Genomic DNA, 60,948 nt, shown 5'->3' with positions numbered 1-60,948 from the left:
TCCCAACTGCCCCACTAGCTGAAAGGCCTCTTCTTTCACAAATATTGTGTGTTTTCTCTCTGCCCTTGGAGCACAGGGCAGCTGGTGCCCCTCACCTGCCTGGTCCTGCCCTGCAGCTGATGGCTTTCTGGGCTCCTACCAGATGCTCAGGTGCCCGCCCTTAGTGGGGACAGGGGTGGCTCTCCGGGCCATGCATGCCAAGGACCTGGAGGCCTGGATCAGGGCAGGGCCTGGTAAGGCTTGACATTGCTCAGAGCGCCAGACACCTGACGTCCCTATCTGTCAATAGCTTTCTTAGGGCCCCATCCCCTGGGTGGGAAGGCCCTGGCTGGAAGCCCCACGTGTTGTCACAGCTGGGGCTCAGTGTCATGGCGTCATGGCAGACTGCTGCATTCCGCAAGCAGCCCATTTGTTCTGTGGCACAGGAGCCTGCTCAAGGAGTCACAACACAGATAAGGCTACCCTTATGCCATGATAAAAGGGAACAAAACACAGACCCTTTGTAGTTTTGCCTAAATACAAACTGTGCCCACTAAATGGATGCGCCTGCTTTGGGGCAGAGTCCTGCAGCCTTAGAGGACTCCCAAACCTTCGCACAAAGCCTAAGTCCTCCGCACAAAGCCTAAGTCCTCCCACAGGGTCTCCAGCACCCGCAGGGCTGCACCTGTGTTCCCGGGGCTCGGGCGGAAAGGCTGAAGGTCACAGACCACTCTGCATCCCTTAATAGCCACAGGCATCCTGGGCACATCAGTGTTCCCAGTTTACACCTGGGGACGCCGAGGCCGAGGTGGTGCTGGCTGTCCAGCCGCCTGGGGCCTTCTCCACCGCCAGGATGGATAGGCACCGGCCGTAAGCACGAGAAGTTCTCTGCAAAATATAAGGGACGCCAAAAATCTCACCAATCAACCTAATATTTCAGGCACTATTTTAAAATATCCAATGCGCAAACTGCAGCCCGAGGGCCGGCCCCTGTCTTGTGAGCAGGGTTTCACTGGACTTTCCCCCCTGCATCTGGCTACGGGGCAACCCACGCAGCGGGCGACACCCGGGGCCTCACGCGCGCCCCCGGCGGACGCCACCTCCGCCACCCTCCGCAAAATAAAATGAAGTATGGAGGCCGCCGCGGCGGGCGCGAAGGACCGCGCGGGGTCACCGCCGTGTCACCGCCGCGCCACCACCGCGCTGCGGTCCTGCCACTTCCAGCCCCGGGCTCGCGGACAGCGCGGCCGTTGCCCGGGCGACGCGCACAGCAACGCCACCCGCCCGAGGCGGCCACCGCGGTCCTGTCCCCAACGCGACATGGCCGACTTGCGCTCGCGTCGCGGACAGCGAAAGACGAAGGAGGATCCGGGGTCCAAGAGGGCCTCGGCGGAGGAGAAGCAGCCGGAGGAGGAGGAGCAGGGGGAGGAGGAATGGGAGGAGGAGGAGGAGGAGGTGGAGGAGGAGGTGGAGGAGGAGCGGGAGGAGGGGGAAGAGGAGCAGCGGGGCGACGAGGGCAAGTCCTCCGAGTTCTGCGACGAGGACCTCTGGAAGGTCGTGGACCTCCTTGACAGCAATGACGGCTTCCTGGCCTCGCGCCCCCGTCTGGCCAGCGTGGTCAGCCCCAGCCTGGACTCCACGTCCACTCTCACCCAGCAGTCGAGCACCTCTGAGAGCCCGCGGTCCCCCCACACCCTGACGCCGCCCAGCGAGGTCCGGACGCAGAGCCAGATCACGCTCTCCAGTGCCTCCTCCAGGAAAAGTAACGCCCGGGCCGCCCTGCCCTGCCCCTGTCCAGTCCTGCCCCGACCCTGCCCCAAACCCCTGGCCCTAGCACTGCCCTGGTCCTGCCCGGACCCTTGGCCCTAACCCTGTCCCAACCCCGGCCCTACCCTGGCCCTGTCCTGGCCCTGCCCAGGCCCTGGACCGCCCCTGCCTCTGTTCCTGGGCGGCCCCTGGCCCTGGCCCTGGCCCTGGCCCTGACCCAGCCCTAGCCCCCTCATTGGCCTGGCCCTGCCCCAGCCTCTGTCCCTAAGCCACCCCTGGCCTTGCCCTGCCCCTGCCTCTGCCCCTAGCCCTGGGCCACTCCTGCACCTGGCCCTAGTCCTGCCCCTGGGTGGTTCCTGTCCTTGGCCCTGGCCCTGTTCCAGCCCCTGCCTCTGTCCCTAGCCTCCCCCTGGTCGGGCCCTTGTCCCTAGCCCTGGGCCTCCCCTGCCCTTGTCCCTGGCTGTGCCACTGCCCCTGGCTCACGGGGGCCTCAGCCTCCTCCCCAACCACTCTGCTTTCAAGTCCAAGCAGAGGTCCACACAGCCAGCCGGCTCACCCTGGGCCACAGACGCAGTGGTGGGGACTGTAGCTCAGGATGAATAGCCCTGGGGCCTCTCTTCCTGAACCCGAGCTCCTCCAGGCATTGCCTTTGACAGAAGCAGAGCAGTTAGAGCAGGGTTTGCAAACCCCAAACTTGGCCTTTGGCCTGGGGTGCTTTGCTGGACCAGTCCAGAGTTCCCGGATGTTCCTGGTCCACCCCTGCCCTTGCTTGGAAGGGCCCAGATACTGCCACCTCCCCACCTCCGAGGGGGAGAGTAAAATTGCCCTTTCAAGAACCACTGATTTAGAGAATGGCTAAATTTTAAGTGTTTCGTTCAACAGGTTTTCCTAAAATATTTGAAACATTTAAGAAAGAGACGAGTGAAAGAAATATAGATAGGTAAGAAAATGTTTTCAATTTTCATATTTTTTAAGTCAATAATGTTTACCTTTTGGATAAACAGGTTAAGTAGAATAAAATAATCCAAGACACTTACAACTTATTTATTCAAAACTTCTTTCTTTTAATCTGTAATATTAGACACTTTTAAAGAGAGAGAGACAGTCCCCGCCTATCTGCAGCCTATTACCCATCCCTAGAGATGCCATGTTCATTTGCCATTGTCAACAAAGTAAATATGTCATATGTTCAAGAGTAAGTACTTTGAAACTTAGAACATCCATAGATCGATCCTCCCCCCCCCCTCTCTCTCTTAGAGGCAAGAGTGACCAGGGACATCTTTGGTGGAAGAAAGTGGAGTTTATGGCCTCGCTTGTTCTCTTTCTCTCTTAGACTCACAGTGATTTAACTATAATAGGAACACAGGGAAACATCTTTGGGACATCTAAATCCTAAATCCATAAAATGCGGCACTGAGGCCAAAGTCTTCAACTACTGCTCACCTGAGCTTCACTTTCATTAAGCAGCCTTGAAATTCTTAAGTGTAAGGAGAATTGTTCTGTCCCACTATGTGTTTTTACTTATCCTTTTAGTTCAGTTTTTAAATGAAAGATAATATGTGCCTGGTTAAGAAATTAAAGCATAAACTGGGTCCCATGGTGTACTTCTGTAATCCCACTGACTCAGAAGGCTGAGGCAGGAGGATCACAAGTTTGAGGCCAGTCTCAGCAACTCTGGAAGGTGCTAAGCAACTTACTGAGATCCTGTCTCAAAATAAAACATTAAAAGGGCTGGGATATGGCTCAGTTGTTAAGCACCTGTGGGTTCAATCCCTAGTACCATACCAAAAAAAAAAGTACACAAAGAAACAAAATTGAGCCTCTCGACACCCTTTCCACCCCAGTTCCACTCCTCAGAGTTAACATACTATTAACAGTTGCAGTTTTGTTTCAGTTACAATTTTGAATAACATTTTTATTCCTTAATTTATCAATTTCTTTTTTTGGTGGTGGTGGTGGGGATAACCAGGGATTAAACTCAGGAGCACTTGACCACTGAACGACAGACATCTCCAGCCCTGTTTTGTATTTTATTTAGAGATAGGGTCTTACTGAGTTGCTTAGCACCTCATTTTTACTGAGGCTGGCTTTGAACTTGCAATCCTCATGCCTCAGCCTCCCAAGATGCTGGGATTATAGGTGTGCACCAATGTGCCCAGCTGATTTATCAATTTCTGATATAACTATTGGCTTCCTCCCTCTCCATGTTCAGCACTTATATTATTTTTAGTTTTTTAGCACTTAGGACTTTTAAGTATTTAAATTTCTATTATTTAATCAGTTTCATATCTATTGACTATTATAAAAATTAGATCATTAATGAACTTCTGTTTCCCTCCCATCTCTCACTTCTTTTCTTCTAATTAACAAGTTAAATATTATATAACAGATTATATTAAATTACAAATTTATATAAAATCATATTACTTTGAAATTGTATTACTTTATTATGTTTTGTTAATTACAATTAACCCTTAGAGTTTTGGGGAACACCTTTATTCAAAAATTGAAAACCAATGAATAACTAGGCTTGGTGGCACACACCTGTAATCCCAGTGACCAGTGATCCCAGGATCACAAGTGTGGGGCTCACCTCAGCAATTTCATGAGATCCTGTCTCAAAAAAAATAAATAAATAAATAAATAAAGGGCTTGGGATGGAGCTCAACAGTAGAGTACCTCTGGGTTCAATCCCCAGTACCAATAAATAAATAATAAGTGAAAAGAAAAAAAGAAATGAACAATATTCAATTTCATATTTAGAAAGCAAAGTGATTATAACTGTGCACAAGGAAATGTGATCCTATGTCTATGCAACTTGTCTCCTAAAAAGGGAAGATTTCTTTCTCTTTTCTTTGTTAGTACATTGCAGTAGTACATAATGGTGGAATCTGCTGTGACGTGTTCATGCATGCACACAACATAACAAGATAATCTGGCCAATATCACTCCTTGCACTTGCCCCTCCCTCCTCTCCTCTTACCCCAAAGCGGGGATAGGGGTGTCCTTTCCTCCATTCTACTGATTTCCCTTTATAATAATAAATATTTCATGAAACTCTCCCCATGACCATTTTTCTTTTCCTTTTTCTTCTCTAGCTTCCACATATGAGAGAAAATACACAACCTTGACCCTTTGAGTTTGGCTTTTTCAACATAATGTCTCAAGTTCCATCCATTTTCCTGCAAATGACATAGTTTCATTTTTCTTTATGGCTGAGTAAAACTCCATTGCGTATATACATATTTTCTTCATCCATTCATCCACTGATGGATACCTGGGCTGGTTTCATGTTTTGGCTGCTGTGCATGTGGGTGTGCGTGGGTGTGCGTGTGTCACTGTAGCACGATGACATTAATCTTTTAGGATAAACTCCAAGGGATGCTATAGCTGAGTCATATGGGGGTTCCATGCTTAGTCTTTGGAGGAACCTCCATGTTGATTTCCACAGTGGTTGTACTAATTTATAATCCCACCAACCAGTGTAAAGTTCTTCCTTTTTCTCCGCATCTTCTGCAGCATTTATTATTATTTATTTTTTAAGTATTATATGATTTTTTATACTTTTATTTTATTTTTATGTGGTGCTGAGGATCGAACCCAGTGCTTCATGCATGCCAGGCAAGCGCTGTACCATTGAGCCCCAGCCCAGCCCTGTTATTTGTATTCTTGATGACTGCCATTCTGACTGTGGTGAGATGAGCTCTCAGTGTAGTGTTGATCTGTATTTCCCTAATTGTTAACTGATGTTGAACACCTTTTCATATATTTTTTGGCCATCTGTATTTTTTTCTTTTGAGAAGTGTCTGTTTAATTCCTATGTCCATGTGTTAAGTTGGGTTTTTTTAATTCCTTATATATTTCAGATAATAGCCCTCTGTCAGCAGAGTCCCTAGCAAGGCATTCTGCTATTTTGTAAGGCTCTCTCTTCACATCTTTGTTTTCTTTGCTGTGTACCAACTTGAAAAGTGAAATTCTCAACTCAGTTGTTTCCAGTTTATCTTTGTTTTGCTGTTTTCTTTTGGATGCTGTTGATTGAGCCTGAGGGCACTTAACCACTGAGCCATATTCCCAGCCCTTTTTAATTTTTTTATTTAAGATAGGGTCTTGCTAAGTTGCTGAGGCTGGCCTTGAACTTGGGATCCTCCTGCTTCAGCCTCCTAAGGCATGCTCCTGCATGTAATGAAGTTATTTACCTTCAGTTTTTCTGTGTTGGGCTCAACTGCCACCTTTTCTTGATTCCCATCTTACTTTCTTTCTTTTACTCCATTTCATTTGCTGGAGAGATTTCTCAGGTGACTTTTTTGTGTAGGTCTCCTGGGTAGTTGAATTTCTGAGTTCCTGCCTGCCTGGAAGTGTCTTCATTTTGCCCTTTTACTTTATTTACTAATGATACATCTTAGCAGAAAAGAATCGCTTTAAACTGCTCTCCCTCAGCGCTGAGGATACTGCCTCCTTCCCTCTTGGTACAGAGTTGCTGATTCTCAAACCCTGCTGACCGTCCGTGATCCGCTCCCCGTCTGTCTTCTTCCCCTCAGAGCTCCTGCGGGATGTCGACCATAGCTCCTCCATCTTCCCTGCCTTTCCTTCACATTTTCAAGATTTTTGATGTTTACATGCTACTATATAGCCCTTGTGCAGAATTTTTTAATTTTGTGATTCATATTTTTCATTTCTGAGAACCAGTTGTTCTCTGATTGTTGGCATTCACGATAGTTTTTTTGATCTCTCAAAGGGCGCTATTGCAGTGTAGTAAAGTGCTCCTTTATTCTGTGCATTTCCCCTGTCTTCTCAGGGTCAGTTGTCCTTCACCTCATGGCTAGTCCTTGAATCACTGGCAATCCTGATTATCTGTGTACTGGAATGACTGGGAGGTGGCTGAAAGGACTCCTCCTGCAGCTGGGCGGTTCTGTCCCCTCACAGGAGCCCCTGGGCAGCTGGGTGGAGCACGTCAGAGCCCCATTCAGGGTGGGGTGTCTGGGCAGAAAGCAGTCAGGCTGAGGAGCCCCACCATTGCTAGAGTTAGGACAAGAACGCTCACTTTCTGGTTGAAGTCCTTCTTTCCCTGAGCCTGTGGGGCACGTCCTGCATGACCTTCTCCTCCAGGGCTAACACCTCCCCAGGAGACTGCTCAGTATTTCAGAAAGCTGCTCTTGGGTTCCTCTGAAAATAAGGGCTGCCAGCTGCCCTGCTGCAGAGGGAGGAAGGGCCTGCCTGGACAGGGGCTCCAGGGTCACTCCTTAGACTGCTCTGATGGCTGCCAGACCCCTCTGCTCTGGTTTGGTCGAGTTGAGCTGGAGGCTTCCTATTCCCTCTGGAAAGACCCTTCATCACTAGTCTTGAGCTGCAGGATTCTCTGTTGTGGTTTCCGTCACTCTGTAGCCACTTATTGCCTTTCTCTTAAGTACTTCTTCCATATTAGTTATCTACCAAAAATACCTTGTTTTTCCAAGGAGGGGGGTTGTTTGAAGTATCTGTTATTTTGGTAAAATCTTGGGAGGGAACAAGAAGTGTGTCCTCAGCTGTCATCTTGACTTGGGAGTCCTGTGACATCATTTCAAGTCCATGAGCATCTCTCTTTCCTAGGTCAGAATTTCAATTTCTCCTCATAAATTGCATGACCTTCTCTTCCAGATGCTTTAAAATATTTTTTTTCCAGAAGAAATCAAACTATCTCTGTTTGCTGATGACATGATTCTATATCTAGAAGACCCAAAAAAAAAAAAAAAAAAAAACCTTCACCAGAAGATGCCTAGAGCTTATAAATGAATTCAGCAAAATAGCAGAATATAAGATCAATACCTATAAATCAATAGCTTTCTTATACTCTAACAGTGATTCAGCTGAGGAAGAAATCAGAAAAGTCATCCCATTCACAATAACCTAAACAAAACAATTTAATCTAACCAAGGAGGAAAAGTGCTTTACAATGAAGACCTTAGAAGACAAAAAGTCACTCCATGTTCTTGGATAGGCAGAATCAAATATTGTCAAAATGGCCATGCTACCAAAAGCAATATACAGATTCAAAGCAATCACCATCAAAATACCAATGACATACTTAAAAGAACTGGAATAAAAGCAATTCTTAAATTCATATGGAAAAATAAGAAACCCAGAATAGACAAAGCAATGTTAAGCAAGAAAAGTAAAGCCAGAGGCATCGCAATACCTGATCTGAAATGATACTGCAGACCTGTAGCAACTGAACAGAAGGGTGTTGTTACCAAAACAGACAAGAAGACAAATGGAATGGGATAAAAGACACAGAGACAAACCCACAAACCTGACATTTGACAAAGGTGCCAAAAATATATCTTGGAGAAAAGATGGCCTTTTAACAAATGGTTCTGGGAAAACTAGATAGCTATAGGTAGAAAAATAAAACTAGACTCCTATCTCTCACCCTTCATAAAACTCAAATTAAAATAGATCAAAGACAGGAATTAGACCAGAAATTTTGCAACTGCCAGAAGAAAACGTAGGGTCAACACTCCATCACATAGGTGCAGGCACAGACTTCCTTAACAAGACACCCAAAGTGCAAGAAATAAAACCAAGAATCAAGATATGGGATGCCATCAAACTAAAAACTCCTGCACAGCAAAGGAAATAATTAAGAGCATGAAGAGAGAGCCTACAGAATGGGAGACAATCTTAGCCAGTTATTACTCAGGGGATTGATATCCAGAATATGTAAAGAACTCAAAACACTGAACACCCAAAAGAAATAACCCAATCAAGAAATGGGCTAAAGAACTAAATAGAAACTTCGGAAAAGAAGAAACAGGAATGGCCAAACAAATATATGAAAAAAATGTCCCACATCCCTAGCAATCATGGAAATGCAGGTGGACACTACACTGAGATGTCATCTCACTCCAGTCAGAAGGACAGCCTTCAAGAACACAGATAACAGTAAATGCTGGTGAGGTTGGGGGTGGGATAGCTGCACTTGTACCTGGTTGGTGGGACTGCAGACTAGTGCAACCCGCCTGGGGAAAAACCTGGGGATGGAACCACCATATGACCCAGTTGTCCCTTCCCAAAAGACCTAAAATCAGCATACTACAACAGCCCAGCCACCTCGATGCTTATAGCAGCTCAGCTTACAATAGCTAAATCATGGAATCAACCCAGACGCCTGTCAGCAGAGGGATGGATTAAGAAATTGTGATTATATATATCTTCTACTCAGCCATTAAAAAATAAAAAAATTGCTGGTAAAGGATGAAAGCAGAGAGTATCATGCTACATGAAATAAGCCAAACTCAGAAATTCGAAGGTCGAATGTTTCGTCTCATGTGGAAGGCAGCTAGAGTAAAATAAAGGAGAGGAGGAGGAAGGAGGCGGCATCATAAAGGGAAGGTCCCTGACGGGCCAAGAGAGAGGCTGAGGGTGGATTGGGGAGGCACCAGGAGGCACCAGGAGTCTTAAAAATCATGTCATGTGCATCTATAAATACACCACAGGGAAACTCACCCTGTGTACAAGTGAAAAGAACCACTCGGATATAAATAAACAGATGAGAAAGGGAGTGTAGCAGGAGGGAACAGGCATCTCGTGAATGATGTCACGCGCGGGCTTGTCGGGAGGAACCTGCTACTAAGTGGCACCATCAAGCTCTGATTTTAAAATCACATGTTTCCAAAGTATTCTCTGGCGAATTTGATGAGATTATGAGTGTTTTGTTGTTTTTTCTTTTGTTTTTTTTAAAGAAACGTGTCTTAAAAGAGCAACCTCTGAGGCTCAACCCCTATTTCAGCAGCCCTCTCTCTATTGGGGTTGGAGATGGGGCCACACTCAGGAGGCAGATGCCTGTGGAGAAACAGGTTCTGGGTGAGGGAAGTTCTCTCGCTGCCACGAGCCTCAATGTCCGTGTCTCACAAAGCAAGGACAAGCAGCTGCTTGGGTTCTGTGATCGTGAGAATCCTGAGTGGTGCCACCATCGTCCTCTGTCCCCCATCTTCAGCAGAGCTCCAGGGACAATCTGGGGAGCTGGCTTACTGAAGGGGAGGAGCTCTGGGTGGATGATTGTTGCTGTTGCTGACTGTTGGGCTGGAAGGTGACTGAGACTCCACGCTCACTGCCGTCTGGGGACTCTGTCCACTGCGGCTGTCACGTCCCCGGAGCCTGTTGCTCAGGGAGGCTAGGTAAACAGGATGCCCCCAGAGACTGCGCAGGTGGCCTCCACAGAGGAGGGCTTTGCCTGGCTTTGCACAGTCAGCTCAGAAGTGAACAACAGAGCTCCTCCGGATGCCCGTGCCCTGGAGCAAGCCACCAAAAGGAAGCCAGAAACAGACACTCGGCTTGGAAAGGTACACAGGCCACACACCGAACCTGACTGAGTTATCTGGGAAAATGTTGTCTGAGTACTTACAAAGACCCAGCAAGTTATCTTGTAAAACTGAAAGTCAGAGACCAAGGAACCCAAACGGAGTATTGACAGTAGTCCCCAGTAAGAGTCACTGTAGGGAGCGCAAGGCACACACACCAGCCTCCCTGCCTCCCTCCCATGGGGCTCAACCGCAGACCCCACTACACGCACACCTTTCCCCCCACCTTCCCTCCCGCAGGCTCAACCTCGGACCCCACTACACGCACACCTGCCTCCCTGCCTCCATCCTGCGGGGCTCAACCTTGGACCCCACTACATGGAAGCAGAGCCTGCTCCTTACAGCTCATGGGTCAACATCAGCCCTGCAAGAGGAGCCTGGGCAGTTTTGAAGCTACTGAAAATGAACACTCTGTGCTCACTTAAATCTGAGTGAGTGTTCCATGCCCACAGCGGCCGCACAGTGACACAGTGCCATGCTCCTGCAGCGCAGTGCTGGTGTCCCCAGGGACGAGGCAGCTCTTGAAGCTTGCAGGGTTAGGAAGGAAGACGCTCCAGAGAGTGGGCCCAATGACTCTGCGCCTGGCTCTGTGGAAGAGACTGGGAATGGAGGGAAGTATTTCAAATAAAATGAGAGTCAGGCTCCAGGGATGCGAGGAGAGCCACAGTGGACAGCGTCTCCCAGCGGCTTCCAAGTGACCAGGTAGGTCTGCTTATACCTGACGTCTTATCTGATTTCAGAAGTATCTATAAAGGGTTGTACCCGGGAGTTCCAACGTCGGTACAAACAGAAGAGAGCTGGCTTCAGGACATGTTTGGTGACAAGGACGCAGGTGAGCAGCTGGGTCTCTTTGCGACTGCTGGGAGGTGGGACTCAGTGGGAGAAGCTGCAGGTGAGGATGGCCCACAGCTGGCCTTGAATCCCCTCTGCAGCAAGGACTCACACTGCAACATTGGCAAGTGACTCCACCTCAGAGTCTGTTCTTCATCTCTTAGTGACCATAACACCGTCACCCGATTGTTTCCTTGACCAAAGTGAGGTTAGGTATTCAGACACCTTGGCACTTACATTCAGTAAATGGTTGCATCTGTTCACCAAGAGACAGTCTGTCGCCATGGTTTGGATGCATGCCTTCATCTTATCATAGAAATGACACACCTATGGGGAAATAGACCATGTAAACCCTGAAGTCCTGACTCGCCTCGGGAGGACCCTGGGGCTCTCCCTTCACCTTCATGTCCAAATCTCTTGTTGGGTCACTTACTCATCCAAGGCCCCTGAGCAGCTGCCTATGGCTGAGCCCCCACCACAGGGAAATGGCTACGAGCAGGATGACCCAATCCCCGATCCCCAGCTCCTGCCAAAGTGCTGGAGGCGGAGGTGATGCTGAGGTAAAGAATTCACAAACACGAAAGGACACAGCCCACTAGGAAGACCAGGTGGAGAGGGACGGGAGAGGCAGGTGGGAGCCCATGTGCAGGGCACTCAGGGAGCCTCCTGTGGAAATAGGGGCTGAGACATCTGCACAAAAACCTGAAGGAGGTGAAAAGGCCCCGTGTCCCTCTCTGAGGGAAGATGTTCCAGGTGGAAGGAACAACAGGCGCCTCCTTTTGGGAGAGGGAGGCTGCATAGAGAGAGCCAGGAGGACCCCAGGGCGGGAGGCAGGGAGAGTGAGCACACTGTCCCCTTGTCTTACACAGTTAATTCTGATAGGCTTTGAAAGTGAGCTCGTAGGGAAAGCCTCGTTCTTCTAAGTGGTCACAATAGGTGTCATTGGACAATGAAGGAAAAGCCACCCTTGTTAAAAAGTGGAAAGAACTTGCCTGAGCTGGGCTTGTGTCCAAGTGTTCTGTGAAGGTCGAACTCGAGCTCAAGAAATCTCCAAGCCTGGTGCTAAAAGAGCCGCTGGCCTCTTGGGGGGCTTCCATTAAAGGGTGAGAAGGGTGGACGAACGTGGGCAGAATTGTTAACGGGGAAACAGAATGTAAAATTCAGGAAAATCTCAGCTTATCCATGTTGAGAAAAAAAAAAATGAGAAACCTTGTTCAAGAGAGAACGAGGGTGGCCAAATTTGACAGGGGACAGCTTGGCTGGGGCCTCCCACCCAAGCGTGGAGCTTCTCAACAGCAGAGCCCAGACCTGTCCTGAGGCCTTCTGGAGACAGCCCAGAGTGAGTGGGTGCTTGGCCCAGGCTTGCCCTCCACACCCTGCTGCCTGCCCTTCAGCCACCCTGGAGTGTCTTTGGTGGCAGGGGTGGTGCAGGTCCCAGTGGCTGACCTCTGGAGGCATAGGTAGAACCTTCAGTGCTGTCCTCATGAACACCAGCTTGCAGGGCGCAGAGGCAGTGGGGGTGGCTACTCCACCTGGGCCTCAGAGGCCGCAGCTATGGGAACCTCAGCTTCCTGACCCTAGCCAAGAACTGCGGGAGGCAAGGCACTCCCACAGAGAGTCTGGAAGGTGGAAGCTCCGTCTCAGTGGGCCTAGGAGGCACCTGCCCCCCGCAGGGTGGTTTCTTGTGTACTCCATCCAAGGGGACAAGACTCCTGAGACTACGAGCTGAGGCAGAAGGGAGACAACTGGCCCTGGACGGGAAGAGAGCTCTGTTGGGAAGGGGCTGCCTGCAGGGACGGGCTGGATTCTAGGGCTTTCAGTTGGCTCCTGGTCCTCTCTAAAGCGTTCTCTTTGGGTCCAGTGTGGGTGCCTCAACCTCGAGGGAGGGGCCTGGGTCTGGGACCACCTGCCCAGTTCTGCCTGCTGAGAAGGTGAGCAGCTGCCTGTTGCGAGCCCACAGGTGGGCATACACCCTGCAATGGCAGGTCGAGGCCAGACCTGCTGTTTCCCTAACTGTCGTTTGTCGTGAAGAGTCCTGGTGGGGTGTCCCAGCTTTAATAGCTCCCTAGTTTCTGAGGCTGAGAGAGTGAGTGGGTGAGGGGTAGGAAGGCCCCTGTGCTCTCAGTAGCTGACCAGCTTGCATCAAGGCCCCTGGAGTACATGAGGTGGAGAGGGGCTGCCTGTCTCACGTCCAGCCAGAGATGATTGCTCCTAAGCCTGACCCTAGTGTTGGCCCTGGTGGGCATCCATCTTACAGGGGACCTGTCACTCTTTATTCCTTCCCAATTCTCCCTTTTGGACTGGGGACATCCTTCCAATGCCAGCCCACTGTCATGTTTGGAAACATGCATATCCGACTTCCCAGGTGCCCAGCTGGCGAGCAGGCGGCCACTGCAGGGGTTGTATTCAGGTAGCACTCAGGTGAGACTCTGCGCCTAGACTGTGACATCCATGCAGCGGAGTCAAGGCCGGCCAGGCTGTGGGCTGGATTGTCTTTATTCTGCATGTGAGGGCACGAGCATTAGGGTCAGGGGAAGAGGCTTGTTATTATGTCCTCCCCAAATCCATATGTGCAAGCCAGTGTGGTGGTGTTTGGAGATCAGGCCTTTGGGAAGCCACTTAGTTCTCCTGAATGGGATTAGTGCTCTTATAGAAGAGGCCCCGAGGGTCGGGGTGTGACTCAGTGAAGCACTTGCTTAACACACGTGGGACCCTGGATTTGATCCCCAGCATGGTTGGGAGGGAAGCCAAAGAACTTCCTTCCCTCCTGTACCATGTGAGCAGGCAGCTGGGGGGCACCAACCAGCAACCAAGAAACAGGCCCGCAGCAAGCACTGACTCTGCTGGCCCTTGACCTTGGACTTCCCGACCTCCAAAACCAACAGTGACACATTTCTGTGTCATGTGCTTTGCTATGGCAGCCCAGATGGCCTAAGATGGGAGTGCAGCCGGAACACCTCTCCACATCAGGGCACAGCATTCCTCGAATACTGCTGTTTGTTACTTAGGCGATAAACCTTATTGCTAGACTTTTCTTTCCTTCCAGTACTGAGGATGGAACCCAGAGGCACTCTACAACTGAGCTGCATCCCCAGTCCTTTTATTTTATTTTGAGACAAACTCTTGCTAAATTGCCTCAAATTCATGATCCCCCTGCCTCAGCCTCCAGAGTCACTGGGATTTCAGGCATGTACCACCACACCCAGCAGGTTGCTGGACATTTTAAGGCTGGGTTTTGTTGTTTTATTGTGTATGTGTGCTTGTTGTTTAGTTCTTCCCTGTGGCAAGCTATGCTCTAGTGGGAATCTCTGTGCATGAATATCTTACACTGTGTGGCGTTTCTGTGGGACAAAGTGCCTCAGAACATAGGTAACCTTGGTTCAGATACTCCCCCTCGCCCCAACCCAGATAGATCAACGCTGAGCCCTCTCCCTGTGTCAGCATCCCTCTGTGTGGACTGCTGGGACAGGGGTCTTCATGCCCCATGCCCCCCCCCATGCCTCTGCACCCCGTCCTGGCTGCACTCCATCCTGGCCACACCCCCATGCCTCTGCACACCCATCCTGGCTGCACCTCTGTGCCTCTCTACCCCCATCCTGGCTGCATCCTGTGCCTCTGCACCCCGTCCTGGCTGCACCCCTGTGCCTCTGCACCCCTGTCCTGGCTGTACCCTGTCCTGGCCACACCCCTGTCCTAGCTGCACCCCATGCCTCTGCACCCCTGTCCTGGCTGCACCCTGTCCTGGCCACACCCCCATCCTGGCTGCTCCCCCGTGCCTCTGCACCCCGTCCTGGCTGCACCCCCTTGCCGCTGCACCCCCTTGCCTCTGCACCCCTGTCCTGGCTGCAACCTGTCCTGGATGCACCCCATCTTGGCCACACCCCTCTCCTGGCTGCACTCCCGTGCCTCTGCACCCTGTCCTGGCTGCACCCCGTCCTGGCTGCACCCCTGTGCCTCTGCACCCCATTCTGGCTGCACCCCTGTGTCTCTGCACCCCATCCTGGCTGCACCCCCATTCTGGCTGCACCCCCGTCCTGGCTGCGCCCCCGTCCTGGCTGCGCCCCTAACCCTCTGCACCCCCGTCCTGGCTGCACCCCCGTGCTGGCCACCCTAGACCTTCCAGACACTTGCTCACATTGCAGGCAGGTTGGCACCTTCCCTCCCTCCCTGGGTGCTGCTCTTGGGTCCGCAGAGGGCCCTGGTGGTTGAGCTCACTGTATGGACTGCACGTCCCCCAGCTCCCTCCTACCTGGAAAGGCCTCATAGGGACAGGCTAATGAGACTGGTAGCATTCCGGGAAGCAAGAAGCAGAAGGACGTGCCACACCTGCTAAAAAATAGGAACACATTACTCCTGCAGTGTCCCAGGACTAGAGAGCAGGGAGTGTCCTAGTGTGCCACACAGGGGTGAGCCCTCTCTGTCGTCCCTACTAGACACGGGTTACCTGGGAAGACCAGAGAAAGGACAAAACAGAAGCAGCGCAGGTCACTGGCTTGTGGTCCCCCAAGGAGCCTGTTCTCTGTTACGTTCCGCTGTTCCTACCTTGGGGGGCTGATGGTAACCGTGCTCTCTTTTGAAGGGACAATGACAGGCCTTACAGCACAGGAAGTGGCCTTTGGGCTTCTGGCTTCCAGGATTAGAGGTAATGGACATTTAGGTTACCCCTGCTGACAAGGGTAGGTCACCAGGAGGGTTGGCCTTACCTGCATAGTGCCTGCCCCTTAGAAAGCACTCCCGGAGAGATGCAGGAAGGCAGGAGAAGGAAGGGTGTGTGAGAGTGTGTGTGTGTGACTATGGGTGTGTGTGTGTGACTGTGTGAGGGTATATGGGTGTGAGGGTGTGTGTGACTATGGGTGTGTATGTGACTGTGTGTGAGGGTGTGTGACTGTGGGGGGGGTATATGACTATGGGTGTGAGGGTGTGTGTGACTATGGGTGTGTGTGTGACTGTGAAGGTCTATGGGTGTGAGGGTGTGTGTGTGAGGTTGTGTGTGTGACTGTGTGACTATGGGTTTGAGGGTGTGTGACTGGGTTTGTGTGTGACTGTGTATGAGGGTATGTGACTATGGGTGTGAGGTGTGGGTGAGGGTGTGTGTGACTATAGGTGTGAAGGGTGTGTGACTATGGGTGTGAGGGTGTGTGTGACTATGGGTGTGAGGGATGTGTGACTGGGTGTGAGGGTGTGTGCCAGTGTGAGGGGTGTGTGACTATGGGTGTGAGGGATGTGTGTGACTGGGTGTGAGGGATGTGTGACTATGGGTGTGAGGGTGTGTGACTATGGGTGTGAGGGTGTGTGTGTGACTGAGTGTGACAGTGTGACTATGGATGTGAAGGTGTTTGTATGACTATGGGTGTGAGGGGATGTGTGACTATGAGTGTGAGGGTGTGTGTATGTGACTATAGGTGTGAGGGTGTGGGTATGACTAAGGGTGTGAAGGTGTGTGTGTGAGGGTGTATGTGTGAGGGCGTGTGTGCAAACGTGGAAGCAGTGGCCTGGGAGGATGGGTGCGGGGTCCCCTGGAGTCCCCTGCGCAGGCCCGGCCCTCCCTCCTGACTCTCCGCTCCTGCAGACAGATGGGTGATCAATCCCGAGGAGCCCAAACTCAGCGTGCTGTGTGAGCTGGAGGTAAGAAGTGGCCTCACACCAACCAGCGCACTGTTCTCCCCGGAAAAACAGCTTACTGAGTCTCCCTTTGTTCTCTCTTAAAATTCAGTTTAAAGAAGACTTCATACAGCTCTTTGAGCCTTCCCTGACAACACTGCCCAGCGTCGGGCCGCCGTCCATTCTGGCATACAAAAAAGATCATTCCGACTTAGACATTTACTTCAAGGTAATTCCAACTTGTATTTTAAGACTATTACTGTTAAAAGTGACGTAAACAGCCACACTATTATCTGCACAATTGGCAGTGAGCACACTAAAAATGAAGAAAGGCAGGAGCTCGTCCCTGGAACGGTGCCCAGGGAGGCTCCTTCACCCCCAGGGCTGCTGCCACAGCGCACCAGGAACTGAGCAGCTGGACTTTGTTTTTTTGGTGCCAGGGGTTGAACCCACTTAACCCCTGAACCACATCCCCAGTCTTTTTATTTTTTGAGACAGGGTCTCACAGAGTTGCTTAAGGCCTCACTAAGTTGCTGAGGCTGGCTTTGAACCCAAGATTCTCGTGTCTCAGCCTCCTGAGCTGCTGGGATTACAGGTGTGTGCCACCCCACCTGGCAAAAGGGAGTGACTTCCAACGAAAGAAGCACGGCCTCACAGTTCTGGAGGCCAGGGTCTAAGACCGGGGTCTGGCCGGGGTCAGCACTTCAGGAAGATCCTTCCTCGATCCTCCTGCTTGGGACGGTGGCGTTGGAGGAGCAGCACCCTGCCGCTCCCTGCCTCCTCGCTGGGTTCTCTGTGGGCCTGCACCCTACTGCAGCAACCCCACCTTCACCTCCGGGAAGACAGATGAGCCCTGTGCACAGGCACCAGGTGTGGGGACTTCAACACACTTTTGGGAGGACACGATCTCACCCACAGCAGTGGCCTCAGAGCCTGGAAATAGAAGTGAACGCCGCCGTGTTTTGTCTGTGAAGTGCCTGATTGTAGGGCAGACAGAGGCCACCCCAGCGATCCACCAGGCCAGCGCACCACCCTCCACCTAAGCAGTGAAGGAAGGGCCGGGAGGCAGGACTCTTCTGGAGCCACAGAGCTGCAGACTGTCTCACTGACGAAAAGAGAGACCACTCCTGCACAGTGACCCACAGAGGGATGGATGGACAGACCCTCTGTGGGCACCTAGGGGGTTCTCACAGCCATCTGGACAACACACTGAATTTCACACCAACAAGGGGATGCCACACTGTCACCCAGCAGTGACATCCGTGAGCACTGGCTGCGTGATCTACCCAGGCTCCTAAACCCCTGTCACCCCACACTGTCTGGGGTTGAGATTCTCCACCTAACAGAGCACCTTTTTATTTGGAACCAGTCTTGTACCCAGAGTCACTTGAGCTGAGGTCACCCTGACATCCCTGAATGTGAGGACAGCTGTGGCCTCTCCTCCAGGGGCACCTGGACAGGGCCGCCTCCTGGGCTCCTCCTCCACTCCTCAGGCAGCCCTGCAAGGTCTGGCCTCGACCCTGGGAAGTTCAGGGGCCTGGTCCCCTGCCACAGCCGCCTTGGGTGAGATTCTGTCCCACTCCTGGTCTTTGTAAGCACCGCACCCTGCTTCACACACAGGCGAAGGGGTGAGGGGTGGTGGACTGAGGAGGTCCCCAGCCAGCCCCTGCTGTGGAACAGGTCATCACGGGGCCGCCCGCATGGCTGTCCTGCTCCTGGCTGGCAGTGCCACCGTCCCTGTTGCAAGCCCTGGCTCTGAGAGCTGCCTGCAGCAGCCGTGGTGCTCACTGTGGGCAGTGCTGTGGCCGGGGGTATGGACGTTTCTCTGGGCAGTGGAGAGTCCCCTGTGGCCCTGGTGACCTCCCTCACCGCCCGGCCTGCCTGGGCATTCTTGCCAGTCTCAGAGGATGGCCCCCATGGCCCACGAGACAACTGCCCCGGAGCCTCTGGGAGCCGACTGGCCACAGTGCACACACCCCTCGCAGAGCCGCCCGAGCCCCTAATCCATCTCTCAAGTGCGTCCTCATCTCCCTAACCCCTCATGGCTGGGCAGTGGCAGACCATCCCAGGCTCCTTGGAGAGAGCGTGACCAGGCGTGCATGGCGAGCTTTTCTTACCCAGCACTGGGTGGAAAAGTTCATGTTGTTCAAGTGCCTGAAACCATCGCCCGGCATGGTGTTTGTACTCAGGTCATACTCTGTGAATCCCCTGCCTGCAAGGGACTCAACGCCCAAGGCACCGCGCACGCGGCCCAAGTCCTCATCAGCCCTTCTGTAGATGTCACTCTTTTAGAACACACAGACCTCGCTGGCCCCGTCCCACTGGTGTGGGATCTCAGCCCCTGGGAAGTCCCCCACCAAGTCTTCCTGGGAGCCCCAGGTGTCTGGCTGGAGTTCCCAGGTAAGTGTGCACACCCGTGTTCTCTGCTGGCCCCTGGACACCCGCTGGGCTGCGCAGGGCTCCGCTGCCGCTGCTCTGAGCCCCAGGTTTCCTGCACACACTTCCTCTTCTCCCTCTCTCTGCAGGAGGAAGAGGAAGATCTTGCCCCCAAGTGTGAATACTGTGACAGTGACCTCCACTCATTCCTCTCCAACGTGGACATTTCCTCTAACATGGAAGGATCTGTAAGTCCTGAGGCAGGCATGCTGAGGAAGTGGTGTCAGCTTAAGCCTGTTTTTAGAATATGTGGTCCTTTCTTCTGCCTCTTTCCTCCGCGTTGTCCCCCGTGCAGGAATGTTAGCTGCTGGGGAAGTGCAGGTCTCAGCACCATGGCCCACCCCGTCCCCTTCACAGGACAGCTGAGTAGGAAGACCCAGGGTAGCAAGCGTTGGCCAAGACACAGAGAAACCAGAACCCACATACGCTGCTGGGGGGCCAGGCGGCAGGAAACAGTGCAGCCCCTTCAGAACGAGGTCTGGCCAGTCCTCGAGAGGTTGAACCCACAGTCACCACAGGACAGTGATTCTGTTCCTGGTTATACCTAAGAAAATGGGCAACTAGGTTCACACTAAAACATGTACATAGACATTCACAGCAATCCCTTGTGTGTGTGTGTGTGTGTGTGGTGCTGGAGAGTGAACCCAGGGTTTCACACATGCTAGACACATGCTCTACCACTAAGCCACATCCAAGCCCTTCTCATTTTTTATTTTGAGACAAGGCCTGCTAAGTTGTGGAGGCTGGCCTCAAACTTGAGATTCTCCTGACTCAGCCTCCTAAGTAGCTGGGGTCACACTGCACCTAGTTGGCATGCTTCTTAATAGTCAAAAAGTAGAAACAACCCAACTGTCCATCAACTGGTGAATGAATACATGACATATGGTATATCCATCCAATGAAATGTTATTTAGCCAGAAATAGAAATAGGAAATCCTGAAACATGCTTCAACACAGACAGGCCCTGACAACATGGTGGCAAGTGGAAGAAGTACCAGTAAGGCCTCACGGGCCAGATGGTTCCTCATACCAACAGTGAAAAACAGGGGAGTAGAGATAGCAAGAAGAGTGGCTGCTGGCTTTGGGAGGAAGGGATGACTGTGGTGACGGGTGCTCCACTCTGAGGACATTGAAAGCCAGCTGGGCTGTGCCTTTTGGGGGACGGGGGTGGGATGTGCATTATATCCTGAGAAGTTGTTAACAGGAAGGAAAACCTGCGAGGCTGCCATGTCCGCCCGGTGGCTCTGCTTTCCTCCTCCCTGATCACCGTCATCGAGGGCTCAGGAGAAGAGAATGACCTCTTTGCTTTCCAGGCCCCCTGTTGCCGTCATTTCCAAAACCTCATCGACTTCATCTATGAGGAAAACCAGAAATCCCAATGTGCTGCGACGGAGCTGATCAGGATTGCCCCTCATGCCGCCCACGGCAGCGAGGCGGAGCGGCTCAAGGCCAAGGAGAGGGCCCAGAGGAGGTAACGGGAGCCCAGGGGCCAGAGCTCGGGCGGAACAGCTGCTTTGATTTTTAAAATGTGTAAGTTTGAAGATGTGCTTCTTGAGAAGAACTAAAAATTGGCCAAAGAAAACCTATTATAATTATTCCTGATGGACACCAGGGGTTCAGAAGCTCCCAGAGGCGCAGTGAGCTCTAGTGATGAAGTTGGGCTTACCAGCCCTACATGACTGGGTGACTCAGAGCTGCTCTGCGGGAGGAATCTGCCCGGGGACAGGGCGGAGGCCAGGTCAGCGTGAGGAGGGACCTGGGCAGCTGACAGTTCCAGTGCGCGGCAGGAGCCCCAGCCCCCCCTCCTATTCACACAGCACGGTTTTGATTTTGTAGGAAACAGGAGCGGCTGGCCGCCAGGCATCTTGCAATACTGGCCAACACCGAGCAAACTAGTTCCATACCAGAAGGTGAGTTGAGACCTCCAAGTTTTAAACCTGCTCACAACATCAGAAAGCTCTGAGGCTGGGCCGAGTCCTAAAACTGGTGTATTTAAAGGTAATATAGAGATTTTTTTCATTTTTGAGAATTGTAAAGCCTTCACCCATCAAAATCACTCAGGAAATCTGAGGTTTGGGCCATCTGGCTTTTGGAGTTCTTGGTCTCCATCTCATTGTTGTTATTGATTAAAATAAATTAGCGACATCTGCGGAGCCTTTGTACAGGCTGCAGAGAGATCCTGGACCTCCTGGTGTCTTAGGCAGCACACAGTCCCATCTTGTTTTCAAGCTCAGGCAGGAACAGACTGTCACCTACCTGAGCTCTGTCTGAGACTGATGGATGGCGGAGGGCACTGATGGCAGAACCGGGTATACACCCTGCCTTCTCCCTACAAGCCATCTGGTTTGGGGTGCATTTCTTTCTTTTGAAAGTTTTTGTTTTATGTATTTGCATGTGGTGCTGAGAATGGAACCCAGTGCCTCCCACATGCTAGGCAAGCCGCTACCGCTGAGCCACAGTCCAGCAGCATCAAGCAACTTCTCTATCACTCAGAGCTATTCAAAAGGCACCCTGAGAAGACATATCTTATTTATGTTTTTGTAATTAAATTCTTAATACTGTATAAAGTTTCTTGATGTTCAACTGTTTCTTACTAAAATAAGGACCAGAAAATTCCACTTCATGTTTTTCTTTTTTTAACACAGAAATATTCTTTTTTTTTTAAACAAAAGTGCCCCCTCACTGAGCCTCATTTTTCTTCTTGAAAAAAAATGTTCAATAAATCAGTGCATCTGTAATGGGACTGGGAACTTTATTTTAGAAGAATGGTCTTAGAAAATTTAAAATATATAATTACTCTCATGTGATTCTTTTTCCATTAGATCCAAGGCGCTTAAAAACAATTACATATCAACTTTCGGTGGATATTCCAAAACCAAAGCCAATTGTAGAAAGGCTATCTGACTTTTATCTGAAGTACACTAATATATCCATCCTTTGTTGTGATTCCAGGAGAGCATGTGGAAAGGTAATCGTCTTGTTTTTTTCCTATTTAAATATATTACTATAATTTTAGTTTTACCTAAAATTATAAAAGCTCTCCTAAAGCTTGGCCACATTGTCACATTTAACTGTTTGTCAAGAAGAATTGGTTCAAATTTGGCATTTCAGCTTCTACTAGACTTTAAGATTTTTTTTTTTAAGAGAGACTGAAAGAGAGAGGGAGAGAGAGAAAATTTTAATATTTATTTTTTAGTTCTCGGCGGACACAACATCTCTGTTGGTATGTGGTGCTGAGGATCGAATCTGGGCTGCACGCATGCCAGGCGAGCGCGCTACCGCTTGAGCCACATCCCCAGCCCTTCTACTAGACTTTAAAAAACACTGTCTTCAAATGTTTTAGACAAAGCCTTTTATCTTAAATCATGATGGTTCCACATTAATAAAATTGGAGCCCTTAGAAAATTAAAAAGAGGGGAAGAAAACCCCCAAATCTCCAGACCACGTCTCCAAAACAATCTCAATGTTTTCTAGACTTGTGCTTCACAGAGTGAACCAACTAGATAAAATCAGGCCCAATTAAAATAAAATTCGCAGTCACTGGAGCCAGATCTCCTGTCCCAGGCACCTGGAGACAGCGCTGCCTCTCTGCAGGACAGACGCAGAATGTCCTCGCTCTGCTGAAAAGTTCTCTTGGCAACGTTCCAGACTTTTCTTTCCTTGCATAGGTTTTTGTTAATGTGATTGTAATTGTATCATACATTCAATTTTTATCTCGTTAAACTTAATTAAGAACATTTTTCCATTATATAGAGAAAACGAACATGATTTGAAAAGCTAATGATTTTTCTTTTCTTTTTTTTCCCTTTGGTACCAGGGTTGAACTCAGTGGGTATTAACCACTGAGCCACATCCCCAGTCTTTTTTTATGTTTCATTTTTTATATTTTATTGTTATGTTTCATTTATTTTGGCTAAATTGCCTAGGACCAAGCTGAGTTGCTGAGGCTGTCTTTGAACTTGCAATCCTCCTGCCTCAGCCTCCTGAGCCACTGGCACTAGTGATTTTTCACACAACAATTTAACCATCCCCTGTTATTAGACATAGATGTTATTAATATTTTTTTGCTATTATAAATAGCATTTTTTGAATAGTTTTGTATGTATTTGTATATCAGTATAGTTCCTCAGAATAAATTCTCAGAGATTAAATTACTGAGAGCAAGTTTGTTTCTCTTGAATGATATGGAATTTAAGAGGTGCCAGTGAGCTGACAAAAAGCACATCCAAATCCTGTCTGGAGGAAGGTCACTCCTTCAACCCTCAGATAGTTTTCAAGTTCAGTTACTAGAAGACAGTGAAAAATAACAAAGAACAAAAGAAACCTGATACCACAGCCCAAAATGCAGAGGAACAGCCTTCAATAATAGAACTGCAAAGATCTCCAAAACGGAAGTAACTTCATATGTTTATGACAATGAAAGGTCAGGTCAAAGACCTGGAGGGAATAGAGAACTACACGGCAGGTTTGAAATACAAAAAAAAAAAAAAAAAAAAATAGAAAATATGACTGAAATAGAGCATTAAGAGATAAGAGTTAAATAAAAAACAGGTTATACACAGCTGAAGAAAGAATTATTAAAAGAAAAGTAAAAAAGAAAAAAATCAAAATTCACCATGAAAAAAAAAGGTAAGAGATACAAAAGAGAGTATAGGATGCAATATCTAAAATGGAAGGCCCAAATTATGCTTATCAAAATGCCTTAGGGTGTAGGAAAAATATAATTATGCAGAGGTAATAGTTAAAGAAATGATGAATGATAATTTTTCAGAACTGATTAAAAAAAAGAGACCAATCCATAGATTAAGAAGCTCAGTGAATCCCAAGCAGTGTGTATGTGTGTGTGTGTGTATATGTATGTGTATATATATATCCCAGACACATTATAGTAAAACTGCACAAAACCAAAGACAAAAAGGAAATCTTAAAATCAGCAGAAGAAAAAATAAGTTCAGTTTACAGTAGTTAAGGAAGAACAGACTAGCAGATGACCTCCCAGAAGCAATCATGGAAGTTAGAAGATGGTGGAATGGTTTCATTATGTGAAAGAAAACAACAGCCAATCTAGAATTTTATATCCAGCTAAAATATTTCTCAATACAGCGTACCAGAAGCACATTTTCTGGCAAAACCAGAATTGAGTAGCTCCTCATTAAAGGAATTCTAAAGAATGTTCTGTGGTAGTTAGACAGCCTGAGATTCAATGAAGAGCAAAGAAAGTGGGACATGGTATGTATGGATAAATGTAAAAGTTGGCTGATAACAGCAATAATGAAGGCAGTGCAGAATTAACACACAAGACAATAGAATGTGAACTGGGAGGAAGGTCAAATGCAGTTATAGATGTTTCTCGATGTCTAGGGGAAGACATTCCAGGATTCTCTGCAGATGGCAAAATCTGGAGATACTGGAGTCCCCTACCACACAGTTCAGGTTAAATGTCCCTTATCTGAAATGTTTGAGGCTAGAAGTGTTTCATATTTGGGATTTTTAAAAAGGTTTTGGAATATTTTCATATATACAATGAGATATCTTGAGGACTGGACCACATAGAAACATGAAATTCTTTTGTTTTTATATATACTTTACCACAATAGCCTAAAGGTGATTTTCTATCATATTTCTAGTGAACCTGCATTTTGACATAACCCACCACCTGAGGTCACTGTGGAAGTTTCCTCTTGTGGCATAATATTGGTGATCAAAAAGCTTCAAACTGTGGAGCGTTTCAGATTTCAAATCAGAGGTGCTTAGCTGGGTCTGCCTAGAACCCACACCCCCTCCTTGAACCTTACATACAGCTGGGTTGCTTGTCATACCTAACGCAATGTAAAGCTGTTTCCATGGTTTCATGCTACATTGGTCAGCAAATCATGACAAGGAAAAAAGTCTACATGTGTTAAGTATGGTCACAATTTCCCCCCAAATAATTTGATTCTGTACTTGGGTGACTGCAGGGATGTGGGAGCCACAGAGGCAAAGGGCCAACTGTGCAGTGTCCTGAAGCCTTGTTCAGAAGTCAAGCTACAGAATACTTGACCGGTACATCTAACAGGTCAGACCTCACGTTCATGGGTTGGAACAGGAAATAGTTTAAAGATGGCAGTCTTCCCTCAGTGATGCAATGCAACTCCATCAAATTCTAATGGGATTGCATATTTGTGGATGGGGGAAAGGGCAGTCTTGGTAACTTGACGGTAAAATTTGTGTGGAAATATGGAAAGGCTAGAGTTGCCAGGACACTCTTCAGGAAGATGGAGGGGAGGAGAACACTCTCTACCTGATATTAAGATCCATTACAAAATGGCAGTTAGCACAGTGTGGTGTTGGGGCAGAAGGTAGGGTCTAAAACCAGACTCACATATGCACAGACACCTGACTTAGGAGAGCCATGGCACTGCCCAACGATGGGGAAAGGGTCATCTTTCATTCTATGGTTCTGGAACAATTTAGTATCCATGTGTTTTACTAAGGAAATTAGAACCACTTATCTCACCCCACATGTAAAAACCAGTTTCAGGAGGATTCAAGACCTATATTGAAGTGCAAAGCTACAAGGAATTTTTTAAATATTGAAGAACAGCCCTCTGACCTAAAAGCAGGATATAAAAGGATTCAACACATTAAAACTGAAAGACAAACCCAGTACGGAGAAATATTTGAAGTACATATGACAAGCAAAAGGTCTTCTATCCTAAATGTATAAACAATTTTTGTAAATCAACATGAAAAAGGTCAATCTTAACAGAAAAATGGGCTAAAAAAACCCAACCTTGAACACTTTTTAGAGGAGAAAATCCAACCAATTAGCATATAAAAAGGTGCTCAACCTCATTTGTGACCGGAGAAATGGAAACTGAAACCACAATGAGAGATCAGCACATGCAAATCATATTAGCAAAAATGTAAAATCTTTTTTTTGGAAAAGATACAGAACAACGGTGGCTGTTATTTGCCTCTAATGGAATCGGGAAATCATTTTGACGTTATCTAGTGAAGTAGAAGATTGGTATACCTTGGGATCCGTCAGTTTTACCTCTGGGTATCAAAATACATGCATAATAAAGCTGGGCACAGTGACACATGCCTGTAAGCCCATCTGACTTGGGAGGCTGAGGCACAAGGATTGAGAGTTCAAAGCCAACCCCAGCAACTTAGTGAGGTCCTAAGTATCAGTGAGACCCTGTCTCAAAATAATACTAATAATAACAACAATAATAATAATGAGTGGGGAATGTAGCTTGGTGGAAAGCGCCCCTGGGTTCAATCCCTGATACAAAAAACAACAACAACAACAACAACAAACAAACAAACAAAATGTGTAAGAATATCCCTAGGACCCTTGTTTGTAATAACCAATAACTGAGAATAACCTATATTTCTTTTAACAACAGAACAAATGAACAGTGATAAATTCATACAGTGGAATACTATACCTAGATTATAGTCATTGCACTACACCTGAACACTGGGATGAGTATGAATCTTAGAAACAATTTTGACAGAAGCAAGACAATACAAATAAAAAATATATGATCCCATTTATGTAAAATTCAAAAATGGGGAAAAATAAACTTCTGTATAGATAAAATGATAACAATCACATCCTGGAAAAAAGTGTTGCTCTGGAGGACACTGAGGTGGGCTGTCTGGGGCAGCAGATCTGTGCTCTCTGTCCCCTGACCTGGGTGGCCACTGGGGGTGATTGCTTTGTAATGACTCGTTAATGCACGGCTTGCCTGGGTGCATTCCATGTCTCATTATGTTAAAAAGTGAAAACATGGACTTTATTTCCAGATGGGATAACTCTTTCTTAAAATAAATGGCAACGTTGATGCAAAAACAGGTTGTTTCGTGGCTTAGCTCTAGGAATTCCTCCATCCATTTTGGTAAGATTCAAGGTTAGGAATAGATGGAGTTAAACCAAACCTTCGCTGTATGGTGAAATGTGGGTTCGACCACTGCACGTGGAGTGTGACCTACAATAGCGGATGGAGCTTGGGACTGTTGCTGGGCTCCGTCAGAAGGCCACTCTCCACCAGTGGTGCCTGCAGCTTGGGACACCTGGCTGCAGTCGCTTTCTCAGAACTGCTCTCCCCTGATGAAGTCAAATGTCATAGTGACACTCACCCTTTTTAAGTGTGCAGCCAACACACGATCAGGGTGTGGAAGGATGTCGTGGGGGACTGGTTTTGCCTTCTTTGGTTTTGTGTAGGACGTAACAAGAAAGAACCTCATATAGACACGTGACGTCAGAGTCCCCCAGAGAGCTCTCCTCAAGTTGCACTGTGGGGTTAGGGACATACTCTGAATGGCCATTGGGGTGGCCCCTGTGGGTAGAGCAGGCCAACATGGCCGTGAGGAAGTGGCCTGTCACCAGGGCTGCGCTGCCTGGCACCCTCTCTCCCAGTGCAGGTGGTGACCAGCGAGCTCCTAGAGAGGCACTACAAGAACGGCCGCAAGTTCCTGACCTCGTTCCCAGACGGGACCACACAGATCTTGTATCCTTTCCATCAACAAAAGATTGCCAATTCATTCTCAAAGAAAGAAAGATGAAGAAAATACTGGGAAGTATGAAGAAAAAAATATCACCCCCCAAATTTCACTTCCCAGAGAAAAACTGGTGACATAAAATACACCTTCTTATACTTTTTTCTATCTATAAGCACCTATACAGTTCTTTAAAATAAGTTCCTCAACTGCTTATTGTAGTTTGTAACTGGGATGAGTATGAATCTGCTGAAACTGTAGATCAATAACGTCCTGAATAGTGACATGCGAGGACGTGGAGAGGCGAGGCCATTGCTGTTACCATGCAACCTCATGGCATGGACCTACTGTGCTTCCTCTAGCCTACTTCCTGCTCCCCGGGGGAGGTGGGTGCCACTTTGTAGTGCTCCACAGCTGCGGGGACAACTCTGGTGCACACCTGCCACTTACTTCCTTGAATTTAGTTCCTAGGAAATGAAATGCCTCACCACATCTCTTGCCCTCTTACTTTATAGCGTTGATGGGTCTTGCTCCCCAGAACATGTGTGCTGCTTACACACCCATGAGCAGCAGGTTACTTTTTAATGCCCAAATCCTCTATCCGTTCCCTGGAACACTAAAGTCACCGACCACTTAGGCTGGTGCCTGACTGCCAGGCCACTGGATATTCTGACATAAAAGCCTCTTAATACCTCTTGCTATCTCTAGGAAGGTTTTCTTTTGTGTGTGTGTGTGTGGGGGGGGCACCAGGGATTGAACTCAGGGCCACTCCACCACTGAGCCACATCCCTGCCCTATTTTGTAGTTTATTTAGAGACAGGGTCTCACTGAGTTGCTTAATACCTCACCATTGCTGAGGCTGGCTTTGAACTCGCGATCCTCTTGTCTCAGCCTCCTGAGCTGCTGAGAGAAAGTTTTCTTTTTCATGAGGACTTTTCATGAACTAAGGAGTCTCCCTTTATAAAAGATAATCATTTTTAGTCATAATTTCCCAAATGTTTAGCCAAACCCCAATGACAAACCAGAACTTTCAAGACTTTCACAGCAGAGGAGTCCTAATGCAGTCTTAGTTCCCTAGGTTCTATGAGAAAAAGAGCAGGTTTCATTTCAATTACATCAGTACATATAACCTATCCAACTTTTATTATTGTCATTTAATGTCCTGATTTTAATTCTTCTTAGCCCTCTTGAAGGCTGTGTCTGATTTTCAAAACGATTCAGCCTCCATCCAGTGTCTTCTTGGTCTTATGACTGGCCTTCATGTGGACCCAGCATTGACATTAAGTGAATTTTCCTCAGCATACCTTATCCTTTTTGATGCTATCTAAATGGAATGGTTTTCTTTATTTCACTTTCAGAATGTTCACTGCTAACATACAGAAGTGCAGTTATTTTTGTGTATTGAGCTGGCAGCCTGCGACCCGGCTGACCTTGTTCATCAGTGCTGACCCTTCCACTGTGTGGATTCCTTGGGTTCTCTGTACACAACATCATGTCATCTGCAAACACAGCTTTACTTCCCTTTCTAATCTAGGGGCCTTCATTTCTTTTCCTTTCCAAACTCTCCGTGGCCAGACCCTCTGGTACCACCAAGTGGAGCAGAGCAACAGGGTCCGTGTTAGTTCTGACCGTAGGGAAAGCAAGCAGCATCTCGTGGTGAAGCACGACTTCAGCTGCAGTGTTTCTATAGGTGCCTTTATCAGGTGGAAGGTGTTCCCTTCTATTTGAAGACTGTTGAGTCTTGCTATCATGAAAAGGTGTTGAAGTTCATTGAAGGTATTTTCCTGTCCTCTGTGAGATGCTCATGTGTTTCTTGCATTTTTCTGTTAATGCAGTGTATATTACATTGATTGATTTTTTTCGGATGTTAAACCAACCTTGCCTTCCTGGGATAAGCTCCATTTTATCATGGTGCATAAATTTTACATATATAAATTCTGTTTGCTATGGTTTTTGTTGAGGAATTTTACATCTCATAAATATATTTTGATCCACATAAAAGACATAAAATCATTTGGTATTAACAGCAACTCCCATGCCAGAATGCTTTATAATTTTAAACAGCTGTCTCATAAATTGAACTTATTCCCAGTATAGTCACAGACCATTAGAACAACTCAGACCTTATCTGATCTCAGCTATCCATCTGGAAACCTAGCCATCATCCAAGTGCCCAACAAGATAAATGGCTTCACGTGTATAGTCCAAGAAGACGTGCCCACGAACCCTGCCATCCTGGCGCTGCTGGACTCCTCGGGCAGAAGCTCCTGCTACCACCCCAATGGAAATGTCTGGTAGGCCTCTGTGTTCCTTTTGCTGTAGTTTGGCTGTTTGATTTTGTGACTTTTTTAAAAGGACAGGAATGGCTTTAGGATGATCTCAGTTAGTGGTCTTTAGGTGACGATGCCCAGCACAGAGCTGTTTTTGGTGTATATTATTCCGTAAGCTTTTTAGCAGGAAAATTCCACCAACTATATAAAACCAAGCTTGTCACATTCTTTCTACCCGCAGTAAGAACATGTGAACCACACAGTGTGGTCCCTCTAGGGACTGGGGACCGGAGCCCGGGCAGTCTCAGGAGCCTGTGCTTCATGGTGGGGTGATGCCCATCTGTGGAAGCAGCTGTTCAGGGACAGTCACTGCGGGCACTGCCACAGCTCACCAGGAGCGTCTGATGGCACAACCAGAAGAGGAGCGTGCCAGCAGTCCCCTGAAGGACCAGGACCCTGACCCTGCGCTGACCTACTGAGCACGCAGTTCATGACATCCTTGTACTTCATTTAGCCTGACAAAGTGAAATCTGGCTTCTAACTTCAGATACAAGTTTAACATCCCGAGCTTTTCAGAAAGAAATATTTCTCTTTAAGTTATTTCTAGGCATAACGATCTCACCTGGGAAACTTGGAGACTGCCCGTTCTTGAGGAAGCTCGAACAGGATGAGTTATTTGTGTTTTCAGTCCAAAGCAGCCAATCCATTACCACCATGCACACTGGATGTGATTGGCAGTCATTCTGTGTCACCTCTGGCGGGGTGCTTTAGTAACGCACACCACAGTGGCTGCTTCCTTCTGGCTGTGTGAACCCCTAGCCTGAGAGTGGGCTCCCGTGGGTGCGGCGGTCCTGGGTGCTCCCAGAGCCCCTTCTGTGCAAGTGGCTTGCTGGAAGTTCCTCGAGGCACACTCTGAATCTTTGCCATTATATAGCAACATATCTGTTCAGGGTAAAGACTCAAAGAATGTTTGCTAAAAAGTAAAAGGGCTAATTTATCTAGGGATTTTCAGCTAGATATTATTTTCACTCACATTTCAAGGTAAAACTAAATCTCCCCCTTTCCAGATCAAACAAGAGAATCACCTTAGTTTTTAATTAGTGCTTGGTTAGATGACTACCAGCTATAAATCCTGGGAATATGAGACATTAGCTACCTTGCCTTGGGAGACCTCATGGGCAGTTCATAATAGTTTTGAAAAAAAATAATTCATTATCAATTAAGCCAACTTTCTCAGTGCCCAGATGCTCTCTAGTTTGGATGGTGATCCTGGTTGGAAGAAGGTGACTGAGTAGGACAGATGGTAACTAGTGCCACCAGATCTGAGGCAGCACAGGGAAGCTGACATGTAACATGGTAAAACATGAGGCGCTCTGAGACTGGAGAGGTGAAGCCCACCTCTGCCTTCTCCACTGCAGAGACCTCTGGGTGTTCCCTGAGTCTCTCCTGTCCACTCAGGCAAGAATCAGTCCCAGAGGGGCATCTGGCTCTTAGTTGTTGGGCACTGTGAGACCAGTGGGGCTACCCCAGAATCTCCCCACTGGTCTTCATTTTGACCTGGTGGAGATCAGGTGCTGGTCTGTGCTCCTTCAGGATCAGCCTTCTCTCCTGTAGCCGCTCTCTCTAGACCAAACCTCCCTGCTCCATCTTCACCCCTCCAGCCCCACTTTGGACCCACCATCAGACCACAACTGGTGATTAGTAGGCAAGTCATTCAGAGTGGGACAGCTCCCGGGATGACCTGAGGTCCCATCACCCGTGCTCTGGCCAGGACAAGCAAATTCCAGCCCTGCACAGTGGTGTCACTATCTGTGGTTTCTGATTTCCTTCCAGGGTGTTCATCAATCTCCTGGGAGGTCAATATTCAGATCAAGCTGGCAATAGAATAAGAGTCTGGAATTGGTCCCGTTCCGTGACGTCCTCGCCCTTGGTTTCGTTCAAGCCTGTCTTCCTGGCTCTGAACCATCACGTTGGAATTCGCATCTTAGAGCAGGACAAGGTTTCCATCACTTTCCTAGCAATGGGACAACAGGCAAGAATCAGCGTTGGGACCAAAGTGAAGGTAGGCACATCTCTAAAATAGGCTAAGCGTTTCAGCTTCCAAGAGTAAAGCAACGTGCTAGGTGCCATTACTGTGGGCTGCACTGTGCCTGATCCCCCAGTGCCACAGTCTTGCTGGGCACAAATGCCGCAGTGGCTCCCAGCACCCCAGGGGCCAGGGAGCTCAGTGACAGCCACAGCAAGTGTCTCAGGTGGACTGAGGCAGCCTCACTGTGTCTCCTGAACCCCTCCGTCAGACCTGGTCCAGGGAGCACAGCTGGAGCCTTGTGACTGTCCTGCTGCTGGAGCCTGGGCTTTAGGGTTCCTGTCTGCTTCTCGCCCTGTTATGGCATAAGCCCTGAGCTTGGCCAGGGGACTTGGTCTGGCTGCACTCAAGACCAAGCACCTCCTGGAGACACACACCAGACCTCCTGGGCCTTCACCTGCACTGAGCACATCCTTCTTGGGGCTTTCTGTGGTCTTGCCTCTGCCCACCCATGCTGATCGGGCTGCCCTTCCCCTTGGATGGTGGGCTTCTTGAGGTGGACCTCCACACTGTTCTCCTCTTGCCCTGCTGCCTTGCTCAGGGCACAGCCCAGAGTGCACCCCTGGATGGCAGTGGTGCCTGTGGTTAAGGACACAGACTGTAAGTTCCACAGTCTCGAGTTCCAAACCCCAGTGCTGCTGCTTGGCTGAGTGAACTTCACGCTCTCTTCCATAAGCTAGGTGACCCTATCCACAGCCACTGCGAGGATTAGGATGCAGAGTGCCAGGGATGGTGCTTGGCATCCACCAGCCCTCAGTCCTATTTTGTATTTATTTAGAGACGGGGGTCTCACTGAGTTGCTTAGGGCCTTGCCATTACTGGGCCTGGCTTTGAACTCACGATCCTCCTGCCTCAGCCTGCTGAGATTACAGGCCTGAGCCACTGTGCCTGGTTTCATAGAATTTGTGCCTTTCTTTGACGATAATATTCTCTCAAATCCCTGGGGAATTACATATTTTATATATATGCTTATATACATTAGATAAGAGCTCAGCGTAAAGGAGACTGTGCTGTCCTTGGCTCCTGTGCAACATGCCCACTGCCGCCTTTCCTTGGCATGGTGGGTCCATGCACACATGCGCACTGTGCCCATCGTAGACACACACAAGCTGTGTGCACATCTCCGCCACTGCCTGCAAGCCCTTCTCTGTGGATGTTCCCTGAGCCTCTCCTGTCCACTCAGGCAAGAATCAGTCCCCAGAGGGGCACCTGGTTCTTAGTTGTTGGACACTGTGATACCAGTTGGGGCTTCCCCAGAATCTTCCCACTGGTCTTCATTTTGACCTGGTGGAGATCAGGTGCTGGTCTGTGCTCCTTCAGAATCAGCCTTCTCTCCTGTAGCTGCGCTCTCTAGACCAGACCACAGGAGAGCCTGGTGCCCTTCGTACTGGCTGACTCTCAGTTGCGGGCTCCTTTTTGCCTTTGAAACCTGTTTTTCTGTGTGCTCTGCCACCGGCTGCAATCTGAGCAGGGGGCTGCTGTTGGGGGCAGGAGACCTGCACAGAGCCTGGTGCAGCGTGAGCCATGGCCACCAGCGGCCCGCACAAGGGGCACGGAGAGGGCCGCCTCCCATGACCATCCCAGGGTCCCCATCCTTGAGGGTCCCCATCCTCGAGGGTCCCCCTGCCTCTTACTCGGCAGAGCTCAGGGCGTGTGTGTGCTGGGTTAGGGTCTCCGGCCATGAATCCTTACAGAGAGTCGCCTCTGTGTTTTGATTTTCAGTAATTCCTTAAAATCGTCTCTGGGGACGAGATCTCATTAGAACCATCCCCAACGTGACCTCTGAGTGGCCTTCCTGGTTTGGGGGTTGGACAGTGGACAGGAGGTTGGGACCTCTCCATTCCCCTTTGTCCGGTCGTCCTCTCCTCCCTGCTTTCCTTTCTGTGGAGGGAGGGCCAATGCAGAAAGATGCCACAGTCCTGCCTTCTGCAGGTAAGCAGTCCCTCTGCTCACGGTGACAAGCTTCTGCCCGCATTTAGAGTCCCCGCTGAGGCCCCAGAGTGGGAGAGCAGAGGCCACACAGGCTAAAGAGAGGTTCACTTGTCCCCGCCTGCAGAGATGGGGACACATTACGAGAAGTCAGGGAGGCTGGGCAGTCCCAGGTCGGCCTTCTCTGGGGCAGGACCCCCCTCTGCCCCCAGGCCGGCCTGGCACAGCCCCGGGGCGCTCCCCAGGCAGGTCTGCCCCAGCACCTCTGCGCTCCCTTCTCTGTGACCTGGTTAAGATGCTCGAGTAACTGGTAAGCGCTGGTTGCCCTCCAGCCCCAAGCGGGTCCCAAAAGGGCATTCCGCCCTTTCCTAGGGACACCACTGTCTGGCTCAGGGGTGACCACGGCGCCACTCCGCACTCTGACCCTCCTTCTCTCCCTGCTGCTCGGAAGGTGGCCCTGCCTGAGGAGATCCCAGTACTGTGGTACGTGAGTGGAGAGGACCTCTTCCTGCTGGCCAGCTTAATCAAGATCCGCAGGCTGTTCCACAGGCTGCAAGGTGGCGCAGCCTTCCCCTCGAGCCAGGTCTGGGGAAGACTGAAGCAGCCTTCCTACCTTTCTTCACTCTGTCTAAAACTACTTGCCCTCTGTCACAACTCAGGGGCAAAGAAAGATATCCTGACGACAGTCAGAGACAGAATAAAGGAAAACATTTAAACAAGGGGGAGATGCTCTCCTTTGTTTGCTATTTTCATATTTTTACTTTGCATTTACTTATGTATTTTCTTTTTTCCGTATCATTGTTTTGTTAAGGGTTTTTTGGTGGGGAGTCTCATTGGGAAGTCTCAAAGTCAGGGTACTACATGACTAGGAAATCCCCAGGTCCACACTCTTCTCTGCACTCTGAGTCCAGACACCTCCTGGTAGGGACCACTCACTGCCCAGCACCAGACAGCAGCAGAGCACCCTGGGGTCAGAGCGGCCAGGAAGGTGGGGACGGGGAGGGGCGCTGGGGAGGGGACTGCTCGCTACCTTGGGGAAATCCAGAGGTGACTCCCGCCACCCGCCATGCGAGAGAGGCTGCAGGACGTCTCCAGGAGGCCGTCACAGCATCACACCAGGCGTAGGAGCCACAGGAGCAACCTGACATGCTCCTCTCCTGCACCCTCAGGCAGGGGCGCTGGGCGTCACAACACTTAGGCAAAGCGGCAGGAATCCCGAGGGGCCTGCTGAACCTGCAGTGGCCATCTGGCAGTGCCCTCAGCTGTCAGCAAGCCGAGAGCTGGATGTGGGGGAGCCTGATGGCCTGCTAGTGGCACCTGGACCCCACTGCGCCTGGACTCCCCCAATTTGGTGCTCTGGTCTTCAAGGGAGGGAGGAATGCAGCTGGGGGGCCCACCCCTCAATTCCGAATTTGGCATTAATGTGTGACGTGAGGGACTCAGCAAAACACCAAACTCTTCCCCCTATAGCCAACAGAAGGGGAAGGATAAATGGGAGCAGGGACTGCCGCAGCCCTGAGAGAGGGCTGGGTTCACTCGTCTCCATTTACCGCCTCGGGTTTCCCTTGCTGTCTGGGAACTTGGCTAACACTGAGGATTGTTATATTATTTCTTAATTTCTACTCTTGGAATCCCCATTGCTGCCTTTATGAAAAATAAGTTCCTAGACTCATCTCTTAATCGATGCTAAGTGTCCTTTTTATTTTTGCTTCAGCCTCTTCCTTTTGATTGCTGAGTGAACTTTTAATTTACGTGAAGTGAAATATTAATTAAGCTGGAATGTATTGCGTAGCTCTAAAAAATAGCATATCATATCAAAGCCCTCACTGAAATTGGATTTTGCACATCATTAAAAACTACTTTAGGTGTGGTGCAAGGACCATAGAAGGTGTTATGAGTCTTGATTGATTGAGATTAGCAGAATAATGGACAACATCTTTCACCAAGTTACTTCACGTCAATGCCAGAATGTTATTTTAAATTACTTTTAATAAGTTATAACACTGCAAATAATAAATGTTGCTTCTTTAAAATTCACTAAAAATGAAAAGGTTCCCTGGGTGAAAAGCACTCTCAGGTAGTCCCAACGTTCGGTCTCTTGTCCTAGAAAGACAGGAAAGCCACACATACTCTGTAGAAGCTGCCCTTCACCTTTGGGGTTGCTCTTTCCCTGGGCTGCAGCAAGCAGCAGGATACCCTCCCCGGGGTGCCAGTCAGCTGACCTCAAGGGAGACAGCAGATGGTCTGCCACTGCCTTTTGGCAGGTCCCGTCAGGCCTGTGAAATGCCCACCCGTGTGCACACACAACTGTAAAATAGGCCTTGCCCAGACGATTTTGCCCAAGTAGTCTGACGTGTGTCCAGAGCACAGGTCACGGCTGAGCGAGTGAGTTAGAGGCATTTTGACTTATGGTGGTGTTTCTGGCTCAGGGTATCTTTAATTTACCATGGGCTCACTGAGATATAATATCATCATAAATCAAAAAGTCTCATGTATCTACATATGCCAATTAGTGTCATATTTCAAGATAGTTCTATTTATTTGAGGGCTTAATTATTAAAAATAAGGATAAATCTTATACTGAACATATATCTATACCAAAAATGTATTGGGTATGCCTTAAATTTTATATAGAATATCTGCTTTTCTGTGTGTCTGTTTTAGGTAATCTATGGCTGTAAAGTTGCCATATGGTAATATTGTATTAATTGAGGGAAAAGAAAACACTTTAGCTGGGTGGATTTTTCCAGATGTCATGTTAAATGTGGGAGCTGCTCTGAAGAAACGCGCCTTCCAGTCCTGACGCAGGGGGCTCTGACCCACTACTGCACTTCATAGTGACTTGAGCGTTGTCCCAGCTCTGATACCAAGGCGTGGCTTCAGGTACCTGTCCCTTGTAATCCTTCCCCTTCTGCCTTATTTGGGTAGAACTTTCTAAGAAACAGCAACCCCCGCCCCCGCCCAGATAAAAGCCCACTTCTGACTTCTGAATGTCCGTCCATGTCTGTCTGTCTGTCTGTCTGTCTCTCTCTCTCTCTCTCTCTTCAGCCTCTTTGACTTGCTCTTGCTCTCCCCTTTTGGGAGGATTGAGTTACTGATGTTCTTCCAGCTTAAAGTAGTGACAGGAACCACCGCCTCCTTTGAATCCTGATCTCAGGATTATGATTTCGTTATTACTTTGTTCATATATGTTAGATCTAATTTGTGCTTTTTTTGTACAGACAAAATGATGATCTTTTGAGCATAGATGCCCTTCAATGTAACCTTTCGGTAAAGCTATAAAAACTTTTTGCTTCAGGTAGATATGGCAGCCAAGTGTGTTTGCAAAGCCCTGTGGGGACTGAGACTTGGCAAAAGTCTCCAGTTTATTAGCCCATGCAACTCCCTCAGAACAGATGAGCAAAACGTTTTAGACGACACGCTGTCGGTAGCTTTTCCTACTAACAACAGTACTGCCGGCTCACTGTAGAAAAGGTGGACATTTCTACTTTCAAGCAGGAGAATTAGTCATGGCCAATAAGAATTTTGAAAGGTAAAATGTAGGGCTGGGGCTGCGGCTCAGTAGCACACTTGCCTGGCATGTGTGAGGCACTGGTTAAATTCTCAGCATCACACATAAATAAATAAAATAAAAGTCTATCAACAACTGTATACACACACACACACACATATATATATTTTTTAAATTTAAAAAAAAAGATCAAAAGTAAACTGAATTTCTGCTCCTCACCCCCCCCCCCCAAAAAAAAAGCCAAAGAAAATTAAACTATTATAGAACCACAAGACAGGCCAACTGAATGAAAGCCCATTATTTGTTAGTAAACTAGGAATGTATTGTGAAATTGTTAGGATTTCCATTTTCACTGATAAACTTACTACTAGTTTATTAAAAATGAATGAACAAGTTAATTAAGAAAAGGCTTTAAAAGTCTAAGTTGTTTTAATATTTATATAACATTGATAGATTTGGAATGCCAATTACAAATTCAGAAGCAAGTGTTATACTTTAATAATAATTTTTTAAAACATGAAATGTACTACATTTTTCTCCAGTTATTTTAGAAAGTACTTTAAGAGCAACTAAAAAGTAGATTTTACTTCAAAGTAATTTTATCCTGATCATTCTTTGTTTCATTTTCTTGCCATATAGTAAATACTTGTTTATTTTTTTTTTTCCTGATGCTCTCTGCCTTACTCTAGAACTGACAGAAGATACCTTTTAGGATTATATCCAACAATAAAATAATTAAAGAATACGTAAATATAAATAAAACATTAAAGAAAATACTGTGAAATGAGGAGTAAGATTGTTTCCAAAATACACCCCACAGACACTAATATCCTGGCCGATGTGGGGGTAAGATAATCTGTAGTGAAAAGATGACGAACCAGCAACACTCGTCCACAGGCCAGAGTCTCCTTCAGCCTTCGCTGGTGACAGTGAGATTGGGGATGAGGACTCTGGCTGGGCCTTCGAGGGAGTGGGTATGGTTCGCTCTCTCTAGGGAACACATGTCGGAGTTTGATCCCCGAGTGAGGTACCAGGTGGGTGGAACTTGGTTGTTTGAATTGGGCCTTTGGGCGGTCACTAGGACCAGGGAAGATCATCTGTGTGGAGCCTCTGATTGGATACTTGTGAGCAGATGAGCCCCCTCACAACATGTGTGCACACCCCGTCTCCAGCCCTGGGACACCCTGAGCTGCCCCAGACCCTGCCAGGGAGAAGGCCATGTGGCTCCTGGACCTCAGACTGGAGGATAGCCACAATAGATCTCCTTCTTGGTAACAGGCCAGTCTGTGGTGCTGTCATTAGCACACAGCCAGCCCGCAGTCTGGAGCAGGCCAGGGAAAGGGTGTGTGTCTAGGCCACGTGGAGAACCCCCAAGGGTCCCTACTGCTACTGGAGCTGCGGTCCAGCAGCAGGCCACTTGCAGAGGTGAGGGAGAGGAAGTCTCTGTTCACTCCGCTCCTCATATCCCAGCTCTTAGGTGTGGCACTGGAAAAGGAGTGACGGGCTGACATCCACCAGACTCTTCAGCAGTGGCACCCTGAGGTGCCATTTCCAACAGGTCTCTGTTAAGAAGAGGGACAACACACCAGAAAAATCTCGGCCTCTCTATCTCCTGTTCACAGGGAAACAGTGCAGCACCTGCCAGACTCTGAATGGAGCAACGCTGGGCATGTGTGCAACAGCGTGGGCTGCAGGTAGACCACCTGGCTCTCTGGAGTGGAGCAGGCACTCCATAGGAACAGGAGGTCCCCATATGCCAGGTTTTCACTCCAGGTCTGGATTCCATCCCATGCGTCCATGTGTCTATCTGTTTAATGGTCATTTACTCAGTGGTAACTTTGTACCAAGGACTAGTGAAACAAGCTAGAAACCACAGGTCCTCGACCTCGGAGAAAGAGAGACTCAAAAAAAGCCATAACAAAATAGTCAAATAAGTCACAGAAAGAAGTACTGAGACAGCACTTGCCCAACTGGGACAGAAGTCATGTGGGGGCCAAGAGGGGAGAGTCAAAGAAGGCCACAAGTCCTGATTTTAGAAGAACCTTAGGCCCTGCCCGGGAACAGCGGCTGACCCTGGGGCATGCTGGCATTGTGCAGGACACCAGCGCCTGCGGCAACCCATCAGCACCCAGGGGCTGTCCTTGACGGGGCCTCGGGAGGAGGAGAGAAGGCCTGGAGGCCCAGGCCTCCCAGGCTGGGGGAGGGGGCACCTGGCCTTAGCCAGAGAGCAGGGGTCAGCTACGGGCGAGCCAAGGTGGGCGCTCGTGGGCCCCTCAGGACACGACCCTGCGGAGGCTCTGCTCAGGATGCTCTGGGGTCCTCTGCTCTCCCCCATGTTTTCACGCAAGCTGGCAGCCCAGCACTGGGCTCTGACTCTTCGACACTCAGAGAAGCCTCCTAGGGCAGCAGCCTTGCATACATGCGAGGGCAGGCAAGGAGCAATTCGGAGGAGCAGGCTGCACTAGTCATGGAGGCGGGAAGCAAGTGGGAGGCTGCGCTGGGAAGAGAAGCCAGGTGGAGGTGGGCATGAGTTCACCACGCGGGGACAGAGGAGGGCCTCTAGGTGGGAGGAAGCAGACAAGCAGCACGTGCTCACAGTAGGGAGATGATTACCTGAAAATCCTCCACCCACATCCATCACCCTGCAAAGGCTCCACGCTCCACCCACGGCCCATTTCAGACACCGCAGGGTGGCCCTGTCCTAACCATCGCATGCAGCCTGGAGCAGGGACAGCAGTCACGGGAACGCCCACATACCTTTGCAGCAGGTGCATGTGGGCGTTGCTTCAGAGAATGCGGCACTATCTAGGAAGGGGTGTGCACAGCCAGCACAAGAGGCTCTGCCCTGCAGATGTGTCTACAGCAGCCCTGACCGTCCACCACAGGAAGAGGAGCCTCGTGTGCTCACACGTGGAATTCTGTACAGGGAAGGCGACTGGACCAGAGCTGCCGGGGCCACCCCAGCCTCTGGGCACCCTCCATTCAGTGCAAAGAAGCCAAGGCTGCAATTGGTTAATTTATGTAGTTTTAAAACATGCAAAATGACCCCACAGATCTTTCAATAGACACATTTGCATAAGAAAAGTGTAAAGAAATTCACACTGAGCCAGGCACGGTGTTGCGGTGTTGCAGGCCTGTAATCCCAGCGGCTCAGGATGCTGAGGCCGAAGGATTGCAAGTTCAAAACCAGCCTCAGCAACAGCGAGGTGCTAGTCAACTCAATGAGACCCTGTGTCTCTAAATAAATACAAAACAGGGCTGGGGATGTGGCTCAGTAGTCGAGTGCCTCTGGGTTCAATCCCCCATATCAAAAAGAAAAAGAAAAAAATACATGAGTGGACGCACACATCTGTAATCCAAGCGACTCAGGAGGTTGAGGCAAGCAGATCACGAAGTCAAGGCCAGCTGCAACAACTTAGTGAGACCCCATCTCAAACAAAATTTTAAAAAGGGGGGGATTGGAAGATAGCTCAGTGGTAGAGCACAACTAAATTTAATCCCCAGACACACACACACACACACACACACAGGAAAAAAAAAAAAGGAAAAGGAAGACACACACAGGAGGGACGGTGTCTGTCAAGTTGCACTGGAGTTCCACGTGACGAGGAGAGGCACAAAGGGCCTTATTTCTTAAGGAAGGTGGTAAGTTAAGGGACCTTCATTATGTATGCTTTGTATATATACATATACTTAAATATGTGTGTGTCCATATATGTGAACATATGTATTTGTGTGTCTATATGTGTGTCTCTATATGTGTGACTGTGCATATATGTATATTTGCATACATAAAATCTGTTCCCCCACCACCACCACCACTGGTACAAGAGATCAAACCCAGCAGTGCTCTGTCACTGAACTATATTTCCAGCCCAAGACATGATCATGCTAAGTTGTCAAGACTGGCCTCAAATTTGTGATCCTTCTGTCTCAGCCTCCTGCATAGCTGGGATTGCAGGTGGGCACCACCGTGCCTGGTTCTTTTTAATATCTGAAAGTGTTGTTCTTTCCTTTTTAAAAAGAATATCTAGAAGGAAGCAATCAGACATACAAAAGACACTGGAAGCAGTTGTTGGGGAGAAGTAAGTAAGTCCATGAAATAGCAGAGGCTTTAGCTCAATTCTTGAAAGAGTAGGGAATCAGGCCACCAAGGTTGTAATTTAAGATTTCTTTTCTCTTTAAAGAAAAAGTAAATGTCCTTTAATACAAAATGCATTCATATTTTTAAAAAATTTACTCTGTCAGAATTTCCCAGACAGAGCCAGATTCAGAATTTAACGATTACCTGAAAATCCTCCACCCACATCCATCAAGTGCACAGGTTGCCTGGAACGCGCACACGGGCAGCGACACACCATTGCTGTGCTTCCAGGTTGTGCACACTGGCCGCTTTGCCCGGGGCTAACTCAGGCCAGACCCACACACCTCCATTCTGCGTGCCATTCAGCGGGGAGAGAGCATAACCCAACCCCATCTGCACAAAATCAGATGACGCTTTGGGACTACTCCATGACCACAAAGTAGTGTCAGGATTTTCTGCAGATCTGTAACAAAATAAGAGCCAGGAGGTAGGAAAAAAATAACCCTCCTTCATCCGCACCATGCTTCCAGCCGAGTCTCACCAAAACCCTGCTCACTTCCAACAAATACGCCAAGCCTGGAAGAGGGCAGCTGCAAGTAGCTCTGTGCTAGGGTGCGTGCCCAGCACTGGTGAGGCCCTGGACTTCATCCCAGCAAGGCACACAATTATGGGAAGTGCCTGAGGTCTCCCCTTTAACCAGGAAAGGGAGTCAGTGAGCCCAGGTCTCAAAGGTCCTTCCCTCGGTTCTTTGCCCAGGGCCTAGGCCCAGAGGGCAGTGTGCCCCCAAGGCCCTCCACCACCCGCTGTGTGCCCTGTGGCAAGCCACCCTCCAGGAGCCCTAGTGCCTTCACTTCTCCTGGTTGCAGCACCTGACTTAGTTGGAGCTGCTCTAGTGAACCACCATGAGTGGTCGTGATCATTTCTAGTCCTGGAGACTGCAAGTCAGGTCAGAGGGCAGCAGGCACAGGCTCCGGGCTTTTCTGAGCCACAGACTGCCACCTTCCCACTGCGTCCTCACAAACTGGCTTTGTAAGATGCACTGCACTACGAATGGAAGACACTACACGACACAAATCACCGGAGAGGTTCTGCTTTATTACAAAAGGCTGTGGGTTTATATAGACCTAAGAAGAAGTGGCAGGGCTGAGGTAGATAACGGGTCACCTGTTTATTATCAAGCTCTTCCATATGTCAGTTCCGGAGCCCAAGAAGTTAATTCTTATTGGGGCTAAGGTTTCCCACCCGCAGGATTTGAACATTGGCGCCGGCGGGAACGTTTCGCGCCAGTGAAAGAAAAAAGAGGAGAAAGAGGGTCGTTAGGCGCCATGTTGGGGTTTTTCTCTGGGGTGCTGCTTCCGTTATATGTTTTCCCAACATTCCTCCCTTTTTGTTTTCTTAGGAATTGGGGCGTCGTTGGTCAGATCTGGCTGTTTCCGGCTGTGCGGGGGCGGCGTAGGGCCTAGAAGGGGAAGTGGAGGAATGTTCGGGGGGCAGGTCTGGGGATATCATGGCAACCAGAAATAAAACCCAGTGGCTATAGACAGCTACTTCTGTAGGGGTGAAGTCTATGAAAGTTTCCTGAAACCACAAGTCGTCGATGGCATCGAACCAGTCCTGGATGGAAGAGATAGTTGGTGTCAGCCACTGGTCCTGTAGCAGAGACTCTAGAAAATACTGGAAGCGTTGCCTTGACATGGCGTCACCAGCACCTGAAGAAGATCAGAGCGAACAAAAACAGGATGAAGATAAAAATTAAAGCAAAGGTTAGTTTTGGGCAGAAGTTCCATGTTGGAGGACTGACAGAGAAGAGACCAAGGGCCATGAGGAGGCTTAAAAGGACATAAAGACTCAAGAATCCAGGATGGCAGACTAAGAGTTTCTCCGGGCTCATTGTCTCCCGCTGTCCGATGTCCGTTGCATTCCATCGCACCTGGTAGTGAGCTTCAGCACTGAGTGAGCTGTTCTCTTGAAGATGTTGGGGGTTCATCGGTCATCAGAGGCTGGTAGTACCTAAGCAGAAGCTGGTTGAAAGTTTGGTTAGAGATCTTCCGTAATTGGCCCTGTAGGAAGCGAAGCAGACAGGGCAGGAACAGACACATCAGGAAAAGGAGACATATGGGCCCTAAAAGAGGCAACAACCACAACTGGAAGTGGGCTAAAAAGAAGGTGGCAAATGGGTTTTGGTTTGGTGGATTTTTCAAAGAGGTAGCCAGGTCGGTGAGCTTGACTACATTAGTTTCCACAAGGCCCGATTCATTGATGTAGTAACAGCATTCTTCCCTCAAGAAGAGACAGGTTCCACCTTTTTCGGCTGTAAGTCTATAGCTTGTCGATTTTGAAGAGTAACTTGAGCCAAGGATGTGACCTGCCTTTGTAAAGATGCTAGAGAGTCTGCCGTAGAAGTGAGCGCTTGCTCAAGTTTAGAACTTAAGTCCTGTACAGCCCATAAGGAGTGTCCTAGAGCTCCACCAGAAATTCCTGCTCCCGCCGCAGATGCAGCCAGTGAGAGACCCACCAGTATTGGAAGGAAAGCAGCCCGCTTATTCCACACTGGGGGAGACAAGAGGGCCTGCACTTCAGCTGGGGTATAGAGAGTCAATTGCGGGACAAGCGTCACCAGTATACATGGGGTAGAGGTGTTGGTGAATAAGATAGTGATGAGAGAACCACTACACCAGAAGAATGAGCCAAGTGGTGCATAGAGGGTGAAGTTAAAGGTGATGTTAGAGTGGTAAAACTTAGACTGGGAGACACCCAAGCCCAGGAGGCAGAGCCGGGGAATCACAGTATGGTTAGACTCCTCAGGCTCCCATAATGGAGCGTCGGGTGAAAGGGTTCGGAGAGAACGGCGAGCAGATGGAGTGGAGAAATTTGAGAGGTCAGAAGCCGAGAAGTTCAAGGGAACCGCTACAAGCAAAGGTCGAGTCAGAGAGGCGCATAAGTAGCAATCAGTTGGTGTAATGGCGGGGAGGGTTAGATTTAAGAAGGTTACAGTTTCAGTAAGTAGTTGTAGCCATGAATACTATGGTGGACTCCCGACATTAGGCTCATATGGATCCTGTATGGAGTCTAACAACTGCTGTTCGGAATGCTTTATGTCAGTAGAGATTATAGCTACTGAGGGCTGGGAGGGTTGAAGCTCTCCGGAGATGGAGATGGAGCCACAGGGGGTGGAAGAGGATATGTCACAGAAGAAGGAAGCATTTACCCTAGAGGTCCAGCGTGGATGGTTAGGGTCAGTGATAATCAATTGATAGCCCCCCGAGATCAATCTGAAATTTCCAACACAGAAATCCCCGATGCATGCACATGGGTTATGAATATTGCATGACCAGTAGGGGCACCATTTGCAGTAATCCTCTGTCTGATCATATAAGAAGCAAAGGTAAGGCCTAGTGGCTGTTTTTAAAAGTTCAGAATTCTGGGAGGAGAGGGGAAGGAAGATAGATGCATTACATCCCGTAGGGGTGCAATCAACCAAAGAAACTAGGTGAGTGTAACAAGTGCTGCCTTGGACATATGTCTCTCTGACTTTGAATCTCCAAGTATAAGAGGAGGACGATGATGTCCCCGGGAGAAGGGTGATGATTGTGAAAATACCAATTAGAAGAGTGGGAGTCATGGTAGAGTATGAGCGATTACGCGAGACAGGCAAAGCTTTAGAGGATAGTTAGGATGTGGAGAGCAGGAGTAAAGGGGAGGTCTAGGAGGTGACACTTGAGGCTCCTCTGGGGTAGTCTTGTCGTCAGCAGATGGGGCCTCCTGGTAATATGGCTTCAACCTAGAAATGTGAATCCAGTGGGTGAGACTGTTGCCTGGTAAGGAAAGTTTGGCGGCGGTGGGGGTACAGAGAATGATAGGATAGGGGCCTTCCCATTTTGGGGCAAGAGGCCCTTTATCCTCTGGGGTGTTATAATAGACTAAACTCCCAGGTGTTAAGGGAGGGGTGTTTGGAGAGGAGTCTGGGTCCGGAAGAAGCCAGTCTTGATATTTCCAGAGTTCCGAGCGGAGATGAAACAAGAGAGGTAAAGACAAATTTCGTGTGAGAGGTCCTTGTGAAATGACCAACCCAGGGGGTATAAGAGGTCTTCCTTACATTATCTCAAAGGGAGACAGTAAAGATGGTTTCTTAGGGAGAGCTCTGATCCGAAGCAAAGCAAAGGGAAGAAGTTTGACCCAGTCTAAGTTTAATTCCATTGTTAATTTGGTAAGGACTTCCTTCAGAGTCTGATTTACCCTTTCCACTTTCCCTGAAGCCTGGGGGTGATATGGACAGTGGAAATGCCACTTGAAGGAGAGGGCTTGAGAGACCTTTTGTGTGATCCTAGAAATAAACTCAGGACCATTCTCAGATTGTAGGGAAGTGGTCATACCAAACCTGGGGATGATGTCTGTCAGTAAGATTGAAGCTACAGTGGAAGCCTTTTTATTAGAAGTGGGAAATGCCTCAACCCAACCAGAGAAAGTGTCCACAAAGACAAGGAGGTATTTAGTGTGCCGTGCTGCAGGCATATTGGTGAAGTCTACCTGCCAGTCAGCAGCAGGAATATATCCCTGGGCTTGGTGGGAGGGAAATGGTTTAGGCCTTAAAGGAGTATGAGGATTGGTCCGCTGACAGATCTGACAATTAGAGGCTATATTCTGTAGCATGGCTTTGTCAGAGGGGGTGAGGGAGAAGAAGCTCTGTAAAAAGAGGGTCAAAGACTGAGAATTGGAATGGAATAGAGTATGGAGGAACTCAAAAAGATCCTTGTTCTTACTGGAAGAAGTAGGGGCTTCAGATGGACAGTCTAAAGCGGCCATTATATGTCCCCCAGGGGGGTCATAATTGGAAGTGGTAGCAGCTATTTGTGCAGCCTGGTCAGATTTGGTGTTGCCCTCAGTGATAAGAGAGCCGTCCTTCTGATGGGACCTACAATGGACAACTCCCAACTGGGTGGGTAAGTGTGAGGCCTCTATCAAATTGGTTATAAGAGCCGAATTAGTGATCGCATTACCTTTAGTGGTAAGTAGGCCTCGCCATACTGCAGCATGGGATAATAGAATATGGAACACATATTTTGAGTCAGTATAAAGGGTGAGGGATTTGCTCCGTGCTAGGAGGCAGGCACGAGTGGCTGCTACAAGTTCGGCCTGCTGGTTGGTAGTTCCTGAAGGCAGAGCTTTGGCCTCTATAATCTCAGTGGCCGAAACTACGGCGTATCCAGAATAATGAGTGCCATTCTGCCTAAAGGAACTGCCGTCAGTGAACCAGATAAGGTCAGGATTGGTGAGTGGTCCCTCAGAAATGGAAGAATGACAGGGGAGGAAATCATCAAAGGTTTCCAAGCAATTATGAGCTGGTGTGTTAGATGTGGGGGTCGTTGGGAGCAGTGAGGCAGGGTTCAATGCAGAGCAGGGGAGGAACGTAATATTAGGGTTTTCCGGAAAGGAAGTTAGGAGCGACAGGACTCTGGATGGAGGAAGGGTTTGAAGGCCCCTATAAGCTAAAAGATCCTTCAAGTGATGTGGGGAGTGGATAGTTAAAGGGGCCCCGAAAGTCAGCTTAGAGGCTTGTTTGTGTAAAATTTGTCCAGCAGCCAGAGCTCTTAAGCAAGGGGCCCACCCACGGATGGTAGGGTCTAATTGTTTGGACAAATATGCCACAGGTGCAAATGTAGGCCCATAATTTTGACCCAAGACCCCAAGTGCTTGCCCCCCTTTTTCATGGACATATAGATGAAATGGTCTTGAAAGATCAGGAAGGTGAAGGGCGGGTGACTTTAAGAGGAATTGCTGAAGTCTGTGAAAGTGGTAGCGGGGGGAGGAGGCAAGAGATTCACCAGGGGGTCCCTTTACTAGGTCATACAGGGGTTTGGCTAGAAGAGAGTAATTTGGGATCCAGACCCTAAAATAACCTGCTAGTCCTAGGAATGATAGTATTTTGGCTTTCGTATGAGGCACCAGAAGATTAGAGAGGAGTTGCCTCCTATCCAGTGGTATTTCCTTTTTTGCCTGGTGTAAAACGAAAACCAAGTTAGGTGACAGAAGACTGGGAAACCTGGGCCTTGTGGGGAGACACCCTATATCCCTTATCTGCTAGGAAATTGAGAAGCTGGGTGGTGTGGGATTGAGAGTGTGCCCAAGAGGGACTACATAGAAGAAGGTCATTGACATATTGAAGGAGAGTAGAGTCAGGGCAGGTGGGGTGAAAGGATGTGAGGTCCTGGGCAAGAACCTGGCCAAAGAGATGGGGGCTATCCCTGAATCCCTGTGGGAGGACAGTCCAGGTAAGCTGATGAGAATGGTGGGTGTGAGGGTCAGTCCATGTAAAAGCAAAGATATCCTGAGATTCTGAGGACAAGGGAATAGAAAAGAAGGCATCTTTTAAATCTAGGACCAAGAAGTGGGTGGTAGTAGCAGGGATTTGAGAGAGGAGGGTGTAGGGGTTGGGCACTAGCGGGTGGATGGGGACCACAGAGGAGTTGACGAGGCGAAGGTCTTGAACCAGCCTGTAGGACCCGTTAGGTTTCTTAACTGCCAGAATGGGGGTGTTGAAAGGAGAGTGTGTAGGCCTAAGATACCCCTTCCGTAATAAATCCTGGATGATGGGTTCTAATCCGAGGAGGGCTGTGGTTGTGAGTGGATATTGTGGTTGACTAATATATCTTGAAGGGTCCCGTAAGACAATATGAATAGGACTGCATTTAGCCATAGAGGGTGTGGTTGTGTCCCAAACCTCAGGATTAACTGTGGGAGAGTGTATGATGAAGGTGTATCTGTCCCTAGGATCATCATGAGGAAATGAGAGGCGGGGAAGATGGAGGGTGATATGTGGATGGTGACCTTCAATAAAGAGAGTATGTCCCTTCCCAGAAGGGGAATGGGGCAATGGCTCATAACGAGAAAGGAGTGTGTGAAGGACAAAGGGATCCCTGCATATAACATGATAAGGGGGGTGTTTTTCGAGGGAAAATCTGTTTACCTCCTACCCCGACAATAGGAGTTTTTGAGGGTGTGGTAGGACCCCAATATTCCCTCAAGACTGAAAATGTGGCACCAGTATCTAAGAGGAAGGTAATGAAGCATCCATACACTAGAAATGTGACCCTAGGCTCTTGCTTCTTGATGGTAATAGTCGGGAGGGAAGGCCCAAGGCTCAGTCAATCCTCCTTTGCCAAGCCCAGAAGAGGCTGGGGTTGTGGGGCGGCTGACCAACCTCCCCTCCAGGTTATTGGGCAGTCTACCCCCCAGTGTCCCCTTTTGTGGCATTTTGGGCAGGGGGTGGAAGGTATCCTTGGCGAAGGACAATCCCTGGCCCAATGTCCCTCCTTACCACATTTGAAGCAAGCTCCAGGGGGTGTCTTATTGGGACGGCGTGGTGATGACCTTCTCTGAATGACCTGGGCCAACATTTGGAATTTGGCATTTTCAGCCCTCTGCCTACAACGTTCGCTTTCATCCTCTCTACTATGGAACACCTTGAAAGCGACCCCGGGGATTTCGGTCTGAGGAGTAGCAGGGCCCTGTTCAAACTTCTTAAGCTTGGCTTTAATGTCAGGGTAGCTTTGGGCCAGGAAATATGTCATTAAGACATGACGACCATCAGGGCTTTCTGGGTCGAGGTTTGTGTGCTGCTGGAGGGCCTTGCTTAGTCTATCCAGGAATTCTGAAGGTGTTTCTTCCTTCTTTTGAATGACCTCCTGCACCTTTTGAAAATTAACGGCCTTGCGGGTGGCCTTTTTTAGGCCCGCCAAGAGGCAGGATGCAAAAAGGTCATGAGACTGTAAGCCTCCAGGGGTATTGTAATCCCATAGAGGATCCTGCTCTGGGACAGCATGAGGGCCTGTGGGGTGGTTGGGATTGGTCCTATGATTTTCATCAGCATGGGCTTGGGCTAGCTCCCAGACCCGTCGCCTTCCTCAGGAAGAAGTCTATTGGCCAGGAGCATGTAGATGTCGTGATGGGTAAGGCTGTATGCCTGCAGGACCCATTGGAACTCCTAAATGTAAGTGGTGGGATCAGTGGTAAATGAGCCTAACTTCCTCTCTAACTGAATAATGTCTGACATGGAGAAGGGCACATGTACTCTAATAACACCCTCAGGACCAGCTACCTCACGAAGGGTTGCAATCGTCATGGGAGTAGGAGGGGGTCCCTTAGACCTGGTGACAGGAGGACTGAAAGAGGTAGTTGGCGGGGGACAGGAAGGAGAGGGAGGGGAAGGGGATGTCTCAGTGGAGGAGGAGGAGGGACCAGTGGAAGAGAGCGGCGGGGGAGGGGGATGAAACGGAAGGCTGAGGATCGGTGGAATCAGGCGGAAGAAGTGGAGGGTGTAGCGGGAGAGGAGGGACGGATGGGGCTGGGGGATAAGGTGGGGGTTCATCTGCTGGGTCAAATGAGGAAGAATCTGCGAAGTCAGGGGAAGAAGTAGGGGAAGGGAGGGGTTTACAAGCAAGGAGGACCTGAGAGGGAGAGCAGGAAGTGCAGAGGGCGGGGTGTTGGGCGAGAAGGCTAAAACCTTCAAAGTATGGGACCTCTCTCCATTTTTTTTTGGCTCAGGCAGTAGTTAAGATCCTGAAGAAGGTTTGGATCTAACGAGCCTTCTGGAGGCCAATGATTGTCGTTATCTAATGGATATGCGGGCCAATCTTGGGTTCAGAATCTGATAAGAATTTTGGGCTTGAGGTCCAGGGAGAGAGAGAGTAGCCAAATTCTTAAGGAGACACTTGAGTGGTGAGGTTTCAGGTATAGACGAGGAGGCGCCCATAGTTAAAGAGTGGAGGAAGGGACAGCAAAGGGAGAAAAAGAATTAACCCGGGCCGTAGGGTAGGGGCTTCCTGGAAGCATAGAGCAGATGGAGGGTCATGTGGGTGTCCCCGAAGTGACCAGTCCACTGCGAGTAGGCACAGAGGGCACAGCTCGGTCGTCACCGATGAAGTGCAGTCTGTGTGACCCTGTAGGGTCGAGGCTGCGGGCAACCTGACATCAGGAAAGTTTTTCGACCGGAACGAGACAGTCAAGGAAAGAAGGGACAGAGCTCCAGCAGAACCTGCAGCTCCAGGCTGGAAGTTCAGCTCTGGGCTGAACACAGCTCCAGCAGGGCGAGTTCCTTTGGGAAGCGGCTTCCGCGGAGGAGGAAGAGACCAGGGAGCCTCTCGTGTAAACCCAGAAGCCTCACGCCCCAAAGGGAAGCAGGTCGCCAGAGGGTCCACTGCGACCAGTGAAGGTCTTAGTGGGGTGCATTCCCTCCTCCCTACTGGGTGTCAGGAGCATTGCGGACGATCACGGTAGCGTTTCCTGCTGCTAGCCCAAAGGGAGTTGGCAAGCCGGGGAGGGGGAACTTACCTAAACCCGATCAGTGGTGAGTGCAGGGAGCCAGCGCCCAAGAAGACAGACAAGGGCGAAATGTGTCGTTGGTGACGGCAGTGGTGGAGACGGGGCTCGGTTTGTCGAGCACACCGTCTCCCAGGTTTCGGCACCACTGTAAGACGCCGCACCACACTACAAATGGAAGACACCACACGACACAAATCACCGGAGAGGTTCTGCTTTATTACAAAAGGCTGTGGGTTTATATAGACCTAAGGAGAGGTGGCATGGCTGAGGTAGATAACGGGTCACCCATTTATTGGCAAGCTCTTCCATATGTCAGTTCCGGAGCCCAAGAAGTTAATTCTTATTGGGGCTAAGGTTTCCCACCCGCAGGATTTGAACATTGGCGCCAGCGGGAACATTTAGCGCCAGTGAAAGAAAAAAGAGGAGAAAGAGGGTCGTTAGGCGCCATGTTGGGGTTTTTCTCTGGGGTGCTGCTTCCATTATATGTTTTCCCAACAGGCTTCCTTCCACAAACCCACCAATATCCAGGGACCACTGGCCCCCTAGGCCCCACCTCCAAATACCACCATATCAGGGACTAGGATTTCAACTTATGAATTTGGGGGATGCAAATGCTCCAGCCACAGCATGGAGTGCCCTCTAGAGAGGACATGGTGTGGTGCCTGGCCTGATGTCACTGAGCTCAGGGACAGGACAACTCACCAGCAGGCACAGTCCTCAACAAAGCAGGGGATGACCCTGCCCCTCCTGAGGGTTACTAGAAGCAGAGGTAGATGACTGAGTGAGGTTGGATAATTAGATGAAAGGGTTAATTGAAACTAAAAAGTGACATCAGAATGGAATGATTTAATTACTTGTATTAAAAGTATTAAGAATAGTAGAGGTAACTCTTCCTGACTAGGACATTGGCTTCCCTTTACCAACAGAGAGCGGATAGCAAACACAGTGGCACAACTGCTGTAAGCACAGGTAAATGTCTGCAGTGTACATCAATCTCAAAAACATGAAGTTGCAAAGTATGGGTCAATTTCTGCTTTTCTTATTACAGTTGCCCAGGAAAACAGAGACTTAGGTTAAAACAAGTTACATGCCAGGGGATGGTCCTTGCCCCCCACCCCCCAAGGAACCTAAACTGCCCATCCGGACCAGTGACCTGCAAACTATGTCCTTCTCCTGTCCTTCCCTGTTAAAAAAAAACTGATGGGCGCTGCCCTCCCTCACCCATTCTTCAGTTTATCTGCAACTCATCATGGGGGGGGGGGGTGGCGCCTGTGTGCCTAGCTCTGTTCAGTGAGTCCCCATGGAGGAGGGTTCACCTTCTCTCTGCAATGTGGAGATGAGCCCCTGGGCAGAGAAGGCATGCTCAGTCTCGGCTGGCTTTTAGAGAACCCACAGCAATCTATCATGAGGAACCAATGCCCAGGGCTTCACACCCGAGGCTCCTGTGACCCAGAAAGATCACTAAATGAGAACCTCCTCAGGGGCAGCTTTAACTGAATCTCCAGGGTGAAGTTCATGCCCAAATACGATGGCAGGCCTGACACCCCGCACAGTGAGGGGCTCCAAGGGAGTTCTTTTTGATCAGGGAGCAGGTACCAGGACTCATTCTCTCTTTCTCTCTCTCTCTCTCTTTCACACACACACACACACACACACACACACACACACACACACACACAGAGAGAGAGAGAGAGAGAGAGATAGCCCAGCTTCACCACTGGGATGGAAACAGATTCCCTTGCTATTTTGGGCCCCAGGCTTTCTGAGCTGACACTAAAAAACTGCGTGCATGTAAGAGTACAAAGCATCGTGTAGACACACACAGTGAAAGAGCTATGATCTACAATAAACACATCTGTCCTCTCAGAGTTACAGTGGTGTGTGAGAACACAGCGACTCTCCCCAGGCTGCAGCATTCGCAGTCTTGCTCACTAGCCACCTCATACCTGAGCGTCAGCAGGCTCGGGGCACATCTCCCATTCCACCAGCCCCAGAACACTGGCAATCACCAGTCCACTCCGTTTCCATCGGTTGGACTTTTTTGGGCTCCGCAAGTAATACAAAGCATACACTATTTGTCTTTTCTGAGTTATTTCACTTAGCAGAAGACCCTTAAGTTTCATCCATGTTGTTGGAAATGGCAGAACCCCTTTCTTCTTCGTGGCTGAATAATATCTGATTTCATTTTCTCTATCCTCTTGCCTTTGAAGATGGACTATTTCTGTGTCTTGGTTATTGCAATGCTGCAATGAACATTCCTCTTCGGGATTTTTTAAATTTTCAAATATTTTTGGGGTACGGGGAATTGAACTCAGGGGCACTTGGGGCACTCAACTACTGAAACACATCCCCAGGTATATTTTGTATTTTACTTAGAGACAGAGTCTCACTGAGTTGCTTAGCACCTAACCATTGCTGAGGCTGGGTTTGAACTTGCGATCCTCCTGCCTCAGACTCCCAAGCCACTGGGATTACAGGCATGCACCACCGCGCCCAGCCCTCTTTGGGATACTGATTTCATTTTGAAGCCATATTTACAGATAGGTAATTAGTGTAGTTAGGTAAATTTGGTCTAATATCGAGTAAAAATCAAGAATGAAGTCCAGGAAAAGAGGAATTGAAAATATCCCCAAGGCACAGAGCCCATCCCAAGGAAATGTTAATGAAGCAGCTCCCAGCAAAAAAGAGATGCTAATCTAAAAGCCCTTCCTGCCCTGATTACTCCTCCAGCCCATCAGTCCCCCACCTTTTGGGCCTTCCCACCTACATTTCATCACTGCAAGATAACAGAACAAAGGACAGGAATGCAAGCAAAAGGAATGTGGGAAATCTGAAAGTAAACCTTAGCTATAAACAAGGGAAGATCTCCCCCCTTCCATGGATTCCACAACTTGGGTCCCCTTCTTCCTCCGGGGAGAAGTCTTTTCTATTGTCCTTTAATAAAGCTTCAACTTACCACTCTAAACTTGCCTCGGCGCGCTTCTCTGGTGTTATACTTCAGCATCGGGGAAGTAAGGACTCGTCACCAGTAAACAGAGATGCTAATTTCTCTCAGATATATTCTCTGATTCTGGGTTACCGGATCAAATCGTAGTTCTATTTAATAAAATTTAAGGAATCCCAATACTGTTGGCTAAAATAGCTACACCTTTCCATTCTCATCAGTAGTGCATAGGAGTTCCTCTTCCAGACCCACTCCAACACTTAGCTCATCTCTTTGTTGCTAAACCATCCAAGATTAGTGACACTGAGTAACTTTTCATGTACCTGTTGGTCATTTGTATATCTTTGCAAAAAATCCCCCAAAATTTATTCAAGTCCTTTGCAAATTTTATTTTTCAAGTGCTGGGGATCAAACCCAGGGCCTCACACATGGTAGGCAAGCACTCGACCACTGAGCCACATCCCCAGCTCTGTTTTGTATTTTTATTTAGAGACAGGGTCTCACTGGTTGCTTAGCACCTCGCCATTGCTGAGGCTAACTTTGAATTTGTGATCCTCCTGCCTCAGCCTCCTGAGCCGCTGGGACTATAGGCATGCACTGACTCTTTGTCACGTGTATAGTTTGCAGATACTTCCCACGGCTTGTCTTTTACTAAGGTTGGCTGTTCCCTTTGCTGTGCGGAAGCCTTTTAGTTTCATGAGGTGTTGCTGGGTTCCTCCACTGCCCCACAGATTTGTGGTTGTGGGCCCCGGAGCATTGGCCCCCCCTGTCCGTTTTTTGGCAATGGAGCCTGATGCCTTTCTCCACGATATCCGTTTTTTGATAAGGGAGTACCCTCTATGGTGGTTTGAGAACGGCATTCATTAGCCCAATGTCTCCCTCTATGGCATTGTGGGCAAATACCCGGTATTCTATTCCTTTGATACCTACTTTTGTTAAACCCTCCTCCTATGGGGCAATTCCTTTTAAAATGTCCTGTTTGTTCACAATTGTAGCATGTTTTTGGCCTGGCATCTAAAGCCTGTTGTACTGCAGCTGCCAAGACTTGCCCTTGTTCATTAATATCTCTACATAATTTAATATATGTGTTTAAATCTTCATGTCTCCATGGTCTAATAACCTCTCTGCAGCAACGATTTGCTTGGTCATAAGCCAGTTGTTTTATTAATGGCATTGCTTGTTCTGTATCCCCCAAAATTTTGGCAGCCGTTTGAATTAGCCTATCTACAAAGTCAGCATAAGGTTCATTAGCTCTCTGTATTACCTTAGATAGCTGACCTTGTAAATCTCCATGTCCTTGTAAAGTCTTCCATGCCCTAACTGCGTCTGCAGCAATTTGTGCATATATAGCAGGATCATATTCAATTTGTTGCCGTTGACCCTCATAAGGTCCTTTTCCTAACAACATATCTAGATTTCTTTGAGGGTAACCAGCTGCTGCATTTCGCCTAGCTGTCTCCGCACAAAATTCCTCATTGGCAACCTTCCATAACAAATATTGTCCTCCATTTAGTACAGATTTACACATGCTAGCCCAATCTGCTGGCGTCATGTCCAAGTTAGTAATGGACTCGACCATGCTTACCGTGAAGGGAGCTTGGGGACCATAGGTTGTTACAGCCTCCTTTAACTGCTTCACTGTTTTAAAATCTAAAGCACGGTGAATTCGCTGCCCTCCTGCCTGTTCAAGTACAGGGCATGCTAATCTTTGAGGTCCTGTCTCAGGATCCCATTTATCAACTACGGGGTTTGAGGGCCACTCAGCTGTCTCCATCGGTGGGGCTGTTGGTTGAATTACGCCCTCTTGTGATAAAACGGAGTTAGTAACAGCCTCCTGTTGTGGCCTTTTTCCTAACAACCCCTTTTCCTTTAAATTTTCTTCCTCTGACTAGCTCGAGAGACCTTCTCTTTTGCTTGATCTAAAATGTCTTTCTCCATGGTCTGAACCTCTAACAATTTACTTAACATCTTTTCGGTTTGTTTTTTACTAATTTCTAATCTACTATAAAGATAACGCAACCCAATAAGATAACACAAAACAAAACCGAAACTGAATGAAACAAAAACGGAATAAAAAATCGTTGTATCAATTTTCTCTTCCTCAGGGCCGACAAACTTCAAACCTTTAGCCAACCATTTTTCCCAGTTTGCCTGAGAAATTTCTAGGGATAGGCAGCTTGAAACACAAACAAAATAAATCAAAACAGGAACACATTGTTTTTTGAATTCATCACCCATTCTCTCGCCTTCCCTCAGGGGCGAGCAATTTCACTTACCTCCAAGTTTCAGACGTTCCCCGTACGAGCCGCCAAATGCCGCAGTCTGGCTGGGCACAAAATCATGAGCCACCATACACCTTGTAGATTCAAACAGCAACTCTTTATTCCCGAACTCACACCAGCACTCTACAATCATGTTCTGGGGAAATCCACGTTCTCTGCCCAAATTCACCCCCACTGGGCTTCTGTCTCCCAAAAAATACTGTCTGAATCCCGTGAGAACTCAAGGGGAACTCAGGCAGCAGGATACGCCCTATTCCCAGCAGGAATAATCTTAAACCTGGAACCACCCTAAACCCGGATAGTCCTAAACCGGGAACGCCCTAAACCCGGATTATCCTAAACCGGGAACACCCTAAACCCGGATCCGCCTTGGTCCTTGAGCAAGGTCACCTACATGCAATGTCACTGCAAAATGTCCTATTTCCATGAGTCCTTCCACTAAGCAACATGGGGTATGCTGGCAAGGAAATTGTCATACCTACTTGGCTAATGGCTCCCAGCAGGTGACTACAATGAGCCAGGGACACACTGTGATCTCAAAGGCATGGCCCAGTGACCTCCCTCCTGCAGCCACACCCTACCTGAGACCCACTTAAATCATGATCCACTAATAAGGTCACCACCCTCATGATCTGATCTGATCCCTTCCCCTCTGAAGACTCCTGAATCTTCCAACACGCAGCCTTTCAGAGACACCTCATACCCGAACCGAACTGGAACACACCTGTTTATTTTTGTTGTCTTTGCTTTCTGTGTCAATCAAAAATGTCACTTTCAACACCAACATCTTGGAGCTTCTTCCCTCAGTTTCTGGGTTTTGCATCCAGGTCTTCAGTGCGTCTCAAGTTAATGTTGTGGATGGTCTAAGACAGGAGCTGATTTTCCTTCCTTCGCATGTGGCTCTCTGCTCTTGCCAGCAGTGGTCACTGAAGAGCCTCTTTCCCACTATGCACTCTGGGTGCGACCAAACCCTAGTTGACCACGTGTGTGTTCACTTTCGGCCCAGGTCTGTCACTGGTCTCTCTGTGTGCTTTCACCCAGCACCGCACTGTTCCCTTTGTGGAAGTCAGGAAAGGTGCTACCTGCAGCTTTGTTCTCCTTCTTCATGATTGCTTTGAGCCTCTGGACTCTTTTATGGCTCCATATATATTTGAGGATTGTTTGTTTTCTATTTCCTTGAAAAACGCCAATAAAATTTTGCCAAGAACTTTTGGTAATATTGTATCTACAGGTCTTTGTAGACATTTTAAGACTATTAATTCTTTCAGCCCAGCATGAGGGCACACGCCTGTAATCCCAGCAGCTTGGCAGGCTGACAGGAGGATTACAAGTTCAAGGATAGCCTCAGCAACTTAGCAAGACCCTAAACAATTTAGCAAAACCCTGTCTCAAAATGAAAATAAAAAAGGGCTTGGGATTGGCTCAGTGGTTAAGTACCCCTGGGAAACCTTTCCATATCTTGCATTTTCCTTAATTTCTTTCCTTAAAGTCTTCTAGTCTTTAGATCTTTCGCTTTCATTGTTTATTCCTACTTTATGAGTTTTGATACTATTATGAGGGATTGGTATCTTAATTTCTTTTTCAAATAGTTTGTTGTATGCGTACAGAAAGGCTACTGATTTTTGCATGTTGATTTCTTTATACTGCAACTTCACTGAATTTATTAGTTTTCAGTTTTTTGGTGGAGTATTAAGGGTTTCTACATATAAAATTGTTATGGCTTACATAGGAGGTATTCCCCGAAAGTTCATGTGTGAAACAATTCAATAATTTCCAGAGGTTCTCTTACATGATTAGACTATGGAGAGCTATGACCTGATCAGTGGATCAATCTACTGATATGGATTAATTGGGCAGTAAGTGTATTGCTAGAGTATGGGGGTCACTGGGGGTGTGCCACTGGGGTTTGTATTTTGTCCCTGGCAAGCAGAGCTTGCCCTCTGCTTCCTGGTGCAATGCCCTGAGCTGCTCTTCAGCCACACCCCTTCACCATGCTGTTCTGCTTCACCTTGGACTCAAGAGTCAGCCAAGCATGGACTGAGCCTCTGAAACTGAGTCAAAATAAACTTCCTCCTCTGCATTCCTCTTGTAGCTCTTTTGGTCACAGGGATGAAAAAGCTGACTAAAACAGAAATGATACCATCTGGAAACAGAGACAATTTGACTTATTCCTTACTAGTGTCTTTTTTCTTTTCCTTGCCTAATTGTTGTGACTGGGAATACTGTGTTGTTTGGAATGGTGCGAGTGGTCTTGTCCATGAAATCAGAGGAAAGCTTTCAGTTTTTCATCACTGAGAACGATTTTGCTATGGTCTTGTCATATATGTGTGGCCTTCATTATGTCACAGTGCATTCCTTGTGCACCCAAATTAGTGAAAGAAAGCGTTTACCTTGAAAGGATGTCGAATTCGGTCAAATGCTTCTTCTTCATCTACTGAGATTATTTTATGATTTCTTAAACCTTCTTTCTATTAAAGTAGTACATCATATTTATTGATATGCATGTTGAACCAATCTGGCATCCCAGAGAATCTCACTTGATCATGATGAAGAGCCATTTTAATTGGCTATTGAATTTTGCTTGCTCCCCTCCCCTCCCCTCCCCCACCCCTGCAGGACTTTTTAATCATGTTCCATAAGGGATATTAGTTTAGAACGTGTTCTGGCTAAATTCACCACTGATCCTTCTAAAACTGGGTATTCCATTTTGTTATGACTTGGCCCTGACAGAGTATGTTTCTAGGAATTTGTTTCTTCCAGGTAATCCAATTTGTTGGCAGGTGATTATTCAGAGTAATCCTTCATTGATCCTTTGTATTTCTGTAGTATTATGTCTTCTCTCACTTCTGATTTTCTTAGGTCTTGCTAAAGATTTGTCAATTTTTTAAACTTTTTTTTAAAAAATCAACTCTTAATCTTTTGTATTTTTCCCAGCTTATTTCACAGCTTTATTAGGTTTTTCTATTTCCTTCCTTCTACCAACTTTGGGCTTTCATGGTGCTTCTCCTAGGCACTTGAGTTGTTTGAGATCTTTTTGTTAGGCAGGTGTTATTGTCTGAATATCATCCCCAAGCCCCAAATTCATGTGTTGAAACCTAGTCAGCAATGGGATGCTGTTGGGAGACCTTTGGGAAGTGATGAGGTCCCCAGGGCACAGCCCTCATGAATGGGACTAGTATCTTTATGAAAGTGACCCCAGAGAGCTGCCCCACCACTCCCACCATGTGAGGACACAGAACAAAGCTGTCATCCATGAATCCGAAAGTGGGTTTTGGAGTCACCAGACACCAAACTTGCTGGCTTCCACACTTTGGACTTCCCAGCCTCAGAACTATGAGAAATACCAGTCTATGATGTTTCATTGTAGTAAACCAAACAGACTAAGACAGTAGGCACTTACCACTACAAATTCCCTCTTGGAATTGCTTTCCCTACAACCCACAAGGTTTTGGTATGTTGTATTTAAATTTTCATTTGTTGTGAGATTTTCTAAAATGTCCTCTTTGATCCACTGGTTGTTCAGGAGGAGGAGGTTGTTTAATATCTACATAATTGTGAATTTTCCAGTTTTCTTTTATTACTGACTTCTAGTTTCATACCATGTGGTCTAAAAAGGTACTTGATATGATTTCAACCTTCTTTAATTTGTTAAGATTGTTTTGTGGCCTTATATAATCTATCCTGGAGAAAGTTCCAATACACATGAAAAGAATGTGTTTCTGTTGTTGCTGGAGGTGGGGTTGTATATATTGGTCAGCTCCAAGTATAGTTCAAGTCCAATGTTTCCCTTCTGATTTTCTATCTGGATCCATTAATGAAAATGAGGGTATTTAAGTTCCCTATTATTACTATACACACCTCCAAACTGAACTAGAGAGTCAACACAAGCCCTTTCAAAATTATGTATAGTATTTTTACAGAAACTGACAAGCTGATATTAAAGTTCATACAGAAATATAAGGAACCAGAATAAATTAATCTTAAAAAGGAGGAACAAAGTCGAGGGTGTATACTGACTACAAAGTTACAGTTCTCAAGGACAGTGTCATACTGGCATAAAACTAGGCATATAGAAAAATAGAATAAGGTTAAGAATCCAGAGCTGGGGATGTAGCTCAATAATACAGTGCTTGCCTAGCATGCATGAGGTCCTAGGTCAATCCCCAGCACAGAAAACATAACTTAAAGAAAAATAAATCTTAAACTTATTTTGTTTTTATTTTTTAATTTTTTGGTACCAGAAGATTGAACCCAGGGGTTCTTAACCACTGAGCCACATCCCTAGCCCTTTTTAATATTTTGTTTGGAGACAGGGTCTCAATGAGTTGTCTCACTGAGTTGCTTAGGATCTTACTAAGTTATTGAGTCTGGCTTTCAATTCGTGATCTTCCTGCCTCAGCCCTCCAAGTTACTGGTACAGGTATACAACACTGTGCCAAGCAGAAAAAATTTTTTTCAAAAATTCCAGATATAAATCCTTATTACACTTACAGCAGTTAAGTTTTTGTAAGGGTGACAGGATAATTCAATTGGGGGAAACAATAGTATTTTCAACAAATGTTGCTGGGACAACTGGATATTTATATGCAAAAAAATGAAATTGGACCCTCCTCATTACATATACCAAAAGTAATATAAATGGGTCAAAGATGTAACTTTTAGAGCAAAATCCATGAAACGCTTAGAAAGGACACTGGCATAAATCTCTGCAACCCTGTCTCAGATAAGTTACACATAAAAGACAAACTGGACTTCATCAAAGTTAGAAACTTCGCGGCTGGGAGTGCAACTCAGTGGTAGAGTACTTGCCTAGCACATACAAGGTCCTGGGTGCGATGTCCCACTCTGGGGAAAAAAAAAAAAGAAAAAAGAAAAAAAAAAAAACTTCTGTGCTTCAAAGGATACCACTAAGAAAGTGAAAAGAACCCACAGAATAGGAGAAAATTGCTGAGAGCCATAGCCAAGTAGGAATGACATGGCATTTTTGGTTAAGGTAACCCTGCTCAGGGATTAGGGTGGCTCCAGGTTTAGGGTGGATCCTGCTGGGAATAGGGCGTATCCTGCTGCCTCAGGCGCCCGCTCCT

General features: G+C 48.1%; 1 protein-coding gene and 1 long non-coding RNA gene across 2 annotated transcripts; one reads left to right on the top strand and one right to left on the bottom strand.

Moving 5' to 3' along the window:
- Window positions 1–1,110: 1,110 nt before the first annotated feature.
- Window positions 1,111–34,440, top strand: Erich6 (glutamate rich 6). The gene is made up of 15 exons (XM_027933861.2): window positions 1,111–1,741; window positions 2,629–2,686; window positions 10,823–10,894; window positions 15,366–15,397; window positions 15,514–15,555; window positions 16,483–16,538; window positions 16,627–16,743; window positions 19,040–19,138; window positions 20,264–20,421; window positions 20,787–20,860; window positions 21,773–21,918; window positions 27,366–27,451; window positions 29,579–29,734; window positions 31,544–31,772; window positions 34,177–34,440. Exons 1-15 carry the CDS (start codon window positions 1,111–1,113, stop codon window positions 34,438–34,440), a joined length of 2,220 nt encoding a protein of 739 aa, XP_027789662.2.
- A 7,954-nt stretch (window positions 34,441–42,394) lies between these two features.
- Window positions 42,395–50,770, bottom strand: LOC139706725 (uncharacterized). The gene is made up of 2 exons (XR_011708366.1): window positions 50,648–50,770; window positions 42,395–43,029 (listed from the first exon to the last, which is right to left on the bottom strand). It is a non-coding gene; the product is annotated as an uncharacterized lncRNA (long non-coding RNA).
- Window positions 50,771–60,948: the final 10,178 nt, after the last annotated feature.

Source organism: Marmota flaviventris, chromosome 8, assembly GCF_047511675.1.
Source record: "Marmota flaviventris isolate mMarFla1 chromosome 8, mMarFla1.hap1, whole genome shotgun sequence".
Lineage (NCBI taxonomy): Eukaryota > Metazoa > Chordata > Mammalia > Rodentia > Sciuridae > Marmota > Marmota flaviventris.
This window is presented reverse-complemented; position numbering and strand designations above follow the sequence as displayed.

Excerpts from the sequence above, each read along its gene's own strand:
- Erich6 (XM_027933861.2), top strand. The coding sequence starts at position 1,111 with ATGGAGGCCGCCGCGGCGGGCGCGAAGGACCGCGCGGGGTCACCGCCG. Across the intron at positions 27,452-29,578 it reads GACGGGACCACACAGATCTT|CTATCCATCTGGAAACCTAG; the intron begins GTATCCTTTCCA and ends ATCTGATCTCAG. Across the intron at positions 31,773-34,176 it reads GCGTTGGGACCAAAGTGAAG|GTGGCCCTGCCTGAGGAGAT; the intron begins GTAGGCACATCT and ends GCTGCTCGGAAG.